Genomic DNA, 72,089 nt, shown 5'->3' with positions numbered 1-72,089 from the left:
AAAGCAGCAGTCTCAAAGGTTGGAAGACGCAGAGTGCAGAGCTGCTGCTTCAGTGATGTTCTTTGGCAGGAGTTTAAATGACAGCAAGAGGTGTGAGGCAATGAAGAATAAAATCCTGAGTTTTCAACTTTCAAGGAAATTTGCAAAAAGCACTGTCTCAACAGCCAAGATTTACACATGTCTTCCAAGAAAGAATTACTTGTTTATGAGAAAGTAATCATCCCCTGCACTGCTGAGCTAATGATGTATAAAATAAGTCTGACAAGCCCAAGTCCCACAGTGACACCAGACAACACACAAGAAAAAATGGAATCCAAACATCCAAACAAACTACTGGTGACCAGAAAACAACTCGAAGCAGATCACTAGCAATAAATTGTAACATGACATTGAAGCTGGGCTCATCTTACAAAGAGCAAAGAGTAGAGAGAGAATTGCTAAGGGCAGATGGCAGTGCCTTTCCTGGTGATATAAACACAGATGAATGCATATCACTTCTGAGAACTGTATATGGCTCTGCCTATCTCAACAGCATAAATAACTGGAAAGAACTTTAACACATTTCTAGGGATTGAGTTCTAATTGTTGTGTGGTATACAACCATTGGTTGCATCTAATTATAGTTAACATGGCTATGGCTTCAAATATTCCACATTACAGAAATTATGAAGTTCAGCTGCATGTGTTTTACCTGTTATTTCATGTTATCCTGCAGTAGCTGGCAAAACAAACCTACTGCAGCATTACAGGAGGTTACGTCCTTTACACGGTTATATTTAATCCCTCCTGATGCTTATCTGAGTTGTAGCTGAGTACAAGGAAAACAGATTCTGCACTCAGTTCTTGCAAGTACAAAGAGTAATGGCAACAGCATAATGCATAACTTTTGCATTTGCCTGCCCGCGGAACCAAGGATTTTTTAATGTTTTATATGTAGTTTATCCTTTTTTCAAATATTTTCCACAAAAATTGTCCGGGGAAAATCCATGAAAATCAGGAAATCTGCCCCTTTATAAGAAGTACTGGAAGAAATGTGAGCTTGATCATACAGAACATATGATCATATGCAAAAAATTAACAAACAAAAAGCTACAATGTATATTCTTTGTCTCATAAAACTTCCTTAAAATTCCTTTTGGGATATCTGTAGCAGTAAGATTTTAAAAAAATTCAGACTGTAGAGTGACTTGCCAAAAAAGTATGTCCACACCATTACGCATTCATGTTTCTATACTATTTATGGTTACATTTGTTTGTAAACCTTTTAAAATGTTCTTTCCACTTCTTGAGATTTACTTGCACCATTTCATACTTCTGTTGCACAAAGCTGACATATCCAGATGGCAAATATAAACATCAAAAGATGGACTGCCACTCAAAGACATGTGGGAAACATTTGCCAGAGCTAAATATGGTCTTAAAAGAATTTCAATATTAGTGTAAAAGTTCTTCTGAACATGCCATTAATAGTTGTGCAATAGATCTAGCTGACACATTGGAGGTGATGAGCTGCACTCAAATACTTTGCTACCCACGAAATGGCACTTACTTCAGGATAGTTCCATACACAGGAAATAATACAGTAAATCAAACTAACAAATTACACAAACTATGCTATAAAAAGCAGTACACACTAAATAGTATACAAGAAACATGCACATGTGCATAGGGAAGGAAGAGTCTATGGGATTCAGCTTTTTTGCTGAATAAATATTTGAGAGTTTTACAGTTCTTCAGCATTTCTTTTTATGTAATCAGATAACTGCAACCTGATGACTGATATTTTTACATTACAATGGCATCTTTGTTGCTGCAAACAGTAATATATATACAACAAATCAGTTCAGAGGGAAAATGCAAATGCTTTCCATCATACTTGGCTTTGCCTTGTGATCAGAATGAGAAACTATGTGCATGATTTTTTTTTTTTCACAAGCAGTATTAACCTCCTTTACCTATTGGCAAGGGTGGGAGGGGATCTGCTAAAATACATTACACATTTTGTCCTGGCTGTAATAAGAGAAGGCGTCCATTGGGCGCTGGGCAATTCAAAGAGCCAAGGAGTTCACTCAAAAGAAAGAGTTCACTCATAGTGGACAAGCAGTTTGAACTTTGACACACTTTCCAAGAAGAAAATGTATTCTAAGTAAAGCATTTTACAATGTTTTCTCACACACGGAAGTCAAAAAAGTTTACTCATCCCTTACACCAGTCACAACAGAGAGAGACCTTTATTGTGACTGGTCCTTGCCTCTGACACCACTTCTGCAAGTCAGATGGTTGCATACAGAATCACACTTTTTTGGAGACTTGACTGCATGCAAACTCCCAGTGGAACAGTGAGACCAAGCCTTCAGGCACTTTGGACCAAGGCTAAATGTAGGCACTCTTAAGGTGTTTTTTATCCCCAGCATAACCTATGTTTGTTGCTGGCATTGAATAAATTTGGTTTCTTTTTATTCCTTAATCATGATAAAAGCAATGGATTTTGAAGGTCTGTAATGTCAGCTGATGAGTCTACATTGAGCAGATCGGCCTGGCTCCATTCTGCAAAGGAGATCTGTGGCACCAGTAAGCCCCAGTAACTGCACTGCTGTTGTAGTGGTGTCCTTCCTCTCCACCATGCCTGTCTATGCTGCAACACTGAATTATGGATAACCAGCTTGTCCTATACAAGACCCACAATGCCATGCTGCAATTGCGATGCGGTAATTTGTTCCCTCAGCAGATTGTTTTCTGGGAAAAACACTCAATCCACTTGTGTAGCTGCCACACAGAGCACCTTCTTTAACTAAAAAACACAGAGGACTTGCAGGTGCTGACGAGTTCAGGGACCATGAGCCATTGAGACCACTCCAATGCAGTTTCATGAGAGACTGGCTGCAGCAACCACGTGGGTAAAGTTCCTGCCTATGACCTCCAGCTACTCACTCCTGGTGTGACACCACAGCTCATCACCTCTGCTGTTGCATCACAAGTTATGTATCTTGAGCCACAGCCCAGCTTACAGTCTAGCTCCACAGAGATTGATTTCACAGACCCACCTGGAGAGGTGATGAATTTCAGCACAAAAGCAAAGCAGTCAGCTGGGCCTGCAGCATGGCAGGCACTGTTTGAAAGAGCTTCACTACCAAAGCCAGTGTACTGGGGAGACTCCTCCTGCAGGTTTATGATTCAGGTACACCAGACTTAGTAGCTGAAAGAAGTCCCACTCCCTCTCCTATCTGCCAGCCAGGCTTTCTGCAAGCTCTTTGCTGGGATGTACATCAAACCATAAATAATCCAGAGCAGAAAGCTAAACTGATCTATAACTCAATGCTTTTTTGCAGGCCTAGTTTTCTGCTGTCTGGACCCTCTGATCTGACTGCCTGTGGCTCCAAAGAGCACCAGAGACAGCACAAGGGATATGTCAGAGACCCAGAAAGGCAAGCAGGTGGGGAAGGGCTTTCAGCATTGGAAGCAGCTTGGCATTATGTTGGCTTAGTCAGGTTTGGTCATTATCAAATGCCATCTCCAGGATGAGGTGCCATCCAGACTAGCCACAAGTTACACAAGTCACCTTACAACACCCCTGCAAAAGCTGGGATACCTCAGTACAGGAAATATTCATGTGGTCACTCCCTTCTGCTTGTCATTTTCAAGGGGCTTCTTATTGAGCCATGCAACCAACTTCCTCTTTTGGTATCTTAGAAGAGGTTTCCTTTTGGGATTCCAGGACTGCACCGTTCTTTCAGAATTATTCTGTGAAGGAAGAGGAATTTAGATTCGCATTGTTTTCAAGAAATGATTTCAGTTTCAGTATATCCTACCTACGTCAGTTGCAGAGCCTTCAATGAGCACAGCACAGAGTGAATGACGGCAGCAGTGATAATGAGTGCATATGGGAATCCCAGGAAAGCTTTAATCATCATCATTAACATTTTATTTTCTGCAGTGCAATTTCTACTCTGATGTACCACAATTTGCTGTAGCAGACTGCATTGCCCAGTGCTGATAAAGATGAAGAGCAGGGAAGCCATGAGGAAGAAAGAAATCACTTAGCTGGAACTGCCATGGTTGTTTACTGTTTTGATATTTTAAATTATTTTTTTATTGCTGTGTGAGTGTCTTTCAAGTCAGGTGTGATTTTGAAGTAGAAGAAAGGTAGACTCAAGCATGTAGACAGATGATATCTAGTTTCCCTGGTTCCTGGCTTGTTGATCATTTAGAAGTTTGTGTCCTCACAAACCATGTTGCAACTTCTGGTTTTAGTACTGCTTTGCCCAATTTACTACCTCATTGAAATGAACGTTAAAGGAAAGTAATAAAAGCCACCAGGCTGCAACACCAACGAATTTTGGTAAATGTGGTGGAGTTTTCTTATTGCAGCTTGACATTCAGTAAGAAACACAAACTTTAAGTAGGAACCATTTGGAAATGGATCAGGAAGGCAAATTTGTGAAAACAGTAAAGGAGGGAACTTCTAAAATATATGAACTCATGATGCCAATGGTAAATAATCTAAGGGATGACTTCCTAGCTGAAGATGTATTTTACAGGAAAGTTATAGTGAAAGCTAACAACATCAAGTTCTTTATAAAGTGGTTCATTAACTGAAAAGAGTTTCTTTCTTGGACAAATTGCCTTAGAAATGTTGGCCTTAGGGGTCCTGTCATCCTTGCTAAAATAGCATAGTGCCAACAGAACTACTTTATACAGTTTGAAATCAATTTTGCAGTCAAGAATTCTGTTTATAAGCTCTTTGAACTCAATTTCACTGCAAAGTTAACCTGAGTTGCAAGTTATTCCAGGTATAACTGGAATCCTTTCTATACAAAAATATGAAACTCAAGACTGTGTTTGCTTTTGATTTGAGGCAGCCAGTTTAACAGGAGGATAAAGGCTGATTCTGAAGTGTCTGTCTTGTCAGCTACTCTGTCCTATGAGGACATTTTTCCACCACTTGAATGATATCACTCTTCCAATGCCTTTCCATTCCTCCTTCCTTATTGCCAGAGGCCTCCTGCCCATGCCTGCCTCAGAATGAAGAGCACCAGCAGCTTGTGGTACTGCGAGGAGCCTTTAAGGCTGGCAGAAATCCTGGGGCATGGGTTTATGGTGTGAAGTTTTTTAAGGGTAGAACCTGCTTTTAGTGCTCCCATTTCAACACTAAATGTTTCACACGATGAAAACTTTTCACAATGAGAACAATCAGATGTTGCTCACAATAATCTCCCCAGGGAAGTGGTGCATCCCCCAATACTGTACACTCCTGAGATTTGGCTGCCAGTGTGCTGGGCCATCTTGTCCAGACTGTGCTTTTAACAAGATAGCTTGGATGAAATGTTCCTTGAGGTCAGTTCTTTCCAACCGCTATTCTATGATTCTACAATTTAAAATCACGGCCAGTTTTTGTGCATGCCCTGGCTGTGAACTGTGGTGGTCCAGCAGGACCCTGGAGAGAGGAAAACTGAATGAAGCAGGAACATTCTCCATGTCTCTAATTGTGAGCCAAAGACTTTTTTTTATACAAGAGTCTTGAGAAACCTACACCAGAAGGAGGTAAGTAACATGACTTGTGATACTTACTCTAAATTATGCATTTATAATAGCACCCAAGTATATAATGAAATCTATTGTGATGAACATTATATGCTGAAAGGTTTGCAACATTAAGGGCTGTTTTTCATCATCTACTGAGGGTGAACTTAGCACTAAAAAAACATACCGGAAAATACAGTTGTTAATTTGATGGGAATTATTACTGTGCAATAATTTATGGGTGTTGTTTGCTGACTTTGCTATTGGGAAATTCACTGTCTAAATATATAGGCTTGATTTTAAAAAGGGAAAAATCAAGCTAACCTAATAGATGGTTGGAAGATAAAATACACAGATAGCAGAACAAAAATCCCCAAACCCCTCAAAATAGGCTACTTCTTCACACTCTGACCAGCAGGTTGAGAAAGGTGATTCTGCCCCTCTACTCCACTGTTGTGAGATCCCATCTAGGGTACAGCATCCAGCTCTGGGCCCCCCAGCACAAGGAAGATGCAGACCTGTTGAAGCGAGTCCAGAGGCGGGTCAGGAACATGGCTGGAGGGCTGGAGCACCTCTCCTGTGAGGACAGGCTGAGAGAGCTGCCTTCCAGTACCTCAAGGGGGGCTAAAAGAAGGCTGGAGAGGGACATCTGACAGGGTATGTAGTGACAGGACAAGGGAGTTTCTTTTAAACTGAAAGAGAGCAGGTTTAGATTGGATGCTAGGAAGAAATTCTTTACAGTGAGGGTGGTGATGCACTGGCACAGGTTACCCAGAGAAGTTGTGGATGCACCATCCCTGGAAGTGTTCAAGGATGAGCCCACACAATGGATTACCATCCCTGGAAGTGTTCAAGGCCAGGTTGCATGGAACTCTGAGCAACCAGATCTAATGGAAGGTGCTCCTGCCCACAGTAGGGGGGTTGGAACTAGATGATCTTTAAGGTCTATTCCAACCCAAACCATTACATGATTCTATGAAATGTGTTTGGATACATGCAAGTTACTGGAGAAAGAAAAAGAATGAAAAAAGGACAAAAGGACTATTTTAGGTAAAACAGAAAGGAGCACGTGCAGTGGAATCAGGCTGTCATGGACATAATATTTTTAAAGAGAAGAAGGAAAGGTGTTTCAAGAAGCTGGATCTATCTGTCTTGTTATAAAGGGCCAATAAGTCTTGAGAAAAATGAAGTTTGTTGGTTTTAAAATCTTTTACTAATCTCTCTCGCAAGGAAAAATGGCAGATATTAAATATCATACTGAGTGAATATCACAGTGCTCTGCAGGATTAGATTAAGAAGGAAAACTTAATAGGAACTGTGAGGAATTCACAATGAGATTAGTAATACCAACCCCCCCCCCCAAAAAAAAAGAAAAAAAGAAGAAAAAAAAAAAAAAGAAGATGAAAAAAAGAAGAAAAAAAAAAGAAGAAGAAAAAAAGTGATCTCCCCATGGTCAGAGAGCAAGAGAAGGAAATGTGACCACATCTATAACCACCGCAGCTGCCCCAAGAGGTTTCTTACCTGAAGGCTGATCATGCTTCTGTAAAGAGGAAATCCAGGGCCTAAGCTGCACTAAGAGCACAGTTCAGACTCAAACCAAGAAGAAGATGTCAGATCTCAGGTGGTGCCTGGTCTTAATTTTTCTTTTTAAGTAACAGTCATCTTTTTCTAATGGCTTAATGCCAAAAGTATGCTTGAAGGAGGAATTTCAATGAGGAAAGCTGGCAGTCCTGCCCAGGTTCCATTGATTCAGTGGAATTGGCTGCAGTCCTTGTGGGACAAGTGCTCCCTTAATTTCAGACAAGTCTACTTCAAATATAATTAGACAGGAGTCTTTTTTTTTCTTTTTTTTTGCCCTACATGCTGAGTGAGACGCATTACTTGTAATCATTATATACTAGTTTATTGATCGTGCCTTTTCAGTATTCACTGTAGAGAGGCTTGTTTTAACAGAACTGTCAAGAGACATGTCTGGTTAACAAACAATTACCAATTAAAGGTATAGAAACAAGCACAGGGATTTTGCCAGGATATACAGAAATGTGCAGGGTATTTTGACAAAAGATGAAAGGGCTTTCTCTTGAATCTGGTATTTTTAAAGAGATGTTCCTAAAGTCCGCTTAATGACGTTTAAGGAGTGGTTCAATACACTGTTTTCATCTCTGCTTTCTGTATTTCAATATTTGTAAGGATTGAACAAGTGGAAATTATTCTCAGGAATATTGCCTATATGGAAAACCTATGAGAGCCCACACAATGGATTACACCAGCTCATTACTTATAATACAGGTTACCATTAAAATGTATTCCAGTTATTAGGAAAGCTGGAAGTGAGTCAATTATTTGAATACACAAACAAAGACTTGGTTGCCCTGTAGTTTGGTGCATCCCTGAGACGTGTGTAGGCTCCTTTCCCACGCCTCCTGTCTCATTCCTGAACCAGCAGAGGCTGTTGTGCAAGGCAGCCTGGCAGCTCCTAATGACCAGGGAGAATTCCTGCACTGTCCACTGCTGCACATTTGCTGCAAGCACGGGGCATCCACTGCAGCTTGTGTGTATCAGAGGAGGAAAAAGAGTTTTGCAGCTTAGGAAAAGAGAAGCATCAGCTTATCAGGCCAAAGGAATGTTACTGTGGTCCCTCCAAAGGGGCCCTGCGTTCTGACTGCCTGGACAAGCTGAAATACAGCAGTTTGCTGTGTCAGACATGAGAAGAAGGTGAGAAGACAAAAGAAGGTGCCAGCTTTTTGCAGTCTCCAAAAGACTGGAGAGGGGTTTTTGCGTCTAAAAGATATAAGAAACAGTGATAACTTCAGCAAAAAGAAGTCACTCAGCCTCACAACTGACTGCTGTTTCCAGCCTTGTTAGGAAGCAGTATCCCTACATCCAAATTCTTAGGTAATTGAATGAGGACAAACAGAAACAATAGATGAAAGAAACAAATCCCAAACATCCACTGGGACAAAGTATGCACATTTCAATTCCTTAAGAATGAAAGTCTGTATTTTCCGAAACAACTAATGTTTCCTTTTTCCATTAAGGTCTCAGACTGGGCATCCCAAACCATGCAAAGCTGTTGGCCAACAGGTTTATATTTACCCTGGGAGTCAAGGTGAGATTCATGACACTGCTGCTTATTAAAGCTCTTGTTTTAAAGTCCTTGGCTTTTGCAAGTTATGACACAGTAAATACATTTGTGTCACTTAGCAACCTCAGTTGTTTCTACAGGAATGCCTTTTGTTCTTGGAAATCTATTACAAATGCAGATTACAAAACAATTATTGGGGAATCTAAATTTGTCTTATTTGGATGGTGTTCTGGCCTCTCTGCATTCTGCATTTGAACTGTGCACAGGAAAATAATTTACTTTGCACAAGCACCCTTCATTGGCACTATTGTTATGAAGAGAAACTCTGCATATTTAACAAATATTACAGAAGTTCCTGTAGAAAATAAAGGATGTGAGAAACGCCTGGAGAAAGAAAGGACTGGAAAGGACTGCTAGTCACTTGGTTCACCCAGTTCAAAGCTGTCTTACTGTTTTGTAAACAACACTATAAATACTTTAACACTGTGATGCAACACTACATAGTCTCTATCATGAATTTATCAACCTGATTCATTTCTACACCTGCCAAAGTCTGAGATCACAGACCATGCAGCTCCAGCAAAAGGGTTTGAAATGTAAACACCTGCATAAATGAACTATTATTTATCATTTTCACATTGACTGGGTTACAGGGTCTCCGCAACAAATTAGAACCTGTGCATGATCCTGAACATGAAGTCAAAGGACTGAGATTACACTGGAATGCAGACTTGAAAGGATTTAAGGGTTTTCTTCCTTTGTTTTTAACAAGTTTAAAGCTCTGAATTCACAACCATGTTGTCAGGATCAGTATAAAAGGTAAAATATATAAGTTGACCTTTATATTCTGAAATTAAAATGTATCCTCAGGAAACACAATAAAATTATGTGAAATTTTTATAGATGGACACACAATTAATATAATTAGTACTTGTTTATGAAACTCAGATTTTGTCCTCTTCTAGGAATATCTGAAGGACAAGTATTACTAAAAGTATCTTGAAACTGTTTTCTAAACATTTAAACAGATAAAGTGAGAGTGCAAGTGAACAATAATCACAAATAGGGACTAATGACTGCTCTCAACTGTAATATCTTGCTAATAGAATAACTTAGACAACAAGCTGCCATGAAAATTTTGGCAATCCCAGCAGACCGTACACAGAAATGCATCTGGAGGAAAAAAAGAAGAAGAAAAAAAAAAGAGTAGCAGCAATGGTCATTTTCTGCCCAGAAAAATACTGTCAGGGGTCAGAAAAAGTTTGTCAACAGTTTTGCAACTCCTTTTATACTTTCATATTAAAAAGAACCTCCCCCTATGTATAGTGTTCTATGCTTTGGGGTTTTGGGGGTTTTTTTAATTGCAATTACTGTGGTAAACTGCTAAAGAAAAGCAGTGCTGCAAAGCTCATCTCCAGCAGTAGAAGACCAAGTGTGATAACCAGGCTGGGATTCTCCTGATTAAAAAGAGAACACAGTGAGTAAGCTATAGCTTACTCAGGACTTGGCCAAATGACCTGATAGCTACAACCGACGAGGCCTCAGCTTCTTTGGGGCTGACCTGGCAGCCAACCCTGTCACTTATGCTCACAAACTCCACACCAGGACACCTGTGACAGCCCTTTATTAGTTGTTCTCATTTCTTTGGAGAGGCACTAGCAAACAGCTGAGGTGTTTCTGCCAGGAACACCTGACAATGGCTGCACACAGTTTAGATCTGCCCCTAGCATGGACTCGGGTTTAGTCCCAGAAAGGTCTCTGGGTGCCGGCAGACTGACAGCCATTACACAGATATGATTATGATGTAAATTCATATTGAGCCCTCTTTGGTACAGATTTCCCACATAAACAAATCTTTGAGGGAGAACCACAGATATAGGATGTATGATCTTCTCCAGCATTTTAGCCTTTCTCTCAGCATCCAGTGAAAAGAGCAGATAGTACCTAAGTCATGGCTGAGGATCCCAGCTCCTCTAGGAGGACAATCTGAAACACCCTTCTCCTGAATGCCCACAAATCTCATTTTGTTCAGCTAGTAACCTGATCAATAGCATTCCGTGTAAACATTTGCAGTATGTTTAGTCCTAAAACCCTCAGCAGATACTCAGTCCATTGTCATCCAGTGACCACTAAAATTTTGCATTTAAAAAGATCTGGGGACATCAGGATTCTGCTAATGACTGGCTCTTCCCTCCCTATCTGTGGCACTGATCTGCAGGATCCTGCAAGCTTTTCCCAGCATTGCCGTTGGTTAGGGATGCAGTGAAGCACGATTTGCGATTATCATTCCCGGGCTCATGAAAGCCCCAGGTGTAGATGTAATCACAAGCAGCACTGAGCTTTTGCTGGTATAGCTTATTTTGCTTTTGTGGGAGAAGAAAAGGCTGGAATAAGCTGTACTGGTTTATTGCAGTTTTGCTTGTATAGAATACCAGATTACCTACTCAGAAGTGATCTGAATATAGATCTCCCTTGGAGTTGAAGTAGATCCATCCACTGCATCTGTGTAGGCCTGCTTCCATTGCTTTTGAATAGATACCGCAAAAAATAAGGATTAAAGGTGAAAGCATTTTCTTAAAAATATTTGGGAGCAGGCAGGAGGCAACAAAATCTCACTTTTTCATCATCTGTAGAAAAATGTGATCTGAGTTTTAATTGACAGTTACCAAAAAGGTGCTGAAAATAAGAAAGTGTCGGTACCTTAAGTATGCACATGAATAAATAATATACAATTAGGTAACATGATTTATGCCCAGCTGATACAAATCCAGGCAGGGGATGTAGTACTGGGCTCGGACGCCCAGGCTGGAGTGACCAGTGCCATGTGCAGACAGCAGGCATGCTCACAAACACGTGCAGTGTGCACAGGGTCTCCTGCTCTGTACAGCAAGTGCGAGTAGCTCAGGAGGACATGAGGACAAACGGACCAAAGGACATGGCCTCTCCTTTGCCAACCGCTTAATGATTAATCAAGGGCACGGTGGTGAGAGCAGTTATGTGTATGAGCAACTCACACTTTACAAGCTGCTCCCAGCGGAACCGACCGCATGCCCCGTCACGTGAATAAGCGTGTTCCGGACTATGTCCCAAGAGTTCCAACACCGAGACAACTTTTTTAAGGCTCATCATAGAAATTCCAACCCCTGCTTGAATGATGCAGTGACAGAAGCAAGGGAAGGAATGGGACTGGGACATGAAGAGACAGGGCAGAGCCTTGATGCAGGTGATGAAGTAAACCGCAGGCTGAGAGAAACCCCGACAGTACACCTGCACAGAGTTGCTGCACGTGTGCAAATCCTAGCGATGCAAAGCAAGGCTTCGAAGGCATTTCTGTGCCAAGGAACTACATCCCGAACCAAAGCGCTGCCGGCTGCGGGCACACAGCGGGCACAGCAAGCAGGGCAGAGCCGCGAGCCGAGCGGTCAGAGCCGGGCGCTGCGGAACGAACGCGCCGCGATCCCGGCACGGCACTGGCTGATGGGGACTACCCGCAGAGCCGCGGCCGCTCCCGGTGCGGGCCGGTCGCGCCCCGCTGGGAAGCGCCAGCTCCGCTTCCAGGCACGCGGTGCCGCGGGAGAGCCGCACGCGCGCAACCGCCGGGAGCTCACGGGGCAGCGGCGCGCGCCCGCAGCGGCGCCCCGGGGCGGTTAACGGCGGGGCGGGGGCGGGAGCGGGAGCGGCACCGGCCGGGCCCTCACCGGGCGCCGCACGCGCTACCCGCTGCCCCGCGCGCCCCCTCCGAGCGATCGTCCCGAGGCGGCGCGGGACCATCCGCCGCGCGCCCCGCCCCCTCCTGCCAATCACAGCGGCCCCGCCCCCGAGACCCGAGGTGCGGGGTTTGAAAGCGGGCCGGTCCACGCGGCGCGCAGACGTGGGGGGGGAAGGGGACGGGACAGGCACCGTCGCGCTCGGTGGTCGCGGGGCGGCCTCGCCCGGCCGACGGCGCCCGGCGGCGGAAGCCGCCCCCGCGCTGTTGGCCGAGCCCTCCCCGCGCGGGGTGCCGGCCTCGGGAGCGGCCGGCTAGCGGTTGGTCCGGAGGGCCGTCCCCCTTCCCCCCCCCCCGGCCGGCGCAGTGGGAGGCGCCCGGGCGCGCGCGTCACCCATTGTTTACAAACCAACGCCAGCGGGCCGAGCTCCAGCCGCGACCGCAGCGCCGGAGCCGCGTGTGCTCGCGCGCGCGCGGGGCGGCGGGCGGGCGGCGGCCCCGGTCCCGCTGCGGCGGCTGCGGCACGGCGGAGACCCGGCAGAGATGCCGTGCCGCCCGGGCGAGCGCTTCCTGCTGCTGGAGCGCCCGGTCGCTGTGGGACAGGCGGGCTCTAAGGAGGTGGACGCGCTGGTGGCCAAGCTGGGCGAGGTGCTGCAGCTGAGCGCTCAGCGGGCGCCGCCGCCGCCCCGCGCCCCCAAGCACCTGGGGCCGGGCAGCGCCCGCGACCGCGCCGCCCCGTACTCGCCGCGGTGCTGCAGCGGGGCCGGGGCCGGGCTGCTGGCGCCGCGGGGACCGGCCCCGCCGCAAGCCCACTCGCAACATGTTGAGCCTCCGCGGGCGGACCGGAGCGGGCAGCAGCGGGTGACCAAGCAGCTCTGCGGACGGGGCTGGCTGCGGAGCGCCGCCCGCCGGAGGAAGCAGCCTCCGCCGGGGCCGGGCGACGGGCCGGCCGAGGAGGAGGACCCGCACCGGCTCCTACAGCAGCTCATCCTTTCCGGCAACCTCATCAAAGAAGCCGTCCGGCGGCTGCAACTGGCGGCGGCGGCGGCGGCGGCAGCGGCGGCATCCGCGGCCTCCAGCGGCAGCACCTCGGCGGGGAGCGGCGGCGCGGACGGCGAGGCGGCGGCGGCGGCGGCGCAGCCCCTGCAGTAGCCGGCGGGGACGAGCGGCGGCGGTGACCGGGGCGAAGGAGCCCTCGCCGGGCGGGCAGCGGGAGCGCGGTGCGGGCTCCGCCGGGATGTAAGTGTGTCCCGGCGGCGGGGCCCCCCGGCCGGTGCCGGTTCGGGCGGGAGGGTGCCCGAGCCCCCCGGCCCAAGGTCATCCGCGGCGCGGAGCCCGTGCAGCCCCGGCCGGCGGGGCCGCTCACGCCGCCCGCCCCGAGCTGTTGTTGTGCCCCCCTCCCTCGTCTGCCTTCCCCGGGAGCTCCTCCTTCTCCTCCCCCCGCCGGGGCAGCCCGGCCGGGGCCGCGGACCCCCCCCCGCCGCCGGTCCCCGCCGCCGCCGAGCTGCTCCGTCTCCCAGGAGCCATTTGCAATAATCCTCGCTGACCCCGGCGGGAGGTGTTTCCTTTCCCCTCCCGGGCTGGTTTGGTTTTTTGTTGGGGGTTTATTTGTTGTTATTTTAACGTTTATTGTTATTATTTCTCGTTGTGACTGTATGAAGCAGTTTTAAAAAATGTGAATATCAAAGCTGGAAGGCAGCTGGACTTAATAACAAATAAGTGAGTGGAGCCTGAGATGCATTGTTCACATAAGGTAGCCGAAACAAGTTTTTTCTACCAAAAAGAAAAATCCTGAATCCACCCTTCCCGACAAACTCAATGGCTCAAGTACACGATGCGGCTGTTGATTTTAAATATATGCACTTCGTACCGGAGCGTTTGAAATGTGTTCCTGATTTACAGGACTTACTGTCTTAATTAACCTGTCTGTATTGAATAAACGTGGTCTTGTTTTTATTTTTGGGTCTGTGTCTCATTGTTAAGGGGAAATGAATTCTGGTTCCTGAGAACAAAACTGTGTAGGCTCGTTCCCCCTTGGTCTTCTTTCAGTTGTAAGATCTCCATTTTGCAAGCAAAAAAAAAAAAAAAAATCCCCACAACAATCCGCATAGTCTGATGCAGTGGGACACCGGTTATTAATGCACGGAGATGCAACTGAGCCCCTTTGTTTGCCAGCAGCGCTCATTCGCGAGCCATGAGACGCCCCTTGAGCAGCCCAGAATGTGGCTGCTGGAATTTATAAGTCGAATCATACCGAAACAAAATTAGGTGTTTTGTACTGGGGAAGGAACGTGGTTTGTGTTGGTCACTTGTTCGGTTTGTTTTGATTAATTTTTTTTCTTTCTCTGAGGATAGAGGTGGGAAAAAGACTCTAGAAAAGAGAGAAAAGGTCTAGGCAGCAATCAGGTTTGTTTTTTTTTTTTTAATCTGTAAACCAGAATTTGATAATTCGATGCTGGTCATTAAGTTTGAATACCTATTATGAATAGCTTCCTTTGTAAAATCCTGTGTTGGGTTTTTAGGAGTCATTGAGCTTCAAGATGAGAACTGAGCACATCAGACAGACTGGAGCTTAACAATCTCCCAACCCCCACTCAATTTGAGGTAAAAGCTTCTCCTTTGAAGAAGGTAGCAATCCCACATGAAAGAAAATGGAAGATGTTTGCCTTTGTCCAAGAGAGCAATTTGAGCAGCTACGTTTACTTGTGTGATTAGTTCTTTTATGAATACGTTAAATCCACAAAATATTTTAGATTTCTTTCTTTGCCACAGCTGCTACTAGAAACTGATGCTGAAGCATTTTATGATGTCTCATTGAATTCCTCTTGCATTAGGACCAGTATGTGGTGTTATTATTAGCTTTATCTTGACTAATTTATAAGTTGAATACAGTTTTTCCATATCAAAGCATGTAAAATGCAAAAAAAGAAGTTCAGTGCATTTTAGAACCTCCTTAATTACTAACATCTGAAGTCCTTTTTCTCATAACTTGGGCTGCTTTCGTGGCATTTTGCACAACTTGGAAAAGATTCAGATCTGCCATTAGTTCTTACTCTCAATACAATGATGTACTGTGTAGGTTATCCTTCAAATGAATTTTTATTTGCAATTTTCTTGTTTCTTTCTCCAGGAGAAAAAGTTCAGTAGCAGATACAAAGAATATAACCACTAGCCACAACTGAAGAACTAGTTATTCTTGTATTTGTCCTTTAGATGCTCAGGGAGGTAGGTATTTGCTGCGTAGATGCTGCATTTGAACCCCTGGGATGAGTAGTTTAATTACTAAAAAAAGCTGGAGGAAACAAGCTAAAAGCTGGGCATAGCTGGTGGACCCTGAATAGTTAATTATGGTTAAAAATATATGGGTGGGGGTCAGCTGGAATTCTGAAAGCTGGCAAGTTTGACTTGAACTTTTTGCCACTGATAATTATGCATCGATTTTGCATCTCCTTTCCCTCCCCCCCTTCCTCCTCCCCAAACCCCAGCCCCTGTATACTAATGAGAACAGCTAACTTTACAAGTGTCCTTTGTAGTCAGTGAAAGCCTCGAGACATTCCTTTTAAGGATTTTACTAGAATAACACTTTTCAATAAAGTGGCAGTTGAAGTGAGGCGTAGAAAAGATGCTAATAAATTTCACTGTGACTGGCTGGTTTTTAAGCTTCCTAAATTACTTCTAAAATAGCTTTTACTTTCTCCTTTGTGCAAGGCTGAGAGATGTATATATGAACAGGGTTATAGGAAGCTAAAATGCAGACGGTGTGATGATTCAGTAGAAGGAATTTTGGCCCTTGTTTCAGGTAACTTGCATAACTCACCGACACATCTTTGTCACTTACATCTTCCATATAAGCCTTTATTTTCTTCAAAATACAGAACATGTCGCTCCTTCATAAGGGAATGGATCAAACATGGCTCATTTTGGTTTTGGAAGACACATTTTAAAAGGTGTTGGACCAATTGAAGTATTGCCAGAAGGTTTCCGCTGATTTGTTGCAAATTCTCCTTTTCTTTGCCTTGTGCTACTATACAAGCATACAAACTGTTGTATGAAAGTCATCATCTGCTTTGTTTCCCAAGCAAGTGTTGACCTGGGAAATAATAATTTTTCTAGCTTTTATAATTCTGTGTTTCAGAGGTGGGGTTTCTTTACTATATTAAGTCTGTGCCAGCCCTCAAATCCCAGCTTTTGGTTTCTAGAGAAAAAAAAAAGGAAATATATTTGCCTTTACAGTATGCTTACACTTTCTTCATTCATGAGGGAAAATGTAAGTTTACTTCCAGGTTTAAATTTGGAATAAAATTGTATTTTCATGATAGGGATTTAGCTGGGTTTTATCTCTTTTTTTTTTCCTGTACCGTGAAGAAAAAAAATTGTTCAAAACACACAGATTTTGCAGTGGATGACATGAGCTGTTGAATCAAAAGTAACCCATTTAGATTTTTGTAACAAGTAACCTTTCAATGCATTGGGAAAGAAATCTAATTTCATTATATCTACAGGGGGCTATATGTTTTGAGAGTAAACTTGATTTTAAATAATGTTGTAAACAAATGCACTGAAGGCTCACAAGCTCATCTTTCAATGTGCCTCTCTGTGGTGTTGCACTAGCATGGCACTGGGATGCCACAGATTTTTCATTTGTGGTTTATATTGCTGCTTACCTCCTCCTGAGCTTTCCCTATATGACTGGACAACTGTTTTCCTGACTGCCCAAAACTCAGCTTTGCATCCCAGTTACATCTTGTTCTTTTTACTCCCATGTTCCCTGAGCTCTTAAAATTACCTCAGTTTAGCCAGAAGTCTGGCAGGTAGAATGATTTCTGTCTGCTATTTCCCTCATGTGACCCATATCCCTTGTAGCTCACTACTGTGTATTGTACCAGCACTCAGAATCTACTGTAAAAATTACATTGGCATGGTACTTGGCATGATAAACATGGTGGGAAAGTAGGAACTCCACCCTAAGTCCTTAAAATGAGGTTTAAAAAAGCCCTTCAAGCAAATAGCAAGCTCCTCTAATGGAAGGGAGAAGAAGGATCTATGCTGGTGAATGCACAATTTAAGTTCTGGGCAGCTGGAGCCAGTCCCAGAGTTGGTGACTTCTCCTCCAGCTCCATATAAAAAACGTTTCTCATTCCCTCCTGTCCCTGGCTCCGTGATTTTTGCCTCTTCACCCAGCATTCCCTGCCTTAGCCAGGCCATTTTTTTCAGCTTGTGGTTGAAGTATTTCACTTTTACATGTCTTTTGTTCATGTCATATTACTCTTCCCAAATGTTAAGTAGCTTTGTTGTCTTCAGTTGCTTTTTGCTGAGTGCTTTTGATGTGCTTGTTCACTTGAGTTTCAAATATTGTCACTCAGTCACTTCTTGATGGCCACGATCTGGTTAATTCCTTACAAACCTTGCAGTGTGAGTTGGAGGGAAAGCTACAAGTGTCCATCTTCAGTTTGTACTGAATTTCTGCATAGGGCAGAAATCAGAGGAGAAATCCTAGCTGCAATGAAATGAACAGATGAAGTTACCAGCAAAGTTATTTTCAACTTCTATGGGAATTTCCTCCTGGTTTTTTTTTTTTAGAAGTAGCTGGGAAAATACCACTTTAAGTGGTACAATAAGTACATAAACGCCTTTGGGGGGACACAAAAATGACATCAGCACACTCATTTCCTGAGTCAATGAGTTTTGTGCACTTTTTCTCTTCCAAAAATTATGTTTTAGCTGTGTGACTAACCTCAGTCATCTTTGTCAAAGCTGCAGAACTGCCATTATGCAATTTCCTTGGCAAAAGGCAGCTGCTGGAAAAGAATTGGTGCCCATAGAGAGAGGAAGGCTGAGTGTGCCCGAGCTGCATTAGTAAACACTGTAAACTCCACAGCAGAGGAAGCTACAGGAAATCAGGCACCATAAATTCAGAGGCGTGCAGCATTAACTGTTCCTTATGCAATATCCTGTATTTAAATTGTATTATTTTTGCTTCCCATTATATAATATGGTGGTGTCTGGTGGAGTAATACAGCCAGCTAAGGGTGCTCTTCATCACTAGGTAGGATGAAGAGCAATCAAAAGGACATGAGGTAGGACATGAGCAATCAAAAGAAATTGTAAAAAACACCATGTCCCTGTGTCCTGCTTGTAATTACTGACTTGGCAGGACTTCATTCATGAAGAGGTGCAAGGATAGGCTCTAAGCTCCTGAGCTGTATGAAGATGTTTAATATTTTCAATTCCAACCCCAAGAACATCTTTTATAGCAGCAACAATTTTAAAGCTATGGGCAAAAAAAAATCCTGCTGGAGCTTTGAGCTTGGAAGCCAAGTGGTAAATTCAAGAATAAATGGACCTGCTTTCATTTTCCTCCCATGTAGGTACTTCAGTCCTTATCCAAGGAACTTCACTGCTCCCTGGCACACTATGGGGCTTGTATCATCAGCTGCCCCTCAGGAGATGATCTCTGATTGATTTTACAGTCCAGGGAAGTTGTAGTCTTCCAGCTCAATGGGATCACTTTCAGGAGCAGTGCTGACTTAAATACATTTTTCATTTGGTGGTAAGGGATGAAACAGCACCAGGATAAAAATGTTTTAATTAGAGGAAATGGATCCTGGCTGGCTTAATAGTAAATATTTACTGCTCTAAGCATTTTACCATAAGAGATTGGGGCTTATTCTACCCACATCACAACAATTGTCCTAGTTTCAAGGCTTAAATCTACAGGAGCATGGGCTCACAGTTAAAGTGCAAATTTGGGTTATTAGTGTTCTTACATCCACATTGCAATGCCTTTCTTGTTTACAAGACTAACTTCGTGTTCCAGAGGAAACCACACAGGGCTGAGGCAGGTGATGAATGCATGTATGTACATCCCCAGATTCTGCAAAATGGAAGGTGAGGGGATGCCTAATCCTCTCCTGGTGCCAGCAGGCAGCATTGGCACTTGCTGTTCCAGCAATACTGATCTGTCAATGCATGGATATGCTCCACTGGTGTGATATCTCATCTCTACATTGTTTTGGTAGGTAAAAAACCAGACATTTATGTTTTCCCTCTTGCTGTTCTGCTCTGTTGTTAGCTTTCACGAGGCTGCTTTGACAGCTGCTTTCCTCCAATGCCTCTGATGTAAACTTCCTCAGCTGCTGTCAGCTCTGACCTGAGCTGTGGCTGGATTCTGGATCACAGAACACAGAAAACTTATTCCTGTAAAAAAGGAGTAAGTCAGCCTGGAGTGTGCCAGACTGGTAGTAGGATGGAAATAAGAAACATAAATTTCCACATCTGCATTTGTGTAGATCTGTTCTTCTGCACTTCTCCCACAGGTTTTTTTCTGGTTGTTTTTTTTTTTTTTCCTTTTAAGAGAGGCCACAGATGTCAAGAATCTCTGGAAATCAAACTGCCTACCTCAGCAGGGGTTTAGAAGTGATCCACAGCCCCTATGTTCACTTTTCCTCTTATTTTCTGGAGAGCCTTTCACAGCACATGTGGTTTGTGTTGATCCTGTTTTCCAATCTGCAGTGAAACAAAGATGCTTTGGGGCTAAAGAGCAAGCATGCTCAGCCTGGGCAATGTGCATGTGCACACACAAGCATGGATCAGATGTGAGTGGCTGAAACAGTATTGGTGTTCAGGATCAAATGTGGAGATGTTTTATTGACACTAAGAATAAATATAGACTTATACAAAGGACTGCTGTTAATTCAATTTAAAACTAAATTTTCAGGGAAAAAATCTAGTAAAATCTAAGGAAGAATATAGTTTTGCTTTCTGTCTTGTTGTAAAAGTTAAGGCAAATGTGTTTTAGTGTAATCCTGCATGTGTCTTGCCTGGATAGCTGTTCCTGAACAGGCCTTATCCTAGAAAAAGCAGATCAAACCCTACCAGAACTACCACATTATTGTAAGAAATAGAATTTCAAATGGATTTTGGTTTCCCTGCTTCTTCCTAAATATAACAAAAATCCTTATTGAAAGGTATATATCAATGATGAATAACTCTTTGAAGAATGTCTTCATGCAGGAGTGACCTAAGTTTGCAGCCAGCATAATGCAGATCTGCCTTATTATTGCAATGGCCTTAGCTTATATGTTATTGAAAGTCTCAATTATTTTGGCTTCAGTAATTTTAAATATAGTTACAGACACATAGAAGTTGAATTTGTGTTATCCAGGAGGATATGAACTTTTAAGTTCATAAACTTTAGAAAGTTTTAACTTGGAGAGGAGAAGTTAACTTGAATGGTAGACCTAAATAGAGTACTGATTTTCCATGAGTAATTTCAACTTCACAAGTTGTTCAGTTTATTTGAGCTCTTGTGAATCAGCAGAGGAGATTAATAAATTGACACCAAATGTGATCTTTTGGAAGTGATAGTCATAGAATCACAGAAGGGTTTGAGTTGGAAGGGGTCTTTAAGATCCACCTGTTCCAGCTCCCCTGCCATGGGCAGGGACACTTTCCACTAGACCAGACTGCCCAAAGCCCCATCAAACCTGGACTTGAACACTTACGGGGATAGGGCACCCACAGCTTCCCTGGGGAACCCATTCAAGTGCCTCACCACCCTCACAGCAAAGGAAAGGCCATTCCCCCTTGTCCTGTCATTACACACCCTGGTCAAAAGTCCCTCTCCAGCCTTCTTGGAGGCCCCCTTTAGTGCTCCAGGTCTCAGGAAAACAGAGCAGAGGGGAGAATCATCTCACCATAAGTAAACCTTTAAAACTGTAGGGACTGTCATACTGGATGAGACCTGAGCTCTGGATTGCTCAGTACTTTGGATGCCAGGCAGCTGCTTCATATCACCTGCTGTGTGGTGGAATAGCCCCCAGCAGCTCCTGTCCTGATGCCTGGCAGTTTGGCTGCTTCTTGGTTAGAGTCCCTTCGGTGCTGTTGGATTTTGGAGCTTTGGCCATAGTTACAGTTGATTTTCCTGATGGCTCTGCAGGACACTGTGGGTGTTCCAGTGCTTTCAAGCCAGGAGAGCTGGCCTCTGTGTGGCCTGTGTCTGCTCAGATTCAAAACTGCTTTCTGTGGATGGCAGTGGGAGGCTGATCAACATGGTCAGGGAGCAAGGTTCTCCCTGTGAGAAGCAGAGGGGCTAGCCAGCCCATCAAACCTGACTTCTGCATTTAATGCTGAGGGCTGATGATCAAAGAGTAAAAATGGATGTTTCCTGTGGAAGCTGCCTCCAGAGAGGAATGTGGGACTGCAAGTCATGCTCCATATGAAAGACTTCTCAGGACATGCTGGGGCTGACCAGGAAGAGAAACAGAAGATGAGACAGCACTTCACAGAGCTGGATTTGAACCAACACAAAGATGGGAGCAGCTCTGGGAAAAAGTGGTTTTATACACTCTAGATCAAAGGATCTACACTGAAACCCAAGAGGGTACCTAAGCTTCAATGCCCCTTACTAACTCCTAGAGAAAGAGGTTACTGAAACTGACTGAGCAGATTATGGAGCCCCATCATGAGAGGAAAGATTGTTAAAGACCCATCTGGAGAACTGTCAGTAGGAACAAACTTCCTGATGGGAAAAGCAGTTGCATGGCAGAGAAAACTAGGACAGGCTTGAATAGCTATCCCTGACTGCATACAAAAGTACGGAAATGTGGACACTGACTGTGGGCAGCACTGACTGTTCCTCCTGTTCTGGTGTGTCGTTGGCCTGGGTCTTGCTGGGGTTTTACCCTTTTCCTGTCACTGATTGACTCTGGGATTGTGGGTTTGCAGGGCAGATGGCAGGACAGACATAGTTTGGGGGCTTGCCCTGCATCAGTTGCACCAAGTTGCCCTAGCACTTGAGATCTGAACCTTTTGTCTAATGCTCCACTTAGAAGCCTCTGTGGGGAAGTGGGAGAAGTACAGCACTGCCCAGTCTGATTTCTATAATTGTGGCTATAAAACAACCTGTGTGGTTATTGACTCTTGGTTGTTGCAAAGTGATTTTGAAAGCACTGGAGTTGTAGCAGCTACACCTTCCTCTTAACTTGCCTTTTTTTCTCTTTGGTTAAGTTAGTTGCTACTGCACTTTGACCCGTGTCACAGTGAACGAAATTAAGTATAAGTACTGTCTATTGTCTTGCTGCTCTTTTGACTGTACATTCAGCAACGATGACAAAATTTTGTTGGTACCAAAGACTTCAGCACTTACATTGTCATTTATAGGTCACAGCCGAAATTCATGGTCCTGGATGCTCCTGGCATCAACAGCTTCCCTTGAATAACTGCTGTTACTCAGTTGTTAACACTCACACTCTATTTGGTGATGTCTCTGGGGCACAACAAAGCTGATTATATAATTTACCACATCCTTATGTCCTGGATATAAGGATAAACCTTTTTCCCATGAAGACAGCCAGATATTGCCCAGAGGTTGTAATCTCTCTCCTTGGTGGGTTTGATTAGACTGGAGAAAACACAGAGTAACATGGTCTGACTTCAGAGCATTCCCTGCTTTGGACAGGTTTCTGGACTTGAGACCTCTTGAGAGATGCTTCTGACCCAAATTATCCTATGATCCCACAAAGTTGGCACACTGGCTTGCAGCAAAATATTCCTTTCGAATGCAGTACATGGAATTCACCCAGTGTTTCCCTAAATCTCAACTAGGAATGAGGAATCCAGGCTATGTGAATGTAGTCCTTACAAGTATGTAATTACCAGGCTTTTTCCTGCCATAAATACATTCACCCTGACTACTACTCTCATTTAGGGTTATATGACTGAAAGGACCATTCTTCTCAGTTTCTTCTATGTTTAGATTCTGATATTTCTCACTGAAATCTGTGATGCTTCAAAAGCAGCAGCATCCTTTCCCCTGGCACCGATTACTCACTCATCCATGGCAAGCAGGATGTCCACTGTCCTGCTGATACTGCTCAGGCAGACATGTGCACTTTCTTCTCCAGCAGTAGAAAAGACAGACAAAAAGGACAGAAAGGATGGCAGATGTCATCTTTGTGGTTTGGACATTCTTACTTTCCTCCATGGCTCACACCTGGATCATTTGGATCATACCTTTGGACTCAAGAGGAAACAAACCACTGCAATGTTCATGCGTGCCCAAGGGCAAGGGTTATTCCTAAGAGGCCAAGAAAAAAGCCTTTTCCTGGATTTGAAGGAACAGAGTCCGCTGAGTTCTTTGGACTGTGTTCATAGTGGCAGCTCTTGTCTCAGTAAACCCAGTGCCTTGGGACCTGACAAGAGCTGACACCACCTTCTGTATCAGGAGGCAGTTTCCTGTGTACCAGTGATATCTCAGAAATTGTTCTAGGCTGGTGCCTGTGTGGGCGTTTCTGATCACTGTGCCTGGACAGCAAAATCACTCCAATTCTGGTTGTTCAAGATGAAAGTTAAATGTGAGGTCAAGTTTCTGTTTGGTACATAGTCAAATTCACATCCTTTGCTTCAGATAACTCATGAACCTGAGACCACCTTTCAGACATATCTGTGTGCCCTGCACATCTCTGCTACCCAGCACATACCCTCCTGTTCTTCTCTTGGCAAGGGCATTAGGAAATTCAAAAGAAAGCCCACATGTATGATCTTAACAGGCCACGGCCAGCCCAAGCAGTTCAGCTGTCCAGATCTCCTGAAGTTCTCACTATAATCTCCAACAGCATAGGCAAGTTGTTCAGCTTTTCTGAATGACAGCATCTCTAAATCTCACCTGGAATATTGTCTGGCTAGCTTCCACAGGGATGGCTTCTTCAAAGTAAAACCAAACTCCCTCAAGGTTTCAGTTGTATAAGGTCAATTATTAAGAAAAAAAAAGGAGAGTGTGTGTGTGTGTGTGTGTGTGTGTGTGTGTGTGTGTGTTTAGTTTTCTACGGTGGCAGAACACTGTGGGTATTTCTTAGCAGAGTCAGACATTTGTAACAGATACATGGATGCTTCCAGAGCAGAATGTACACGGCCAACACATCTCCAAGAGCCAGCTCTGAGGAACCAACCATTATTTCCCAATGAAATATCAAAAATGGGGAATGCTGGATGGTTTAATCAGGCCTGTTGCATAATTTACTCTGGGGTAGACCATTCACATTTTTTTCCAAATGTGTCCCGGCAAAAGGGCTTTTCTTGATGCTTAATTCTCCCCTCTCTTACGTGAAATGCCATTATTCTCTGTTGCTTTCTGTGGGAGGCGTGACCAGAGCCCTTCATGGCAGTGCAGCCAGAAGCATTGCTGCCTGCTGTGAACCGCCACAGTCCTCTCCCTTGTCTCCATCCCTGCCTTTCAGAAACGAGAAGAGCTTGTTTGGTTTTTTAACAAAACTGCTGGACTATCTCCTGTAATATCCTATCATCCTATCCGGCTGCAATATACTGCTTTTGATTTTTGCTGGCTGGCTGGCTACAAGCCCCTTTTGCATGTACCCGTACTGCACTGGCGTGCCACGAGGCGAGCAGAGATCCGTCTGTCCTGCTGCGTCCTTGGCCAAAACAAACCAATCCCTTTAGCACCAACGAGATGCCATTACAGTCACCCTCTGGCCTCTCCCTCAGCAAACGAGGCTATAAAAACAGGCAGGTCTCCAGCCCGCCCTGTGAGAGTCAACGAGGAGCGCTCGGGGCAAGTCAGCGGTGCCAGGGCCTTTCCGCTCCCGGGCCGGCGGCGCCCGGGCGGGGCTGCGTGAATCAGCGCGAGGGACGCGCCGCGGCATCGGCACCGGCACCGGCACCGAGCGCTCCGCGGCACCGGCACCGGCACCGAGCGCTCCGCGGCACCGGCCCCGCACCGGCTGCGCGGTGTCACGGCACGGCCCGGCACCGGCTGCGCGGTGACACAGCCCGGCCCGGCACGGCACCGGCTGCGCGGTGTCACGGCTCAGCACGGCACGGCACCGGCTGCGCGGTGACACAGCCCGGCCCGGCACGGCACCGGCTGCGCGGTGTCACGGCTCAGCACGGCACGGCACCGGCTGCGCGGTGTCACGGCACGGCTCGGCACCGGCTGCGCGGGGTCACGGCTCAGCACGGCCCGGCACCGGCTGCGCGGTGTCACGGCTCAGCACGGCTCGGCACCGGCTGCGCGGGGTCACGGCTCAGCACGGCACCGGCTGCGCGGTGTCACGGCTCAGCACGGCCCGGCACCGGCTGCGCGGTGTCGCGGCCCGGCAGGGATTCCCACGTTCCTAAGCCGGGCGCTGCTTGCGCGGTTATCCTTGCACCTCCCTCAAGTGCGAGGCAGAGGGAGAGCGCTTACAAACGCCGTCTCTGAGCGTGGGGATTGAGGATCTGCGCCAGCGGCTCGTGTCAGCTTTGAGGCTCCGTGTTCTGTGTCGTTGGGCTCTGCCAGGACTTCCCGTTAGATACTCACAGACACCAAAAATAGATGCTCCACTATTGCAGCATGCTAGCTGACAGTAATGATAGGGCTCTGCTTACTAGTTCAGTTACATACTGGCAATCAAGCCTCTTTGCATGCTTTATTTATCAGGTATTAATTGCAATTTCCACTTATCACCCCCAGCTGAAATCACTGCATTGTCTGTTGCAGCGGTCAGACATTTACTTATTTTTGCTTTTATTATTAGCACGAGAAAACTCAATTACAGCAGGCTTGCATACACAAACACACAGTAGTAGGTCTGTGCTGATGTTCTTAAAGATACACATCTGCTGATACTAAAAATAGCTCCTTGTCAGCAGCTTGGTAATTTTAGGCTCAATGAGAATTCATCCCCATGGTAACTGTACAGTTGTTGAATCATTTATTATTTGAACTTCAAAATCACAACAGTGCCAGCAATTTTCAATCTCTGAACATTTTTAAGGACCCTTTGCAGTGTTGCAATACTCCTTGCTCCACACCATCAATATTTATCAAGCAAACAGCTGTAGCTGACTACCTGCTTCTCCTTGGACATAGTGGGGCTGGGATACTCAATAGCAGGATGACAGTTTGAACAGGTTTCACTTTTGTGATAACAGCTGCCCCGTGATGGGGCTGTTTAGCCAGGGATGGTACACACGCAGCCCTGCAAACTCCCAACTGGCAAAATGAAACTTTAAAGTGTCAACCTAAGCCACAGTCTTTGTCTCCAGAGCCAGAAAACAAGATATCTCAGGCCTCAGTGTTGCAAGAGGCTTTGTAGATAAGAGGCTGTTAGTTTTTAACCTCTCAGATAGATGCTGTTGACCCCAAGCCGGTGGGGGACACACTGCCTGGCTTTGAGGAGATAAAAGCTGTTTGCACTTTCCCTTGCTTATAGATAATGCTTGTAGCCATCTTGTGCTAAACCCAAGAGAAGCCAGACCCCTAGGCTAGCAAAGAGTAAGGCGAAACTCAGGTTCCCTGAGGCCAGTGGTTGCTCACTCTGCTGTCCTGGAGCCTCCAGAGAGTGGGACCAGGGTAAGCTCTGCAGGGTGGGCAGGAGGTACAGAGTGAGCACTGTCAGGTTTGAAACAACAGGAGTCACTCAGCAGCACAAACACTTCCACAGTACCCAAACTGCAGTGAAATGGGGTGCCAGAGACTGATTTCAGGATGGTCTAAATCAGAGACACCAGCGCTCCCAGCAGCCGCACACACACGGCTTCTGTTGCACTTTGCTGGCCATTAGATGTACTGGAGTGCACAATACAGAGAGAGGTAGGAAAGGTTCAGTCCCTTCTAGTCTGACAAACTGGGATCTGAAAGTCTGACCCAGAAACACAGAGGCTATTCCCAGGTGCCAGCAGTTGTAACGTGGTACACTTAACAGAGCTGATTCTCCTGGGTTAAAATATTGTAGCTGTTACACACTGTCAAGACTGATGCCTTATTTTTAGATCAAATGTATTTTAATTGTGTGAGCTTTTAAGAAGTTCTTGGACAAGGTAATCTGCAAGGTGCTTTGAAATTGCCTTTTGTCTTATTAGTTCAGTTGAGATGAGCACAACAAAATAATCATGTGCAGGCACCTTTTACAGCTGCTGTGCAGCTGCCTTCTACCCTGAGCAGCATTCTGTAAATCTGTCAGTACCCCAAGTGTGTTGTGCATCACCCTGGTGGGATTTGTCAGGTGATCCTGGTGTGCACTGCAGGGAGAGCCAGTGTCTGCCATCAAGGAAAGCTCAGTTTCCCCTCCAGTGCAAGTGTATGATCATCACTGATGTCAGTTCAACTCACCTACATGCCAAGACAATACAGTGGATTTCTGACAGACAGGAGCAGGAGAAAGTGGCCCATCCACAAACCAGCCCCCAGCTCTGAAGCTGTCTCCTGGAGAAGCAGCAGTGATTCTTTATTCTTTATTCTTTATTCTTGCATCTGGTTCCTCAGTCTGCTCATTTAATTAAACCAGAAATGGCCCTCCTTCCAGTTGGTTCAGCTGCTGTACATTGATCCCAGAGCACATAGCACAGAGATAGATTTGGAAGACACTGCCTTTTTGTATTTCCACCTCCCAGGCTCCATCTTCTCAAGCTGGGAAGTGCTCTCTGTGGCACCTCCTCAGCTGGTGGAGGTGATGCCAGGTCTCACTGTGCCACAGACAGACATGGCAGTAGCAGAATTACTTGCTTGTAGCAACAAAAAAGCTGGTCACAGCTCATGGGTTTTATAATGAGTTGGGAGGTGAAGAAAATCACCTGCACAATAGGCCATAAGTGGAGTTTATTCTCAAACCTTTTGTGGCCAAGAGCTTTTCTTCAAGCAGTTTTTCCCACTTGCCACACAGTGCTGGGTGGGTGGTTTGATTCTGCCGAGCAGGGTGCTGCCCATGAAGATGAGGTGGCTGTGCCAGCACCTCCCAGCTTTTCCCAAACATTGTTTTCCTGACAAAGGATGAAGATCTGAATAATGACCTGAGGTGTACAGCTAAGCACAGCACCCAGCTTTACATTGTCATTATTTATTTTTTTTACCTCATTATACCTTTTTGGATCCTGCTTGGAGAGCGGTGTGGGGGGGAAGAACATCCACACTGATGTTGTGTGATGCTCCAGCAGCATTGCAGACCAAGGGCCCCACAGCCCCTGAGCTCCCCAGCTGGCTGTAACCCAAGGTTACAGAAGCCTTCACCAGGCACCAGCGAGGGTGTTACTGAACCTGCAGAGCAGCTGCAGTTGGTGACCACACACGGAAAGGAGACCCAGCCTGCCCGAGACTCCGAGATCAGGTTGGGTTTTTGGCTTTGGTACAGTCTCCTTGAACATAGGCTGCTTTTTAACCTGAAGTCAGAAAGAAATAATGAACATGTCATGCCATTCCATACTATTTTTGCAGTCACTGTCAGAAAAAGAATCAAGTGTTAAAGCTCATGTCTCAACTTTGCTGTACTAGCTTTTCCCATCTGGTTGTAACTGTATTTCAGGGATGGCTCACAAGCAGTGGGGTGCTCTAATAATGTCACTCTGTCACTCTGTGCTTACTTTGTGATAGCTTTTAAGTGACATTTTTTCCATATAATATCCCTTCCCACTTCACCTGAAGGCAGACTTACATGGGCTGCTTTGTTCTGTACTTGGCCTGAATTTTGCACTCTAAGTTACACATCAGTCTCCTAAAAAATGCAGGTGAAGCACTGCTGTGTGCCTTTTCATGCAGTGAGCACGTGCCAGATGCTGCTGCTGCTGCCTGGGAGAGCTGGGGCTGCTGGGGAGCTCGCAGCAGGCACCTTCCTCTGCCACCTGATGCTGCCTTGGATGTAGGGGCTCAGAGTGGAAGCTGAGCAAAGCCACGGGTGATCTTTGTTTCCTGGAGCCAGATGGACAGGTGGAGGGACATATGGACATTATGGACAGAGCCAGCAGCCTCTGGATTGCAGCAGCCCATGCAACTGCTCCTGTGCATGGAAAGGTACAGGACATGGGATTTGGTGTTGGAGATCTCAGAGCAAGCATTCACAAAATCCCATTCTGCTGCTGATGCTTCTTTAAACAATGATGGATAGATTCTCTCTGCAGGCACCAATGTGTAGCAGCTCTCTAAAAAGCAAACCAGGCTTGCTGATTAATGTAGGCCATCTTTAATTTTCTCTGCACTCATTTCTGTATATTCTCATTTCATTCCTGTGCCATTATGGTGGGCTCTCCCTGCTAAGTGCACTTAAATGTGACTGCAGCCACTGAGAGAGGACTCTCCTCTGTCCCTTTCTCCCTCTGTCCCTCCCCATCAAGGATCTCACTGCAGCTGAGTTCATACTGCCTCACCTCCTGCCCAAACACCTCCCAAACACCAGCAACAATTCACAGCAGGGCCTCAGCACTCCTCGCCCAGGCTCCCTGACTGTGGTGAGCCCAGGTCCATTCTTTTATCACCAGTCAGGCTCACAAATCAGCATAAGAGTAGTCATTAATTGCTTGGGCAGACAAGGCTTGTAGCTTTTGAGGTCCAAACCACTCCTGCATTTGATTTCTCTTCTGTGGTGCAACAAAAGTGGGTGGGAAAAGTGTCTTCCTCCCATTTGCCCATCACAGGAAGTCTTGACTGAGTCTGAGATGATTTGATGTGCTATCATCAGGGTGAGAGCCTCCAGCTGGCCTGCCCCAAATTTCCCCCAGATCTTCTCAGGCTGTTTCATTGCCTGTGATTCTGTGATGTCCCCATCTAGGGACAGAGCCGTGCTGTTGATGGTGCTCCTTGGTTCTGCACTGCTCATTCCTGGCTCAGCTCCCTTGTGTGTGCAGCCACCGTTGATCCAACTCCAAACTGTGTTCAGTAATAGCCAACTATAGAGTAGTTAAAGATCGCTGTTGCTTCTCCATGGCCAAGAATACTCTTGGAGCATCAGACTATGCCCAGGACCCAAGGTGGTGTGTGGTGGCACAGGGCTGGGTGCAAGCATGGCTGGTGAGGGAGAAGGGATTTTCAAAGGGGGTTGCTTTCAGACTATGAAATCACAGCCCCAGGATATGATTAGGGGCATATCTTGTAGGCAGAAGCGGTATCTTTCATTAACTGAAGAGATAAAGTTGAAAAATCCTCAAAGTTCAAGTGTGAGATGATATTTCTGTGTTTCAGACAGTTTGTCACAGGCAATGAGGGGCAGTCAGGGCAGGGCTCACTAGAGTTCATGTGGGCTCCTTGCTCAGCTCCGGCCACTCAATCAATCATCTCCCTCAAGCCCAGCCAGGCTGATGTGTGCAGCCACATTTCTCACAGGAGTAAATGAAGAAGAAAATTGGCACTTAATAACTTTTCTCAATGCAGTCACAGTCAGCTTTTGCAGCTGTTTTCCAGCTTGGTTCTACAGGCAGTGATTTGGCTGTATAGCCTTTCAGCAGGGTTTGCTGTAACTCTGTTCCTGCAGTGTCTCATTACAGGAGCTCCCAGAGCAGACCAGAACCACATTCCCTGGGGAGCTGCAGGTACTACACCAAGGAACTGCCACATGACACGCCAGAGCCACAGGAGAATAGTTTTTATCCCCACATTCCATTTACACCACGAAAACAATTATTTTTCTTTGTTTCCTTTAGTACTGCATGACCTTCCATCAGCTTCACAAACCAAGCAGGGCAGAGGTGGCAAAGGTAGGGGAAAGCAAACTCATCTTGCTTACACTTGCTCTGAGTGCCCAGAGTGACCTACAGTGTGTGAAAGGATCACTTGGCTCCTTTCTGGGGGAGGATAGGAGAGAGTATAGTTGTTTACATCTCCATTCAAGTGATTAACGATTAAATGACAACAAAGCAAGGAATTTGTGTGGCTCCCCGAGCTGAGCGTGCCTGTCTGAGCACCTGCTGAAATAACCAGTTGTTGTGGGCAAGCCCAGCAAACACAGGCTCCAGAAAGGGACACGGTCTGGATGGGAGGTGCTGGGGAGCAGACCATGCCCTTTGTCATCCTCTCTCTGGGGCAGCACTTTGACATTTGCTCAGGATGGTTGGTGCTTTGGGTCCCCTCTCATCCCCTTCCCTCCCAGTGAGGGGAACAGCCCAGCTCTACCCTATTCCCAGCTCCAGAGAGGAGCTGCAAGGAGGTGACCCTGGGGAAAGCAGAACAAGGCAGGGGTGGGAGCATAGAAAAAAGAAAAACTGTCTCCATGTAACACAATAAATTAAATTTAAATATAGTCTTTATGAAACATGTATTTTCAACTTTTTTTTCAGATTCATTCCAGTTACCTTCATATTATAAATTCTTTACACATTCAAACACATGAGCTATAGATTCCCATCTCAAGTTCAATCAATACTCTTAACCTCAAGAAAGTTACATTGTGAAATTGGACTTTCATCTTTACTGATGGAGTCTCAGCCTTTCCTGCTTAAATAAATAAAATTGCCTCCAGCTGAGAACCTGCCTAACTGAGATAATGGAGATATTAAGGGATAGCAAAACTGTGAGATTTGCCAACTAATTTTGCAAAAAGAAAACAACATACACATTTCCCCCTTCTCCGGGAAACATTTCTAGTTTGTTTTCTAAACCATACATACATTATAACAGGGAAATAATATTCTATTCAGCTTTAGGTTAAATTATATTTAATGTTGTAATGAATTTCAACAGAGACATATTGAAAAGGAATATAAAGAATTCAGTTCTGAAAATACAGACTACAAAAATACCAAAACACAAGAGAGCTTCTGAAAAATAGCAAAATATATACAATCTGAGTTGGGAGCTAAGATGTACAGCTAACTTTACAATATCTGAGGTCAGGGTCCTAAGAAAAAAGCAGTATCATCACACAGATGAACATCTGAAGAGGACATCTTGTCCACATCTGTGCCTGACAGTGGAACCAGTTATACCAGTGCCAGTTTTGATAAGTGCTTCGCCAACCAGTCCCAAAAGATTACCAGGGTGGAGACTGCAGAGCCTGTCCAGGCCGTTCAGATCAGTATTTAGCCACTGCTGGTAGGAGGAGGTTTGTTCTGAACCCTGAATCCCTGCCTGTAACTCCATCCCTCACTTTGTCCCATGCACAACGGGAAGAATTTGGTCCTTCTTTCTTTGTAGCCACATTTTTAATACACTGTTCTTATGCCTGTCCCCAGCCTTCTTTCACCCAAATAAGTAATGCTAATGCCTTCAGCAGGCCTGGGGGAGCTGTTTTCACATTGCTTCTCTTCACTCTGCCGTTTTTGAGCAAATTGTTGGTTATAAGTTTTTGCTGAAGTTTTATGATTACCCTGTAGAGAACACTTGGAAAAATACAAAGACATTCCAAACAAGAAGCCCATTTATGCAACCCAACATGAAGTTTGCTTTTGCAAAAGCATTTCATTATTTTTGCATTCAGTTTGTGATTTTTATTTCCAAACATCTTCCAGCCTACTGCTTCCCATCCCCTCATTGTCTGTCTCTATTTGCACACTTGAGATATTCCTGCACAGTTAATAGGCAAAAATTCTATTCCCCCATCACTTCCCTAGTGGCTTATATAGGCTAATTTTCCTTATGCATAACTATTAATTTGTAATTGTGCAACATAATTAAAGGCAGAACTATTTTCTCAGAAGGAAAAGTTGAAAATACCATTTAAGAGTATCTTGCATCAGTTAATCATGTTCAATGTAGTCATGTTTACAAACAGTGATTTTAAAAAAAGGCCCTGTCAAATACTTCAGACTGTAACAGTATGAAGTTTTCCAGGATAAAATGTAAATCTAGAGTACTATGGCTGGAGTGAGCAGGGGAGGGTTGCACCAAGGAGAGAGAAGGGCAAAAATCAAGGAAGAACTAAAGGAGGAAACATTGAGGTTTTTTTTTAATTAGACACTAGAAATGAGATTATCACTTTCCTTGTCTGGAAGACTTTTTCTACTTTGTCACCCCACCACCCTCTTTTGTTCTTTCTTGCCTTGTACTTACTTTCAGTGATACCAAGGCACTGTTGTGGATTTGGGTTCATGGTCACTAAAAAACTCCTACAGCACCACCTACCTAAAGTGTCTGTATTCCTCAGTTCTGCAATATTTATTTTGAACGTGCCAAAGAACCAATCCAAATTTAGCCTCATAAATCTCTGTTTCAGGGCTTCCTTCCCCCTTTCTTCACCACAAATGAGGATTTTAATTGCCATGGAAAGGTGCAGTGATCTACCCCTGTGCCTGAAGCCCAGTCCCAGGGCAGGCAGGGAGAGCCAGGGCTGCTAAAGGACAGCAGTTATTTAGGAGCATGCATAGCATCTGATTTCTCTAGGAAGAGTGAGGGCTGTGGTGCTGGGTTACCGGTATAGTCCAGAGAGCTCAAACTACCAGCTCTGACTCACCCTCTCTTAGAGCAGACAAGGCACTGGGTCTTAACTACAGCTCACATTACTTTTCTTGCATAGAAAACAGTCAGACACCAAGAAGGGTGGGGAGAGCATGAAGTGGCAATATGAAAGTAGGAGCACAGGAGAGAGGCTAACTGCATTTCTCATTTTCTGAGTACGAAGTGTGATCAAAGTTGAAAATGCCTACTTCTGTAAGCCTTTTAAAATTTAAATACTTCAGTGCATAGGAAAAGCCTACAAGATAAGAATCAGAGACAAAGCATTTAACATCCCACACATTTTTACAAAGTTACAGCAGCTTTTTTCTTAGATAATCCATTTTACATTCCTAATTATTTCTGCACTGTGTAAAATATGCCTGCATATAAAGTTTACAGTGACTTCTTTTGCAGAGATTAGACAAATATGTACAAAAGATTTTTTTTATTAAAATGTCAAATGCAAAAATTAGAGGTTGAAAAACACTTGAATTACAAAGAACTATTTTAAACTGTGTGCAAAATTATGTAAAAAAGACTTTTTTGCTATTTCAAAGAACAAAAGAGATCAGACTTTGTAGGTTCAGGCTGAACAATTTTTGTGTTAAGAGCAGCTTAATACTTTACCAAGCAGAAACCCTCAAGGATTTGCACAATTTCAGCACCTGTGCTCTCAGGGAAGGGCTTAGTGGTCTGTGTGTGCATGTCTGAAAATTGTGCATGAACTTTAAAACAGTAACAGATCCATTTGGTCACTTCCAGAGTTCTGGTGGTTTTTCTCTTGAGCACAACTGGCTTGAGAAGCAGAAAAGCTGGAAACAATCAAAATCTCCATCTAGGCTTGCTGTGTTTGTTCAAAACATCAGAAAGGGTAGAGGGATCTGCATGAAAGAGTTGTGCAGGTCACTGAACACCATGATAAAAGCAAATATTAATTTCTTGATTTCCTAAATTAAAGATCTTCCCAGAAGAACCAACCAAAAGCTTTCACTTTCACCTTGCGCACACACAGTTTTAACGACATTTTCTACTAAAGTTAAGAGTGCTTCAATAAGAGTATACCTGAATTCATTCACTATTTCATGACCTTTTACCTTTGGAAGTGAAGCTTTAAAATCAAGTCTAACATGGCAATGCCATTCCTATGTCTCAGAGCCTGTTTGAGCTACTTTCCTGTCTCTGGGCCAACACAGGCAACTAGCACTGCTAAGCTGTACACTGGCTGAAAACAAACACAAACCCCATGAGTTTTTCCAGCTGGATCAGGAAGCTTCCTGATCCAGTCACTGGATGGCAACACAATAAATGGATGGGAAGTGATGTAGCACAGTTTAGGCCAGGAGTCCACTAAGCAGCTAATTATGGCTCTGTCAGTGCAGGGACAGGATTTAGCTTCATCAATCCAGCCAAAGGACAGCTTGTTAGACAACAAGCTGAGATGGTCACTTAAACACATGCAAAAGTAGCACACTTGGAGCAGATGACAGTGAGGTGATGCTGCAGGTAAAGCTTTTGACCAGAAGTAGATTATACCCTGGGCTAAGATGTCTGTGTCAAAAGCAGAAGAATTAGGAAAAACAGACTGTTTTGCTGCTATTTTTCAGATGGAAAGCTGAAAAAAGGAATAGAGGAAAGAAAGGGGGGTAAAAAAAAAATCTAATAACTTTGTTAACAACATATTTTTTTCAAAGACTAGAGATTACAGAAGCATTTCTTGCAAATACATTTCTATATCTTCCTCTAAGACTATGAGCCTTGCAGTTCAACTTGCATTTTTCTGCACAAATGCTTTCTGGGTGACTTCACCCTTTGTTCCTATACAGAAGATCAAGTAATCCAAACTTGAAAGGCTGAAGCAGCCTGATCAGAAAGCTCACAAAAGCAAGAGAGTAGCTGCTATTATACAAACTACTTCATTGCTGCAATTTTACATCAGTGTGAAGCTTAGATATTGGATTCTGTAGTTACCTAAGAAAGTGGCTTATTCTAACCAACACCTCATTTTAGTGCATTGCTAGGAGAGTAACATCATCTCCACACTTTGCTCCACAGAGAAAACTGGCTCTGAGAAGCTTCCTGCAGGTTCTCAGTACTGCTACTAAAGCTTAAAGTAGCATGCATTTGAAGCCCTGGGAAATGTACAGAGCAGCAGCCCTTAAGATGACTGGAGTAGTTAAAATCCTTTAAATTATGGCTTTCATAGGGTTTTACATATTGTAGTGTGACATTCTGGACACAGCAAAGTGTAGCCACCTTCTCAGGGCAGCAAATGACAAATTATTTAGAGTATGGTGGTTATCTGAATAAAACACTATGATACCCACAAGCCCTATCTCCTGGGGTTTGTTATCCTTACCTTCACTAAGGAAGTCTAACTGCTGGGGCCTTTAAATGCAAATCCATTCTTTGGACACTGTCCTGGCCGCATCATTTGTGTGTACAAGTCCATCCTCTGCTGCATACTACAAACACAAGTTGAGATAGAAGCAATCAGAAGCGAAACTAGTGCAGAAGAGAGCCAGCAGCTGGCTGTGCAACCTTAACCTTTCTTAAAGTGCTGGGCAGACACTGAAGTTCAGGCTGCAGAATTAGACATTCATAATGCTCTCACCACCATGGCATTAAGTGCAATTCAACAACAGAAACAACACTGGGGTTATCAGCTTTCCCTAACAACAACACATTTGTACACACAGGATCTTGTTGAAGACCACTGTCCCCAGACTCTGGCAGCCCCAACTGTCTGACCTCAAGACAGTGTCCTTGGAGACTGGAGACAAACATCTCCTGCACAGCCACACATGCCCAAAGTCTCTGAAGGAAAAGTTTACATGCTCACTACTAAATAGATTTGCATAGACCATTCACCCCTAAAGTTGTGCTAATACTGAAGGATGTCACTGGCTTCTCCTATTTACTCAATAATTTGATGAAAGTAAAAAAAAAATTATGAACTCACTCCTCCAAGAGCTCATACTTGCGCAAAGCTACCTTAATTTTCCTTTATATCCTGAGCATGGCATCAAGCACCTAACCATTTCCATTGCTATTTCAATGCTGTTCCTTAGACCTGGAATAACCTCTCCAAACCACACTAGAGAGATAGCTCTCAGATGACCTCCACTTCTGTGCTCCCAGCCCAAGACTATGAAAATATCATGAAAAAATTTCTACTGGGCTCTATCAATCTTCCCTTTGTGTCCTTACATTGGTGTTTCAATCCTTAGCTAAACTAGTGTTCACGAAGACTAAGTTTGGCCCAAAGGCTACTGGCCTAAGATGCTTTGTGGAGTCCTCCTCCCTCCACATGAGTCCTACAGTGAGTCCTAGCCTATATTGCACCTCCCTAAATTGAAGCTCAGCTTCTTGAGTGCCTCTGTAGCTTCCAAGTCCAGTAGACACATTTGCCCCCAGGCATATGTCCTCACTGGTTTGCAGTCTTGACCTCACTGAGTTCCCATTATCTGCAAAGCCCTGAGTCATCTTTATGCAGCAGAGTATGGAAGGGAAGAGTTTCATCACAGCAGGTAACAAGTAAATCCAGCAGCCAAGCCATTCCTGGACATAATATATAGATGTTTATAGCCTCCCTGCAGAGAAACCTCTTCAAGGTGTTTCAGGAAGTGAATGAAACTGACTGAGATTTAACGCTGCTGCTTCTACAGGGAACAGCTGTCCATGCCTAGAAAGAAAGCTGCTTTTCCTTTTTCCACAGGAACTGTTTATGATACTTGTTTATTCTCACAACTGTGCTCTGGGCACCTTTGTGACAACATCTTCACTGCTGGTTCCACTAGATAGCAGAGATAGCCTGGTGCCAAGGACAACACTTGTAATTATTTTTGTCAATTTTGAGCCTATTATCAGAAAAGACAGCTGTTGGAAGGTAAGACTTCATGCTCTAGAGAACCATCTTCATGCAAACTTGTCACAACACCTCTCACTAATCATTTCCTGTATGCCTTTTCTGTTATACTAGTAGTAATACAAATCCCTAAAAAACAGTCAATACACGTTTGTACTACTCAGATTCTCAAACATAATACCCAAGAGTCAGCTCATGACACTAATGAAGCCAAAAATAAGTCTTCCTCAACACTGCACCATTCAGCTTTAGAACTTACAGCCATCACATGCTGTCTCCAACCTTTTTATTTAATGTAGCTATAGAGCAAGGATATGAATTCATGGCAGATATGCCCATCCACAGTTTGGATGCAAGCTCCAGGTCAGTATCTACCAAATACATCTGGGGATGGAACTCCCCACAGCTGCCAGCAAGGCAGCATTTGCCTCCAATTACTTATCTTTCATGGACTGTTGAGACACAGCATCTTTTGTGGTCAATGGCAACTGCCAGATTTTAAAGGTTAGTGCCACAAAGGGACATGCTTGTCTTGCTTTAAAGCAATATTAATGCTGCAATAATATAATTTATTCAGGAGTAATAAAGAAAAATATTTTATTATGCTCAAAAGATTCAATCTGTAGATGTTGGAAACTTTGATATTCTTTTTCAGGCCTTTCATAACCTTTCTCAAAGGCTAAGGGTGCTACATGCTCCTACTCCCTAAGAGAAGATAACATATGGACTGTTCCCAGCCCATTCTATGTTCACCTAGTCTGAGGGGTGACAACCTCCCAGAGGAACAGCAGCAAGTGACTTAGAGTGGTCATGTCTCCAGATGGAAAAGAAGTCAATAGAAGACACATGAAAACAGTGAAAAGTGCATAGGCAGGCATACAAGACAAGCATTCCAGCCTATATTCTCTGACCAAACAAGCCTCAGGAACAAATACTTGCATGTTTTACATGAGGCCAGACAGAATTTCTACAGTTGTTCTTAGTAGGTGTATATCACTATATAATGATGCAGTGCAAGAGCTTGAACTCTTTTTATATCCTTTAGTTCTTGAAATCAAATATGAACTGAAGCGTTTCCCAATGCAAACCTTTTTTCCTTATGAACTGATCCCTCTTCTTGAATCTCATCAACAGGCAGATTGGATTTTTTTCCAATCAGTATTTCTGAGATTGTTGTATTCTCCAAAGAATCTCAAAATAAAACAATTAAGTTCAGAAATCAGTTTTGGATGCAAGAACAAGTTTTCACATGTGCTAAAGGTTGATATTGGCATTCAAGCAGCATTTATATACCTCAAGGGATCCCAAATATTCATGACTAAAATATTATGCAAAAACATTGAGGTTCATGGTCTCTCCTGATTTCCTAACAAGTTTTTCCATTATACATTTGGTTAACAGATACCAATATCCAGAAGGAAGCTGTTTATATTACAAGTGGGTGTGAGTTGGGAGCAGTCAGCATACATAACCAAGCAGCTTTTCAGATCTCTGCCAAGTATCTTGCAGGTCCATCAAGAGAACCACAAACATACCCAGCACTATTTGCACATAGGAACAAATATGGGCATAGACACCATCTAGAGGTTTCAGCTCTCTCCCTGCAGATTTTCTATCCCTATTTTTCCTTTGACTTTTTTTATCTGTAGTCCTGAAAGTTTTTTGTTTGTGAAGTATATTAACTGTTGTCTGCTTTGTGACAGATACTGACAATATCCTTTCATCAAGCTACTGATTAGTAGCTTCTATTAATTTCAGGACTGTAAAGCAGGTCCTGATTGCAAGTTAGTCTTACTTCATATCCCTTACTGTAATACTCAGAGAAGCACTAGCAGTGAAAGAGAACTTGTCAGACTCATCCATTAGTGTTTCAAGATTAAGTTATTTCCCCTCTTTTCGAGGCCTAGGAAGCTCAGCAGACCCAGAGCACCTCTGCAGCACCTCAAAGTGAGATCCTCTGACTGAAGCCAGCAGGAGGAACAGGAAAAGTAAAGGACACACATTACCAAGTAGCCTTCAGAAAAACTCAAAATTTGACAGATGATCAGAGACTTCAGTGAAGAGCAGATCATTTCAGAAACTGGTAGGGATTTTCAAGCACTCCTTGGGCAGGTATGGGACATTATAATGTGCACATATACACAAGCTTACAGCATAATGTCTATAGTGTTCACTACTGGAAAGCAGCCCATGAGGAAATGCAGCTTCAGTATAAAGCTTTTTTAGAAGTGGTTCATACAAAAGTTAATAGTAAATTTTGTGGTACAATCACCAAAGTTGAAAGTTTTAACATGCTACTTTGTTCACAAAAACTTACAAGACGTGTTACTAGCAAAAGTACTTACACAGCCTGTTCCAACATTGGAATGTTTATCCACATTTAAAGAAAGAAAGGCTGCATAACTTGACAAACAGTAGAAGTAGGAACACTAAACCATCAGGTCACCTGTTAATCAAACAAACATTTAGATCCCTGTGACTATATAATCATGGAGGAATATTACAGATGGTATACTCAACAAGGCAGACTTTTTTAAAATTAAAACCCAAAAAACTTTCAGGTCCAAGGAGTCTTATTCCAAAATCAATCCAGCTCTATCCTTGGAAATATCCTCCTTCAAAAAAAACCTCCTTCCACCTATCCCTGGAAACAAAGCTCCTTCAATGCAGATACCTTCCCCACATTTAATCAGACAACCTGCTGCCCCCCTCTGCCTACTGAAATCAACTTCCCAGCTGGATAAGGCCATGGTAGCATGACAGCAATAAGCAGGGGGAATGGATCCAGAAGCTCTGCCACAGAAGACTGCAACAGTCTGCCCTGGGTAGTGCTGGGACTTCCAACACACCCCTGTTAAGGCTGCCTCTGAGTAAAGTGAAGCACCCAGCAATGTACCTTGGTGCCATGAATAACCTGAGATCATTGCAAGTGTTTCAAAAAGCCACCTGCGTGGATGACACACATGCCTTCAGGCACAACAGACAGATCTTCTCTCCCACCATTGAACTGTGTTGTAAAATAGACAAAAGGAAAAACTGTACTCATACTGATCTTTGCAGCAAGCTTGCACAATGCTGCTGTAACAATTAATCCCTCATAAAAATCCAGTTGTTTTACTAGTTAGCACAGGAACAGTCAGAAGATGACAGTAAGAGGTGGTACCTGAAAATCAAGTCATTGACAATATTAAGGAAACAAAAGGAAGAAGTCCCCACCAGTCTCCATGGCAGCATTTTGTGTGGTGGGCTGAGTAAAAACTTGGACACTGCTACCAGCAACAACATTTTAACAGATGTACCAGCCTTGAAGAAAGGTGGGGTTTGTTTGGTATGGTTTAATTTAAATAATTTTGCTGTTCTGATATCCAGATAGCTGTTGATCAGAGCATTACTGTTCTGCTGCTTTCACCCACCATGGCAGTTTTACTAATTAAAACCTACAAATGAAGGGATAATGACAGCCTATGGAGGCATGCAACAATTAGTCTTCCCATCTAATGCACTCCTCCTCCAATGACATATGGTAGTAGTTAAAGGCATCCCTGCTGTTCTAATCCTAGGCAAGCTACATTTATTTTGAAAGTGAGTAATTAAGTGTCCCCTCCAAACAATCAATCATTCTGGTGACAAATTTGTGACATTAACTAAAGAGTTAAGGTTATTTTGACAAATTCATGATGGAGACGAGCTCAACAGAACAAGGACAGGTAATGAAGAGTCCCAAATTCAGACACTTAATTTAAAACATTTGAACTCCATTTATGGGACAGCAACTAAAAGCCACGAATAAGCTTTTGTATCCAGTGAGTCCATCACCGCAGATGTGATTTCATGCAATCAAAGCTGACATACTTAGCATAAAAATAATAATAAAAACAAAATCACAAGAGTTTAAGAGATGTGGCCCAGAGTGTTGATGTGATGCTGTGAGTACAACTAAAAGAGGTTTTGTTTCTGGCTGCTGCTGTTCTCCATCTGTGACAGAGCTCCCAGGCTAAATACACATATGGTTGTTTCCTAACCCAGTTCTGTCAAGTGATGCTGGTTAGCCAGACACAGAGATATGTAAACAAAGCTGCTGGCAGCAGCTCTGAACAGTATCGCCCACTTGTTACTAGGTTTGCCAGTTTTGAATTCCCTGCAACTTAACTGTGCTTCAATAAGAATCTGAGCAATAACCAAGGTTAGAAAAGACTCACTTGTTTCCCATGATGATCATTATGGAGAATCTGATTCATCACAGAGAACAAGTAAGACTTTTTTCTAACCTTGATTATCGCTCAGATTGCTCATTTTACTTTTACACATACATGTGCACGTATGCATACATAAATATCAGTGCTATATGTATGTTGCATATGTATATACTTCTACAAGGTTATAATGTATATACTCCTACCAGGTATAATGAGAAAACCCAAACCTTATCCAGAGCAGGAAGGGACATAAGCAGACATGAGAACACTAAGACATTACCCTGTATTTCCCTGTGCAGCAAGTGTCAGAATCATACCTTTATCACATAAAAAGGCCTTTTAACTCAAACCACTCCACTGGAGAGAACTGTACACACTGGTCCAACAGAGAGATAACCCCAGCTTAGCCACTATTAGACAAACACTGGAACAGACCCACACTCTTGAGCAGTACCTGTATCTCTCAAGACAAATCCCACAAAGGTGTGAACAAACAAATTTACCTACCCACCCTGGTTCAACAGCACAAGAATTTACCATAGGGGTCAGAACACAAGAACGCTCTTCCACTTATTTGGAGTTCAAGGACTTTTTGAGCCAGGTGTGGTTTCTGTGTATTCACTAACTCACAATGAATTTCCTGCCATGGAATTTATCCAGTTTGTTTGAACCTACACCAGGTTTCAGTTTCCATATCATGTTTTGGCTATGAATCGTACAATTAAGAATCTCCTCTTTCCACTATGCTATTTAAAATAATTCCTTAAAAAGGAAAAAACATAAATGCATTACTACATGTATGGATTTTGACAGATACTTTTGAGGCTTTGAAGGCACTGCTTAAAAGTGATAAAAATGGCATCAGAACTTAATAAATACAATAAGATTCAACTTTGTTTTAAAACTGTTTACCCTGTAGCAATAGCTTTCAAGTTTGTATACAGTAAAAGTTCCTATAAGATGTGTCAGCAGTTGCCAAGTAATGCAGTTATTTCCAATGTACCTATAGCACCTAGTACACCTAGTGTTAGATAAAGGAAAACTCCCCCTTCCCATGAATCCTATTGTTCTTTCTTAAAAACTTGAGACTAGGCAGCGAGCAAGACCACTGATTTGCTGTCAGAACATGTTGCCAGATATAATTACAAGCTGAACAGTGATATCAAAGACTGACAGATCCTGAATAACTTGCTCTTCCTCCTTTTCATTAGGAGCTCACTAAAGCTATTTTAATAGCTTAGAAGGCATCCGTTTCTTTACACCACTGGTTCCATCACTAAAGCTGTAAGAGCATTAAGACAAGTCTGAGAGTTTCAGGATATCTGATAGGTACTGAAAACCAAACAAATATCTCGTACCTTTGCACCATTTAAGTTGATTTCTGTGCAGAAAATGGAGTTGGACCACTATAAAGCAACTTGACCTTGTAAAACACAAGTTGTAGAAGCTTTTGGCAGCAGCTCAAAGAAGTTTCCTTATTTCAATAAATATTCACCAGTTAGATTTATGAACCATTGTCTGATCATTACCTACCAGCTCTATATTACTTTTCCTGGATGTGCTTTTAAATGGAACACTTAGTACAGAGGATACCCCATTCTTTCCTGCTGCACATACTTAATTTTTGACTTAAACTTCAGAACCAGAAAGCTACATTTAGGAGAGTTCTGATTGCTACTTCAAATGGACTCAATTATTTTTTGCACTCTGAACAAAGCACAGGAACTTGCCTGAAAGGAGTAAGTATTAAAGAAGAACAAAAAACAAAAAAAGAGAAACAAACAAAAAAAACCCCAAAACAAAGCTAAACCCAAAAAAAACCAAGTCAAAAACATCCTCTTCAAAGAATCACTACATCTATTGGAGTATATACAAATTGTCTGTAGATCAAACATTCTGGATAGAAAAGCAATAACTAAACACTGAATCTCACAACAAAGAAGCCAACTTGAGTCCAGAAATTTTTCCTTATTTTCTTTAAAAGGGCAGTATTTGTAATTGGCAGTGAACTTGTGTAATAATGGTTTCCTAAAAACAGTGAACAACTGCCAGTTAGACAAGAATATAAAAAGGATATTTTGGGGCTTGGGATTGATGGGTCTGTGACCGACATCCATGCCCACAGCCTAAGCAGCCAGTGATGAGACTCATGTGGGAACTCCCTCAGTGAGAAATCACTAGGGCCTGACATTTAGCCTGCAGTGGCCAGTCTATTCTCATCTTAAGAAGTGAGTCAGTAACCACAGACTATTACTGCTACTGTGTTTTCATGAAATATAGAACTGTTATTGAGAACCTTGTTTTATATTGCCAGTGCAAGTTTGGAATTTTATTTTTCTTAATCTTACATCAACAAGGCTGAGTTTGGTAATATCATAACCATACGACAGATATTGAAGGCATTATAGAAACTAACTCATGAGTGAAAGAAACATTTTAATAAAAAACCACAACAGTCATTTCACAGACATATAGGTAAAGTAGTAAGAAAACCTTTATCTTACAGGTATTGAAGTGCTCATATTGCTTAACAGCTTCCTAACTAGCTATTTGGTCCCTGCTGCAGAGATAAAAAACTTGAGTTGTTTAGCAGATTTCCTAACAGAGAAATGGTTTATGGCTTAAAGGGAACATGGCTCCTTCCAAGGCCTCATGACTGCAGAGGGCAACAGGTATCCAGAGAGTTTGTTCTGTAGCAGGTAGCTAACACATCCAAAAGAATCAAAAGCCCTTTGTGAGAGGTGTTGATGTTGGAAGGACAGGAAGAGCACATGCCTCTATATGCCTTACCTGTGCATTCAATACAACATGTAGTCATAGAAGTAAACAGTTTTCATCATAAAGGTCAAAAGTTATTTTGTTACAAACACAAAGAGGCAGTATTTCAGAAGTTGCTAAGGCAGACCCCAGTCCACCCATTCTAAAGAGGGGCCAAGGGCTTCTTTATGGACATGGCAAAGAGTACTGCACATGTCAATTCCCACTGAGGGCATAACAAAATAAACAGGTAAGTTTGAGAGGAATGTTAGGTGAAACAAACACAAAAAATATACCACTTAAATGTGTGTACTAGGTTAAAACAAACAAATACACTAACCAGCCCCCCGTCCCCCAAACATTGCTACCTGCAATACCCTAAAACTTGGAAAATCCCTAGTTATCCTGAAATTGTTTCCCTGAACAAGATACCAACAAGCTGTTTGTGGTATCACAAGTCCTTAGTAGAGCAGACAATGTTCTTTTGTGAGTTTTGTGCATTTGCTGGGGACATTTAAAAAAAAAAAAAGAGACTTCTGTGCTGCTGCTTGGGTTTTCCTCTGCTTTACCTGGGGTAATAAGCTGTGTAGTTCATGAAGAGCTGAGCCCCAGCAGGGTAGTAGGCTGTGGAGGGCTGGAGTGTTCGTGGGTTCAGAAGCATGGATGGCTGATACAGAGCAGCTTCTGTTGGCACAACTGCAGCAGGAGCCGGAAAGGAGTAGGCAGGGGGTGAAAGGCCTACAGGGAGCAAATGGAAAATAGATTAGGACTTCTGAAATTCCAGAGCTAATACATACACACACAACTCCACAGGACATCAGGAACCTTCTCATCCTTGTTCACCACAGAAAAGAAACGTGAGCCACCAATGCAAGTGTGACTACAGGGTGTTACACTTAGCATCCAGCCTATGGAAAAGTCAAAAATCACAAAAAAATCACCTCTTGCTCTGGGAAACAGGGTCCCTTTCTGATACATAGGTCAGTTTTGCTTTTCTAGGCTCATATTTTAATGAAGTCTGCATTCAAGACCTACAAGACTTCTGCACAGTAAGAAGTAAGTGTCTGTGACAAAGATCTGTTTAACATTCAACAAAACAGAGAAGACTTTCATCCTGGTACTGTTTATGCCTTAATTAAATCAACAGCAGAGTGAGAAAAGCCATGGCTTTGCAGCTTGAAGTGTTAGCACTAAATGAAAAAAAAAACCCAACCAAAAACCAAAAGTGTACTTTGTGCTGTTTCAGCAAGAGGTTAGGCCCTAAATGAATTCTCACTGATGAGAGTTCACCCTCCTCCTTTGCTTAATGCTTCTCCTCCCTATTTCCATAGAACTGAACATAAAGCTTTATCTAAAGTAAGCCTTTAATTTTACTATTCAGAGTTACAGCCAGCATCTCACTGTATTGTAAAATGTGGAATGACAGGGCCAAAAGGCTCTATCTGAGGAATACATCACAGGCATTTGTAATTGGAAATGGGAACGCTGACCAGTGCGTTTCCAAAAGTTTGTGACTCTGCCCAAGAACCTGTCCCAGAAGCTGTCAGGTTCCAACCCATCTGGAACAGCCTTCACATACAGGGCTATCTACTGCTGACCCCTACTCAAGATACTTTTGTTGAAAGAAAAAAAACCCTCTCCCAAGGATTAGCTGAAGGTCTACTTACACTCAAAAAAAACCACCCCAAAGGAAGTTGGCAGCTGCATTGGCAGCTCTGACTAGCATGTAGAGGACTTTTCAGAAAAGATCTACAACCAAAAAAATACACTTACATAGACACCGAGAAAGCTACTACTTGACTACCTTGCCATTTATGACTTTGGAAACAAAGTATTATTTTTTCCCATAGGCTCAGATTTATGTGGCACAGATGCCTTAGCAAGTTAGCCCTTAAGCTCCTCAAATATTTCCCCCAAAAGTTTGCATAGAAGTCAGTGTTCACCCTAGTAGGTCTGAGAGTCAAAATTTAAAAGGAAATACAGATTCTGCAATTCTCTGAGGCAGAAGCCACGTGTATATCACTCCCACAAAGCCAACCTCCATTTCATATGAACAGCAAAAAGCAAAGGAAGAGTTCAGTCAGTTGCAGCTCAAAAAGCAGAACATATGATTAAGTCTCAAAGGGGAGCATTACCTATGGTTTCTCAAATTAAGTTTTGGAACTGAAAAGGGAAGGTCTCTTACTTGACATGCTCACCATGACAAAAAAAAAAAAAGTACAGATCAGTTAAAATACAAAACGATTCTTTAAGGTCTAGGTAGGGCTTAGAAATTACTTTTCAGAATCATCACTCACACCAACCAATAAAGTTTCAAGGAGGGGAGGAAAAATTTGCCACTGGAAAAGCAATAGTTCTTCAGTCATAATAATTTATAACCAAAGGGAAAAACAATAATTGCAAGCTGGTGATGATTTAAGACAAAAGACCTTATTTTAACACACCCATCTCATGATGCTACCCAAGAACCAGGACAAGAGTCAGCAAAGCAGCTCCAGTACCTACCCACACACAGTGTAGAGCAGAGTGGCAAGACCCAAGCAAAACTTACATGGTAACTTACATGGTGGCGGGGACAAGCCATTTCGATTTAAAGTGCCCCCCATTAATACAAAGTTCATCTCTTCAGCAGAACATTGAAAGACTTCAACATATCTGTCCTTCATAGTCTTCTTATGACACTTCTGTGCAGCCAGGAAGGCTCGATCTGCAGATTTCATCTGAATGAAAGCATCTCCCGATGGACGTCCCTACAAACAAGGCAGACAAAAAAGAAATGTTTCTGTAGGTTCCATGAAGGAGCAGAATTGCAATAATTTGTGCTGTTATAAGTCTCTTCACTCATAAATATATTCATCTCCAAAGTCAAGTACAGCCAGTCATCGTGAGCACTCACCAGCATGATTAAGCTCTCCTCTCTAAAGTTTTTCCCCACTTGTGATAACTTGATTGTATTTATTCACCTGTTTTGATTAAGCTACATTGTAACTTGTTACATCTATATCTAAAAAAAAAGACACCTATGGGAGAGACTGTAATTCAGTAGTACTTTGGTGCTATGAGACCTGCTCTTGCAAATTTACTATGAATGCAGAATTGGAAGATCTAGTCCCCATTTATTACCTGTGATTTTTAATATTCATTATAAAAGTGCTCATTGCTAAACAATGTGTTTTAAATTTTATTTTCTGAAGATCAGCATGGGATGGGATGCTTTAGTAGAGTACTAACTAGCCCAACATTTAGTATGAGCTTGCAGAGAGGAAAAAAACCATCTCTGTATGTGTAAATGAGTGGGATACACCACTGGGAGGAGTTATTTTAGCCACATGCAGCTGCTGATTTGAAGCAGCCAAAGCTAGAGAGAAATCTGAAGCTGGCTCAAACTCAAGCTCTGGGCCAGTCCTTCTCATTTTGGAGGGGACAACAACACTGTTAGCATCCTTTACACAGTCGTTTATGATTAGAGGATTGAAACCTGGGAACTTTGAGAAAGATAAAAACCTTGTAGTCAGGCAAAAGCAGTATTTGGGGAGAAAAAAAAAAGTCTGATAGCTTTGGGCAGAGCAAGAGTAGCAGACAGCCCTTAGGGTTATATGCACACACCAATTTCCTTATCCAGGTTCTTTCATTAGTGCTGTCAAGGGCTGATACTACTGTAAATCATTACTTCTGCTTTAGTATTTGCACTTTTCTTAGTCTCTCCCAGCACTACACATTCATTAGTTTTTTAGCCTTGTCTAGGTCAAGTTTCCACAGACACAGGAATGTCTTTAGATAGACAAGTACTGAAATAACTACAGTCCTTTCTCCATCCCCATATTCCTGAAACACAGAAGTCCTACTTGGGACCAGGAAGTATTTTTTAGTTTTGGCTGACATTCAGCCTAAGCTAAGACAATTTTAGAACCATAATTTTTATAGAGTTTTTTAATCAGCTTGTTCCATTGAACCACTCAGAGCATCTCCATGGAGTTAAAGGATTCCTCCCCCTGAAGTCACAAGAATAGAAAGATAAAGATCAGAAGAATGCACAATCCTTTGTCTAAAAGGTTTTCATAGAAACTGCTTCCATAAAACAATGGCAAAGATGTGACACTTTATACACATCAATGAACCATTAATCTTGGTGCTAAGCTGTGACTGTTTAAAGCAAGCAAGAACACAGGAAACCTTCTGACTTTTGACATGGGAATTCCTGTCTCTAGAAGGCTGCAGTCACATTTGTCCTCAAATATACTTGTGGCACATTGTTCAGCAAGGCAGGGACAAACCACTCCTTTGAGAGCTAACATTGCCCACACTTGTGTTTTGATGGCACTCCTCACCAGGTACAAGAGGAATCATGCACACTGTTGAGCAAGACTCTTCACTTCAAGCCTCCCACAGCTCAGGATCATGGCTGCTATTCCGGGAGCACCAACCCCTCCAAAACAGGCTCAGCTTTCAGCACATGGGTCTCAAGGAAAGAAACCACTCTACAGCAAATGCAGCAGTCTGCACAGCAGGGCTCAAGTCATCTGCTGCCAGCACATTTTAAGAGGAGAGCAGGAGGCACATTAGTACAATTACTGCTAGTCCCAAAGGTGCTTCCCTATGGATATCATCATCAGGACTGTATTCACACATACAAGCATTTGGCAGAGTGGCTAGAAACATGTTGCCTACCAACCTGGTGATTTAGAACCATGTGAACTCCATGGGTCCGAATATCTGTAGAAAACTCTCCCAGGAACTCCAGAATGTCCTCTATAGTAGCAGCATAGGGAAGCCCACGCAAACGTATGCAGTCTCTGATGTTAGTGGGAGGCACAAATTGTTGAGGTAATACTGGAAGAATTGGAGGTGTTGGGAGAGGAATGAGAGGTGTGGAAGAGTACCTGTTCAGCACCTGTGCAAAACAAAAACAGATTACAGAAGCCTCCTCACTCATTCTTCAACCTAGAACGAGTAAACACAACCCCAATGCCACCTGTTTTCACTCTGGGCAGTATTTTAAGGTACAAATGAGCTAGAGACAAACATTAACTGCAAAATATCTGCTTTCTAAGCACTGTGGTTTAAGCTCAGAATCTAGCAGACTTCTATAGTCATTCTATGATAAATAGTCTATTTTAAAACAATATGCTATTGTTTTAAAATATTTGAGTTCTTTTTTTCTTTAAAAACAGTTTTGTTTTGGGAAATTTACTTGAACAGATAATGCAAGTCTCAATAGAGATCTTAGAACATGAAACCTGTATATCTTAATTTCTTGGATACAATGACGTGGCTACAATTTGCATCACAGATACCTTTTAGAGTCATGCCGAGAAGTTATCTACCTCTACTGAAGCTCTGCAAATATTTTTGGAGACTTAAACAGTCCACTCAGCTCTCCTCCCTTTCCCTGACAGCTTAGCTGCAATTAATAGTCCACCAAGCCCTGTTAATCCAGACTCATCACTTTGAAACTCCTACCACCCTCTGCCAGGTAGCCTGTGCATCTGCAGAAGATGGCAGAGATCTGCCCTTAAAGACAATTTGTAGAATTCTTCAGACACATTACACTGGAGAGGACCACTATATCAAAAGGCTTTGCTTTTTTGTGTCACTGACTAAAGATAAACCTTTTAGCTCAAGATTTGTTGCTAAACACTCCTGAATAGATAATCATTGGACTTAGTCAAATTCAGAATATATAGTGTAAAGCACAACACCCACATCCACATTTTACAAAGCTATTGGAAGCCAAAATCCCAAAGGTTTGTATATGATTGAGAACATCCCTATACCATAAGATCTTACATTTAAAGGAAACAAAGTCTCCACAGAAATTCAGACAATACTCGTTCCAGCAAGAGTCAAGAGTGAGAAAAGGTAAAAGAAGCTTTCAAGTCAAGGCCCAGCATTATTTGCTTCCTCTACTGCCAGCATAGAAGTTTGGACTACAAAAAGCCAACATTTGAAAGGTTTGCACCCACCTGCTGAACTTCTGCTGCAGTGCTCCGGAAGAGTTCAATGTACCTTTTCCCCAGCAAATCCTTGTGCTTTTTCAGTGCATTTTGTGCATATTCCTCACAAGCAAACAAGACAAAGGCATCTCCTGTTGGCCTGCTGTCAGGGTAAGTGACAAACAGGACTCCCTCCTTTCCTCCTGTTACAGGGCAGTGCTGGCCAAAGAAAGTCAGCACTTCTTCTGTTGTTACATTGAAAGGAAGACCTCGCATCCTGACAATCACTTGGTTTTCTTTTGACAAGAACTGTGCAACCTCATTGGAAGTACCTTTAACAAGAAAAAAGTACAGAAGCACTTCAGTCTAGTATATAAAAATCATGTTACCCCATCATTTAGAGGAGATTGATCTTTATTCAAAGGAAAAATAGGGAGTGCTTGCAACATTCAAAGCTCAAGGAAAGCGCAATCTGTCAATCTCTTGTGTGAGCGGGACCTGTGCTATTGTTCCCCTTGTCTAACTGTGGAATACCTCTGGCATGCTCTGGAGCCATACTATATGGCAACCAAGTCCCCAGATCATTGTCCTGGGAAAGAAAGCTGGAAGAGCAGCTTGAAAACAGCTCAGGGATTTCATCCTACCTCAACAGAACTGTCAAAGCCTAACAATTCTACTTTCAGTACCTTCAAAAGACCAGTGATGCTAACAACACAACCTTATTCAAAGGTAGTTGCTAACCAAATTCATATCTTAATACAGTCCTTTCACTTACAGCTCTCATTCTGCAGAGTTTGGTTGTACCAGACACACCATTCTTCATGAATGTCACTGTGCAATGTCTTTCCCTGTCTTTCCTTCCAAACCTATCAGTTAGCTATAGAGTTGACAGCTTAACAGCATCTCCCACTCTGAAGCCTCAAGCTCAGATCTCCAGTTAGTCACTTACAAACCTCAGCCCAAATCTCAGTCAGGAAGCAAAGAGGAACTTAAAGTATTATAGCAGATAAAACAGCTTATTGGCTCTTAATTCAAATTTTGTATGCTTGCAGACAAAGGGGAAGAAAAAGAGATTAAGAGAGAGTTTGAAGTGAAAATTTTGCAGCCTCTCAATTATCAGCAAATATTTCAAGATTCCCCTTAAATAAGTATTTCCCCTAAATCCTCCCAATTAAGTCTGAGGCAAAGATTTGATTTGAAGAAAATCAGTTCCATAAATCCCTTGTATTTACACTGTGATATCTGTTTGTTCTTACATGCATGCCTCCACAGCAACAGCAGTTATATTGTTTTGAAAAACTACTCTGGTTTCATTTTTTCAGCAATCAATAGCATTTAGATTCCCACTATCATGAAGATGACCTAACAAATTAAGTTCATATACAAGATCACTTTGCCCAATCTAATTCGGATTGACAGGCTGCTTGAAAGTGGCAAGAATGTGGAAGAGAGGCAGACAGATAAATCATGGATCATCTTGGACTGCTGCTAGCAGGATACATAATAATCAATACACCAGCCAACTTCTTGTTCAAAGACAGGAAAAGGGGCCACATTCAACAGGAGCATTTTGCAGCCAAAAGTTAGAGATGCTGATGGAACAAAGCATCCCTTTTCATCCCCTAAAAATTACCTCCTGCAATTTTAAGGAAGTCTTCACCTGTTGCCTTGTATACCTAAAGGAAAAAAAAGGAACATGTGATTGGCATGTAATTTGCATTCATTTCAAGAAGACGATTTCAAAGCCCACCATGTCACCCACCTCTATGTATCGGTTCCCCATGTGATGCTTGTGCCTTTGTAGTGCCAGATCTCTGTGCTCTTCGCTCACGAACCTCACAAGAGCCTCCCCATTCCTCCTACCTTGGGCATTGAGACAGAGTGCAGCACCTCCTCTGCAAGATTTAAATCAAGAGATGAAACTCCATGACCTATGCAGCTGAAGAGCCACAAAGGTACAAGTAAATTCTTCACTACTAACTTGGCAATATTTAGACCTTTGAAGAACCTCGCTATGTCCTGGTCAGATGACTGCCATGGCAATCCTCTTGCTCGGATAACAGCATTGTCATCCACAAGTTCCATCTTGCTGCTGCAGGCACAGAAAGAAGTGGTAATGCAGAGACATCTGTCATACACCAACCTGTCTGCTCATCATTTATACTCCAGGAACAGGCTTCTGTCCCTGTTCCATGTCTGCTGGATAGCAATGCCAAGGCAGTGAGGCCCAAGTGCCACCAACAATTGAAAGCTGTTGTACAAGTCTCTCCAAGGGACAGTTTGCTTTGTTAAGTTGCCCTTTCCAAATTCCCCTTTCATGTTTTACCACATTTACTCTTTGAGCTGTCATCTCTTCAATCATATTCCCAGTTAATTTCCCTTTCCTGACATCATTTGTCCTTCTCCATTATCTGAAGAGGGTTACTGGTATAAAAATCAAGTACCTGCAGTTCCAGTCTAGCTAGGAAGATATTGAAGCAGAACCATTAGATATAACAGACATTAGTGCTTATTATTTCTACTGTGACAGTGAATAAGAACCAGTCACAAGCCAAGACCGAATCTGTTCAGGGTGTACCCAGCACACACAGGACTCTGGCCTGAAGAGTCAAGCCTTAACATTGCTGGCTGGGGCCATCACTGTGCCACTAGAGACTAACATAGCTAAAGGCTACATTGGCTGCTTAGCATGGGAATAGCTTAGCCACAGAAAGCCAGGTTTAATTGGTCATTACTACAGTCCCTTTTGTTCCCTTATTTCTTGAAAGTGTCAAGTTCAACAAAACCTCACAGCTGCCCAAGCCTGCCTGTCTGGTCATCACAGGAACAGCTTTTTTGCACAAAAGAGCTTAAGTGATTGATTAAGTAGATAAAGTGTTGCTCAGTAGTAGAGGACTCTCACATACAAAAGGGCTGTGGTATGCCTGGTGGGTCATGTTTAATTTCTCAGGTGGTCTTTCTGTAGATGTCTGTCTCAAACTGTTCCCCCTTACCTCCTAGTTCTGTACTTCTCATTATCTCAAATAAAATGTGAACCTTCCACTTCATCCCAGAATTCCGTTAGTGAAAAGGAAAAAGGTTAGAACAAGGCTGAACATAGCCTCTGAGCTAATCTCTCTGGATACTGTCTACCAATGTTGCATTTTTTCTTACTTTTTTTGACTCAAAAGTATAAGCATCATCTACTGTTATGACAGATCCTTAATCTGAAAGAGGGAAGTGTTTGTATAAGATGGGAATATAAATAAGGTCAGTTTAACACTAGTATCTTGTGATATTGCAGAGAAATTATTGAGAAAACCACTGAGAAAAATCTGTATTTACACATAGAAAAAAGGCAGTTATACTAAAAAAAAACAAGCCCATAATCAACTACCCAAGCAACAAAGCAGGCAACAAAAGCAGATAAAGCTTTATGCTTAAAACATATTTGGGAATAAGAATCACCATAGATTAAACAACTGAGTGGTAGCACAGTATTCCTGGCACGATATCTTTATAAAAGTGTTTTTTCCCTATTAAAAAAATTCTGTATATGCAGTACCTGTGCAGTAAATTGCAGGAAGAGTGCAGTAGTTAGTACCTAACAGGGTTATTTCTGAAACACTGCTCATTCTTTGTTAATAGCACAACACATTTAGTACCCATTATAAGCACTTATTAGCAGAACACAGATCTCGGCAGCTAACAGGCAACACTGAAGCCTAACAAGAAAACCGGTTTGTATCTGATCATAGATTGCCTGTTCCCTTTCCCACTTGAAGGATCTAATCAATTCCCCTAGCAGTGGGAAGGCAAATAAATATAATGGTAACAGCTATCAGCAAATTAGGAAGAGAGAAGTACAGCTGATCTACACAGTAACCTTAAATAAAAAGTGACGGGGGTTGAAACACATGCAACAAGAAGAGGGAGGAAGTACTTACCAAGGTCCACTTTCAAATTTGTAGTTTACCCTTTCTGGATCTGAAAATCTGTGATCTATGAAATAGAGCACAAGTTATTTCCTATTTTGTCAATGTACAGGACGGGCAGCAAAACCAAAGAAGAAACAAAAACTCATTCATCATCATCACTTACTGTATGGTTCAGATATTAATGTTAAAACAATATTCCCCATATCTTCAACTTGAGAGGCTCCATAGGGAAATGCTGGACTGCTCTTGTCAAGATTTAAATCTTTTTGCTGGAGTTAAGTCAATCATCACCAAACAGATTTCTAATTGGTTTCCTGCTATAGCAACTTTCATGTTGTCCTTGTAAGTTGCTTCTCAGAGGAAGATTTAATCCATCTTCCTGCTGGGATACATTAGCTGCTCTGCCTTGGCCTCGAGTTACTGCCACCTGTGGGAGTGCAAGGTCACTGGAGAAAGCATCTGGGGACAGGAGACCCCATAATAAGGGCATGTATTTAAAATGTTTGACAGATACACTGATGCATGTGGAAGAGACTGGAGCCCTGTGCTCTTTAATTAACATCCTCTTTAATCTTCAGGGGAAGATTTGGGGCAGGAGAAGAAGCAAACAATCAACTGAAAGCTCCAGAAATGGAGGGATATACCACATGATTTTTGACCAGGAAAATCCCAAAGCAGAGCAAGTATCTCACCACTTCAACAAAATTCATAAGTGACACCTTGTCTAAACCTTGCCCACTCTTAAAAGTTATAACCCAAGTTTTGTGCTGTTGCACAGAAGCATTTTGAGAATCTGGTTAGAGTCACCAGTCATGTGTTTTGCCAAGAGGTAAAACAGAGCCCCACAACCCATAGCTTCAGTCCAAAGGATTTTGGAAATGACTGCAATAGAGAGCAGGAAGCATCCTGTCCCAGGAAGGCCTTAGAAAGACTTTTTTTTTTCCAGACAACTGTAAACAGTTTACTATGGTATCTCCTCTTTTCCATTATATTTGCCTCTCTCCAACACCAAGCTACAGGACTGCAAGATTATTTGCAGTTCTACTCCATTCTTCATTAAGTAGATTTTTAAAAAGGTCTTCTTCATTCTTTTTCTTTGAGGACTGAAGGGCAAAAAATGTAATCAAGAACAGAACAAAAATAAGGAAATCTGGGAATAAGTGTTGCACTTTTTACTCCCTTTATCAGTTTGCATCAAGACTTCAGAACAAAAATGAGAGTTTCTTAAACAAGACCCATCCTGACATGGAGGTACAATAATGCAACACATTGAAAACAGCCAAGGGCATCAATTATTTGCCCACATGCTCCCCAGACTACATTAAACACATCTCAAATGCTCCAGAGCCCTCATTATGATGCCCAAAGGTTGCTACATAGTCCAAGACAGCACTCCTATTTTAAGAGGAAACCTGCTTTCTCTGCCTAGATCTGAGCAACATTTGAGTTGTCAGATGCCTACATGAAGTGCAGGGAACAGAACAGTTTCTGTTAGAAACAAACACCTCATACCAGCTTTGTTGTATCATCTCATCAACAGGTGAGCCAGCACAAATTTCTTTGTGGAATAAGGTCTTCCCTATTATTCGTAGGATGACAGCAAGTCATCCTACAGAAACAGATTTTTAGAAAACTGTTTAACAGTTGTCTTGTTGCAAGTGAAAAATAACTTGAACTGAATTAATGCATTCCTCTAACACAGCAAGGAAAGGAAAGCTGCTGTGCCAACAATACACTTCAGGCTAATTTGATTTTGAAGCTTTGCTGGTTTTAAGTGTGCATTGGAGTATGGAATGTGAGAGGATGATGCTTAGTCTTAGAAAAACATTTGAAGCTTAAGTGAATTATCTTAGTTTAAAAACCAGAATATGTAAACCAGTGATCCCTCTCCTCCAACTGCTGGACTATAAATAGTTTCCTAGTTATTGCCTTTACCCTCCCCCTCCTAGTACCTTCTTTGAGGTAAAGTACTGAGAACATCATATAGTTTTCTTAAAAACCAAGCCAAAAAGCCTGAGCAACTCCAAAGCACGGTTTAAGAGATTATGACTATTTATGACAACAAAAAAATTCTTAATCACAGTCTCTCTTCCTAAGCTTTAAACAAGCTCAAGCTCACTACCTCCTCTGCCCCCAGAAAGGGGGGGTTGGAAAAAAAAAAAATAACCCACAAAGAGACTCTCGCAGAGAGGGTGCCTAAGCAGCACCACACAGATGTTTCTGGGCACCTTGTATATCAGAGCAGAGGAGTGCTCCTCCTCCCTTTCCTGACACTGCTCCCCCCTTAGCACCTAACAGCTCCACACTGGGCTTGTGCAGAGCCTCTGCTGTTCACAGAGGGAACCAGAAGCTGCTGATGGTGCAGGTGTTGGAACCCCGGTCTTGCCCAACCAAGTTTTATGAAGATTTTGGAAAAGTGTTTCCTCTGTCAAAAGTCAAGAGAAATAGGGCAGGAGTTTCAATAGTTATTCCAGCAGGGGACATGCATACACATGTGCTTGGCTGTTAGACTGTGCTGTCAGAACTGAGAAGGCATTTCAATATTTCCTTTGTGCTGAGCCAAAGATCCCTACAAGTGATCAGCATTTAGAGAGGGGAATGAGCAATGTGAGAGGTGCAGGAATTTGAAGAGAAGCCATCACACAAGATAAAAAACAAGGACCCCACCCCATAATATTCTTCAGTGAAACTGTTTTCTGAAAACACTAGTCCACAGGAGAGGCAGTTCCTGAAAATGCTCTAGTGCCAATAGAAGCTGGTACTAGTTGTAAAACACAGGGAGTCAGTTGTGCCAAACTCTAGAGAAATATAAACACAGTGGAGAGGAGGAAGTAAGTCATCAACATTATTGCAGGCATAACCTCACAGCTTCACCTCTGATTAGTTAGAAGCACAGCTTTTCAGCAAGACTGCAGAAGAAAATTGATCATTTTCTGCATGTTTAAAGAACATATTAAGTAAAAATCTGTATTCTAATGAACAAGATTGACTACACAGAGGTAGACATCTATGGACAGAGGCACTAGAAATTATGGTACTTGGGAAAAAATAGAAATGAAATAGTCTATAAAGCCTATTCCTTGTTCTGTGAAGGGATAGGAGACCACATATATGTTTCTGTACATTCATATTTAAGGGATGCTTCTCCTGGGCAATTGGAGAAAGACAATTACAGGGGATAATCCAAGTTCACATTTAAAGAAGTGTTAGAAACCAGACATGGCTATCCAGAGCTAATATATGCAGTAGCACCTACATGTATATTCTTAATGAAGCAACAAGCAAAAGACAGTCCCAAATAAGGCAGGATGGGAAACAAGGAACTACTTAATCCTAGTATGCAGCTGTGGTACCACCTCCTGCAACACTCAGCAAGTTAAAGGGAGCAGGAAGGAAAGGTATATTAGGGTGACCTCTCTAACATGGAAGAAACTTCTAAATTATTTCCTCAGATGTAGCGCCACAGCTTCATTCACTGCCAGTGTCCTCCAAGACTTATTCCTTCTCACTGTCTCTTAACTCCTTTCTCATTGAATAACTAACTTAACCTGAGATGACATGAAATAGCATTGCAATTGTGCTCTGCACTGATGCTTTGCCCTTTGTTCTGTTTCTTATTTAAGTCCCCTTAGACAGAAGATTACATCTTTCTACATAATGCTTTGCATAAATGTAATGTAATATAATATTAGCCAGTTCCTGAGTACTATTACAGGAAATACAAATAGCAATATCCAAGATTCTCACCTAATAACCAATTATGGGCATTTTATTGCTAGAGTTAAGCACTATTGGTTATAATTGTGCTCCATATTATTGTTTCGAAGACACCCAGGTAAAAACACAAAAACAAACCAAATAATAAAACCCCAACAAATCAAGTTTCAGTACTACAATATCCAGCATATTAAACAAGTTGTTCTGGAGTGCCCCTGAGTTTCTACTGACAACACTGGCAGATACTCCTAGTAAGAAGTTACCCTCACACATCCAGTTCAGAAGTGAATGGAGCAAACCAAGTACTGGAGGAAGTAAGAGCTATTTGCCATTTAATAGCTTCTGCACACCCAATCTCGAGGCAAAGGATGAGTCTTCTGCAAACCTAATAGGAATAGTCATGCAAGCTTTATTCACTCCACCCTGAAGGCACTCACAGGCTGAAAACTGGCTCAGCAAGCTTTGCAAATCAAGAAGTGTAGCAAGTATGGGAGGTATAGAGGGTGCAAGAACAACCCTCCTCCTTTGTATGCTTACACATTAAAAAAAAAAAAAATGTCGACAGACCCAAGTTCTTTTCTCTGCTGCAACATGATCGCTTCCCTCAAGTTTTGTTACTCAAAATTTCTCATAATTGTCCTGCTGTCATTACACTTACACAATTCTGACAAAGTCTGCCAGAAAGCTGTCTCATATACAAGAACTGTTTTGACACTATGAGTTAGGCAGCAGTAGTACTCAGAGATAATTACAACTAGTCTCAGTTCTGCCTTGGTCCCTTGAATTTCATAGCATTTTAAACATTGCTTTACTTTTATCTAAAAGAAATGAGTTGCTGTTTGTTGTGAAATGTATAACTTCTTGCAGGGATTGGGAGTAAAGATTTGTAAAGCTTTCACCTGAGTTCTTAAGTTTGGCATGGTTTCATTGCTGTACACAAGTTTCAAGTAGCCTCCTGAGAGAGTAAGTCCACAAAGTACTTTCTAAAGGAAAACCCAGCCAGTTATTCAGTCTATTATCTCTATGCTCTTTTACAGGATTGTGCTTGCCTTGTCTGCAAGAAATACATAGCCAAGCACCTACATTCCAGTGTACTGTATACGGAAATATGTATCTGGAATTGACTGTGCTGTAGGAAGTTATCTCCCCTGACAGCTGGGAACAGCTGTGTACATTTCTCATTTGCCTGTAATCTGTTATTTGAGCAAAAGTGACCCATCAAAACAAAAGCTTTTGAAGAATTTAATAACTTCAATGACTGTAGATTAATACCCAACTTTCTGCTAACTATTTCATATAGTAAAAGTTTCCTCTTACTGATCACAACCAGGCTATACACATATAAATGGAGACGTAAGCATATGAAGGGATGTGCCCAAAAATCCTTCTACTCATGCTTCTACCAGTCTGTAAATGCAGATCTCAAATATCCAGTCAGCTCCATACCAAAACCTCTATCCTCACCAAATGCTAATGTATCTATAGTTTCTGTGGCAGAAATCGTGGAAGGGTCATACACCCTCTTTACCTGTGAGGCCAAGAAACTGCACTTTCTACCAGAATAAAAAGAACTTGATCAGATTCTATGAGCTATTCTGCAGCTTCATTTCAACCTCCTGTACTTATTTCTGATTTGTTTTTGTGTCCACACTCCAGCATATCCATACATGAAGGAAGAAGAACTAAACAACTCTGCATACAATTTATGGAATTAGTCTTTAGACTCCACAACTGCTTAAACAATCTTTTTATGCTAAACATCACATACACATCCCTGGTCTACAAGGGCAATTAACCTGTGCAGCTTCTGACACTGAGGAGATTAAGTTGATATATTTCAGCAAGATGAGGAGAGAGAAAATTATCATATTTGCCAATAATAGAAGAACAAAAATTGTTTTACCCTTTTTGGTCTCTGCATCCTCTGCTACCACACTCACACAACTAATAGGGGAAAGACAATTGATTTTAGCCACATTGCATAAACATAGCAAGTTTACAAATAAGAGCCTCAGCAGTCACAAAACAAAATAAGCCACAAAAATAAGTGCAAAACAAGAATGAAGCTAGGTTAATATACCTTAAGAAGCATATCTTATCCAGAACTGGGACTCAAGCTGAGTGTATTTGGATAGACTGACTAAGCTTCTGGGAACTTAGAGAAAATATTACTGGCAATTGCCAAAACTACTCTCAGGCAGCACTAACTCTAACTCCTGACAGTTACCTGGCTGGGTGGTAACAGGTAACAGAGTGGTCTGCCCCCTCTCCCAGCAGGCAGGGAATACACAGTCCATCACCACACCCTGGCTGACCAGTGACACTCCAGGTAGCTACAGTCATACAACTCCTTCCACAGTGGAAAAGCATACCCCAGACATTCACATAAGGAGAAAACAAGGGCAACTCTCTGAAACAGCTAAAGTAGCTCATTGTCTTTAATTTCTCCAGATTGTGTCAAAACATTCCCTAAACAATGTATTAGATTTTTGACCATAACTTTAAGAAGTCTCCATCATCCAGTTTCAATGCACCACAGCATTTAAGTCACTTTTCTACATAAAGATTCAGATCCATTCACACTCTAAGTGTACTGCTTTCCTTCAGAATATGGGGAGAAATAATTTTTGCCCCTTCATTAGCCAAGATTAAGATTAACTTGCAGACAACAAAGCAGAGGAGAATGGTTAAACACAAAAATCTACCCCATATGTGTATTTTATGCCCCCAACAGGTACAAAGCCCAGGCAATACTAGTTCTGCAGTGAAAGCCAAAAAATTTCTGAAGCCACAGACATCACCTCTTAATGGCAACCACTCCAGGGACACAATAAGCAAGTCAGAAGAAAAGTTATTAAAAACAATAGCAGCAGCACCAACCACCAATACCCAAGACAAATACCTCAAATTCCTTTATTCCTCCTTGATACTTGACTTTTGTGACCACTACTCCAACAGCTCAGTAGCTCTGTGTTGAGGAATATTTTTGGGATAAGGACTGAAGCTTGCAGCAAGAGGGGAGACTGCCAGGGAAGAAGGCACAGCCAAATCACAGCTTCAGCTCTCAAGTTCAGACTAGGGAAGAGACAGGATGGGGTTACAGACCCCTTGAGACTATTCAGAAAGTAGTTTTAGACATCCCTATCACTGAAAATGGAAACCTACTACTGACTGCATCTTGGTGCCAGCCAAGCCTCACCCTGTGAGGTGTAGCATGTGCACCTTCTCTGAGACTGAATACCACATGTTGCAACAGCATTCCTGTGTTAGAGATTCACTACTAGGTCACACCAAGAGTAACCATCTCCTCTCCTGAAAACTAAGGTGGTCTCCCAATATTTTCTCTTGTCTAAAATAAAATAAAAATCTAACTGATGCTGTAAAACTCAACCCCCAAACTTAATATTACAATTCACAACAGCAATCTGAAAAAAAAAAAAAGTGCTGCTGCACCATCACTGTGACATTTAAAGAGAGACAAATATCAAGATGGCAAAGAAAACATACAGAAGTCAAGAAGAAATACAGGATTTTCTCCATGGAAGCATTCATCCTCATATGCTTTTATCTTTATCTTTGTGAGAAAACTAAGTACAGCTCCGAGTCACTCATTAAAGTTATACCACCCCTAAACATGTGTTGCAAGCATTACTCATACACCTCTGTCCTAAAATTCAGCCAAGACTGTAACAGCAGCAGAGACACCATCACTGTTGAAAGGATACATTCTGTCATGGCTGCAACATCGAGTTTGCTAACTTCAGGTGAGCCAGGGCAACACTTCTTGAACTCTTTCCGCAAGTCAAAAAAGGAGTAGAAGCATTCAGGCAGTGAAATATTCTGTAAAAGGAATAAAGTAACCACTGTCAATTAGGGTGAGTTTAACCTACTTTGTGTATAGATACCAAACCTTCTAACAATAGCTTTAGAATAGATAGGAAACACAAACAATCTCTTTGCAACAGATTGCTCTTCATAGCTCTTCTTAGCCAGGTACGTATGTTCATAAACCTTTTTTTTCTTAAACAGCTTTCTCTTTATATTGTTTACTAAGAGAAACGTGCTTTTGCACTGCCAGATAAACATTTGCCATTATTACTAGAGCTTCAAATCCAACATATATGTAGCAGAGAAAATGCCTCCTATTGCAAGATTTATCATCAGTTCTTGATTACAATTTTAGCTATATGAAGCCAGAGGGTAGTCAGTTCAGTTTGTAGAATTAAGCAAATTTCACAAGACTAGCAGATATTTTAGTTTATAGAAAAGGCTCTTTTCAGAGAATAGTCACACTTCAAATATTTATTTCCAACAAATAAAAAATCTGACTGTGCAGAAGAGGGTTTGACATGGTGCAGAGGTTGTCAGCCCATGCATGGTAACTGCTTTAACTGCAGCATACAAGGCCAGAAGCAAGTTATGCAGCCCACTAGAAGTCAACGAAACCCTTCTTGCCCACCACTACATCTACCACGTGCTTCTAAGCTTTTTAGGAGTGGAAAGGAGAAGACATGGAGAAGTCTTGGGGGCAGCTCTTACAACCAATGCAAACCCTTATTCCTTCAGCTAGCTCTTCATCCCAGACAGAATACCTACCTACTCCTTTGGGCTGTTTGTTGCCTGCAAGGCCTTTGTGGACTACAGATAAAGGCTTTCTGGGATTTAACAACTAGTTAGCATGTTGGCATTGTAACACATAGCAGCCTATGTGAAATCACATCTTGGGAGCCCAAAGAACACAGTTTAGGCTCTAAAACAAATTCTGCTTTGAGAACATTAGAGCTTATCTTAGCATATGGACCAGTGTATTAGGCAAACTATACTCTTTTAAGACTTATGAAAATGCAGATGGGCTTGCCAACATTTCCTGCTCTAGTTTTAGCAAGATTTTCTTCCTTGATGTGAAATGAAGTTCTGTACTTCATTTATGTTCTTTTGGAATGGCTGATGCCAATTCATTCTCTGAATACCAGGAGTTGCTAGATGGCTTCAGAATGGATATCTTAGAAATAAATATCTTCTCAAGAGCCTACAGATTTCTGCCTATCTGGATCTTAGTGATCCCACACTCCGATCCCTGCATTAGAATATTCATCAAAAAACTATTACAAGTCTCATAAGCATCTGGTTTACTTAATCTACAGGCAGCACAAGGTAAATTACAAATGGACCATTCTCAACAAAAGAGCAACAGAAGAGTTCGATAAAGATGTGATGCCTGTCTGCGATTATGTTATGATACAGGAAAAGGATCCCTGACATCAAACCAACTAAAATAACTGTAGGATGTGTCCCTTCTTTTGCTCACATAATTTAAATGGATAACAAATTTTACTTTATTAGCCAAGAAGAAAGTCTCTTAAAAACCTGTTTCCACATTTTCTCATGCTTTATGTCATAGAAGGCAAGTTACATATATAAGAACTGTCCCTTCACTGTGAATAATGCTCACTGTTCCTCTTCTAAGCCTTCAAAGCTATCAATACTTAAACCACAAACAAGTTCTACAACCAAGCTCATTCAGTATCACTTCTGTAACAGCACAGACCTGCAGCAGTGTCCCTTCAAAGATGGGACAGCAAATTGATGGGCACAGAAGTCAAGTACAATGAGAGGAGCAGAACAGCTCAGTTACAGAGCAATGCATGTTCATACCAAACCACAAAATGAGGTGTTATTAATATTGAGGCAGCTATTTCAGAACCAGAGAGACTCACATATTGCTGCAACCCTATCACTAAAAAAAATGCAGGCAGGACTCCATAACACTGTTAGTGATTTGGCAACTCTGAAGTTATGGAAAACTCCAGACCACAGGACAATCATCACTCACAGCCTGCCTCACTCTACTGTTCAGCTCCTTACAAATATGAACACTTCCCTTGGAGTGTCAACTCAATACCCAAAGATTGAAAGTTGATATAACTAGGCACTAATGTAAAATTTCAAAAAACAGTTTATGGTTAAGATGGTTAATTATTTAGCAACAATCTCACATCCTACCTGTTAACCCTGTAGAAGCTACAAGTATATTGTATATATATAGATACAATATGTTGCACCTTTCTCAAGAGCCTCTTCCTTCTGATTTAACTTAAAAAGGCATCTCAAGACCACATAAGGACAGGGCACTGTACATGCCTTCCACACAGACAGGCTCTTTAGCCTCTAAGCACATTACATATGAGCAATGTTTGTGCTGCAGTTGTCTGGAGGTACCCTCATACCAGAGAGAAGTTGATTTGTTTTGCAAGAAATCATAAAAAGCACATTAAGAGTAAGACTTAAGCTACAACTACATACCTTTTTGGAAGCTTCAGGGTGTAGAACCTGCCTAATGTGCAACTGTCCATCAGTACAGAAACAGAAAGATGTACCCACACCAATGTTCAGTTCATTGCTCACAGACTGATTAAACTGTTGGCAGGAACAAGAAAAGACATACACGTTACAGAGATCAGAGTGGCACCACTAGGCAGCGTCATCAGTTGGTAACGTTATTCCTGGGCAGCAGGAACACAGACCTGGAATTCTTTTTCATATAAGCCTATTTCTTCACTTCTGTAGATTTGTTTCTTACTAGCTAAGCACATGCTAACTTCCATGATAAATCTCTTCACAAGGAAATCACCCCTTTCTCCCCTTCTAATGAGATATGGCTACACAGACAGCCCACACCACAGAATAAAATCCTTTTCAAGATTTGCAAGAGCATTGCAATGAGACAAAGCTGATTGCAAAGACCTGAGGCAGTACTGGGGCAAAAGAGTTTTTTAGACAGGGCATTCAAACACGTCAGAAAGAAGACAGGCTTTCAGCCCTACCCTCAATGGGAATCACACACACTTCCTTGTTAATCTAGAGGCTTCAGCACCATCATCTTCCCAGGACTGACGAGCACAAGCCTTAACAGGGGACACCTAAAGCTGGCTTCTTCCAACATTGATTAGGGCTCCCCCTCAGCTGAAACTCACTCAGGGTCCAGCATGGCAGGAGAGCAGAGCAGGGCAGGGAAATAGCTAACCCTAACCTTCCTCTCTTGGGGCTCAGTTCTTCCCAAGGCAAATAAAGAGACGGCAAGGGAGAAAGCCTATAACTGTAAGGCTTTGTGGGCCTTTCTGGCCCACACGTGTTTGTGCTGCTCCCGTACCAGGCTCCACTGCTCTGATGGTGGCGGTAAGCAGACGATGATACCACCTCCACCCCACGGGGGAGCTCCCCAAGGAGACCGGCACTCAGCGGCCAGGTATGGGGTGTCACCTGTCTCAGTGCCTGCTCCAGCGGTGGAGCCAGTGCCAGGCTCTCCACATCCACTTGGGTGATCTCGTGGCACTCAGCCGTCAGTTCTGTGTGGTCAGGCCGGACCAGCACGTCATGCAGGTGCCCCAGCTCCAGAGAAAGCAGAGGAGGGGGTGAGTCAGCGCTCCGGGCTGAAAGTCCCCACCTGCAGCACCAGCCCCGACCCTCCACCAGAGCTTGCTCCAGCCTGGGACACCCACTACCAGCCCAGCGCCGAGACCGCCCTGCCCGCATCCAGCATGGCAGGCGCCAAGGGGAGCAGCAGGTCGGGGTGCTCCCCCGTCGGGTGAAAATACCTCCTTACTCCTCAGGTCGACCACTTTCCACAGGAGCTGGAGCAGCTCTCGCTCGTCTGAGCCCAACCTTGCCCCGTTGGTGCCCGCCGTGGTCACGAAGAGAATCACCAGGTAGTCGGGAGACGCCGTCATCGTGCCACCGGGCCAGCAGAGAGGATAAAAAGAAGGAAAGGGAGAAGAGGGGAAAGAGAAGAAGCCGGAAACTTTCCTTGCCCCAGGCGCTTCCAAGCGAGACCCAAGCGGCAGAACCCCCAGCTGCAGCCGCACTCCCCAAGGACCTGGCGTGGGGGAGGCGCACGGCTCCCCCTCTTTCCCACCCCCTTTTCCCCGAGGTGGGTGTAGCCGCTCCCGCACCAACTGCACTGCACTCCTGGGAAAGGCGCAATGGCTGCGAGCTTTTCTGCGCGGGGCCGCGGCAGCACCTGCCCGCCCCCGGCCCACGTGGTGCAGGTAACACACACCTGGCGCCGCCGCCCATTGGCCCCGCCGGGTGGGGACGTGGCAGCGCGCCGGGGGCGGCAGCCGGAGTGCGGGGCCGGGATTGCGGGCGGGACGCCCGGCGCGGACCGGGATTGCGGAGATGTTGTGGAGGCGCGACTGTGGAGGAGCAGCCCCGGGCCCCTGAGCAGCCTCAGCGTGCCCGGAGCCTGGCGAGCCGCGCCTTCCGCCAGCGAGGTGCGCTGCACCGGGATGGTGCAACTCCTGAGCGACCGGGCGGGATCGCCCGGTCCTGCCGGGACTTGCCGCAGAGGGCACTTCTGCTCCTGCCCTGCTCCGGCAGCTCCGTCCCCCGGACGGACGGGCAGGGGAGATGGCCACGCCGCTCGTAACAGCCCCGGCGGGTCCCCCGCTTTGGTCGGGCCCGGAGGGGCCAGCGTGGTGCCAGGGAGCGCTGTGTCGGCGTGCGGACCGGCTGCCCCCGGAGCAGCTCCCAGGGAGACCAGCGGCTCAGGGCACTAATGCCTTTTCCTCTGTCCTCCTTAAGGCAGCGGCATCGCAGCTTCTCTACGGTTCTGGCACGGCGGATCAAGTCGTGTGTTAACAGCTGGCTGGTTTGGCCGTCGCAGCCTTTCCTTGATGAGCCGGTGATTTTGGCTCTTTTGACAATCTCTCTTGTTTTATGGTAAAATCTCTATTTTAAAATCTCCTTTTTAAATGCATAATTCTCCAACACAAATTTTTTTCATCAATTCTCCAACACAAATCACAGAACGCAGAGTAAAAAGCACTAACTTTCTGCAGGGAAATCCTGTGTTAACTTAATTCTTTAGGATCTCAATTGTTCATTTCCAACTTCATTGAGATGCTGCTTCTTGAAATTTTTACTGAGATCACAGACTCATGGGATATACTGAGTTAGAGGGTGATGCCATTTGGGCTTTGCCTTTTTTTATGTTCTCTGTGTTCTTCACACATATATTTGTAACTAATTGAATTTGTAATTCAATTAGTAGCTAGTTTTCCCAGTACTTTTCCATGGCCTTTCCCTAAGCAGAAAGACAAAACAAACTCCAGAGCTCTAAGCCCCGGGGGGTACAAGGCCCCAGCAGTTCTGGTTCTTGGTTCTTCCTGGGAACCAAGGCCGAGAATGACTCTTGGAGATACATTCTCATGGACAAAGTACAGCCAGTGCTGAAGGAGGGGGCTCCAGAGAAGGGGCTTGACCTGGGGGGGAATTGAATCACCACTTGTCCTTCTAATTAGTGCTTTTAATCAGTTTTGCTAATTTCCTAAAACCTACAGGAATGTACTCACCCCTGGAGGGGGTAGATTTTTGTGGAAGTTTTCCATAACTGCCCCTGAAGGCCTTCATTAAAGATCCTCTTTTATATTACCTCCTTACTAAAATTATCTCGAGTTTCATTTCCAGGTTGGGAAATAGGCAACAAGGGGACCCATCAGGATCATTGAGTACAACTCCTGGCCCTGTGCAGGAAACCCCAAGAATCACACCATGTGCCTGAGTGTTATCCAAATGCTTCTTGAACTAATGAAGGCTTGGTATTGTGACCACTTCCCTGGGGATCCTGTTCCAGTGCCCAGGAACCCTCTGGGTGAAAAGCCTTTTATTGATATCTAACATAGACTTCTCCTGACTCAGCTTCATGCTGTTTCCTCAAGTTCTTGTCACTGGTCACAAGAATGAAGAGATACGCACTTGCTCCTTGTGAGGATGTTGAGGACAGTCTCAGGACAGATGTTGAGGTCTTGCCTCAGTCTCTTCCTTTCTTTTCAGCTGCTCCTAATCAAGTTTTCCCTCAAGGCCTTTCACTATTCTGATAGCCCTCCTTTGGACACTCTCTAAGAGGTTTACATCTTTCTTATATTGCAGTGATCAAAATGTCAAAAATACTGGAGGTGAGGCTGCCCCAGCTCAGAGCAGAGCAGGACAATCCCCTCCCTCGCCTGGCTGGTGCTGCTGTGCCTAATGCTCCCAAGACAGGGTTGGCCCTCCTGGCTGCCAGGGCACTGCTGACTCACATTCACCTTTCCACTGACCAGGACCCCCAGGTCCCTTTCTGTGGTGCTGCTCTCCAGCCTCTCGTTCCCCAGGCTGTCTGTACATCCAGGATTGCCCCATCCCACGTGCAGAATCTGGCATTAACCTTTGTCAAACTTCATACAGTTGATGATTGCCCGTCTCTCTTAATTTGTCAACATCCCTCAGCAGGGCCTCTTTGCTCTCAAAGGAGTTGACAACTCCTTCCAATTTGGTGTTGTCGGCAAATGTACTTAGTATGTCTTTGAGTCCCATGTCCAAGTCTTTAATGAAGACATTGAAAATAACTGGGCCAAGGATGGAGCCTTGTGGAACCCCACTAGTGACAGGTTGCCAGCCTGATGTCACCCCATTCACTATAACTCTTTGCACCTGACCTGTGAGCCAGCTGCTCACCCAACCTGTCAGTTCATTGTTCAGCTGTGTGCTGGACATTTCAATGAAGGTGTGCCTTGTGTGTTTCTTCATCACTATTCCTTATATATACTGCTGCAGGTTCACAGCTTGCACCACCTTTTATTAGCACAAACACATTTGTTTGTCAGGAAAGGAGCAGATGTGTTTCACCACTGCTGGGGATCCTGTCAGCCACTGACTTGTCCCCAGAATGCCTGGCATCCTCTTCCTGCCCTGCTGTGGTTTGGTGTAGCCTGGTTCTCCTTGTGGGGGCTGCTACCAAATTCCAGCATGGCACATGATGGCTGGAGTAATTTTCACTCTCTTTGGTTCGAGATTTCAAAATTGACATTCACTGGTAGCAGAGACTGCAGTTTAAGGGCTTAAAATGTCAAATTAATCCCTGCAGTTTTTAAAAGCAGTAGCTGAAATTTTTCATGTGAATCCAGTATCAGGAAACAACTAAGATAATTGTACCCTATTTGTCCAAGGTTTAGAGCACCTGGTTTTCTTTGTGCATTTGTCTTTTCACTTTTGATGCACAGAGTAAAACATTTGTGAAGGTCTGGAGTGTTTGTCCTCAGTAGTGGCTGCAGGTGATCTGTACTCAGCATCTGAGTGATGTTGGTCCTCACACAGGGAGTTTGCTTTGTGATCTCTGCTTAGGCTGGAGCAGCAGGATTCAATGGCATAGGATTTCTTTGTGCAGTTTCCCTTTCAGGTCTGAGTTTACTGCAACTTCTTAGAAAAACATTTATACTTTAGTACAAAAATCCAGCACGTTTCTGAAATTACTTCACAGTGGAGCATGCCAGACAGAGTTCTGGCTTGGCTGGCTGCTTGTCTTTCAGTGAAACTTAATCATATTTCTTAGGCAGTTTCCTTCTCAGTGCCAGCTTGGCTTTTGCGATGCAGCCCTTGTCTTTGGTAGAATGGTTTTTGGATGGGCACCTGTTCCTTCACTAGTGATTTGTTGTGTTCTGGCTTATGCACTTTTTTTTTCTTCTCTTCTGCCTTATTGTTTCATCCTATGTCTCTGTCCAGCTAGGGGCATGAGAGTTCCCAAATTATTGCTACAGCAGGCTGCATTATGTACAGTAACCCCTTTTAAAACTGAAACCGTACCCTGAAAGTATTTTAAATTCCCATTATGTATTTTGGGTTACTGGCTAACCCTTGTTTCATTTACTTGTTTGTTTATGAAGCTGCTTTTGCTATTGCCACTGTAGGGCCATTACCTTTTATTTTTCTCTTTCTTGGCTAATACATTCCCTAAAACACCTGTTTTCCAGTCACAGTTCCCATTCCACCCTCTTTCTTGCATGCTTGCAGCATCTGGTCTAACAACATGCACCAGCGGGTCAGGTTCCTGTGTTGTGTTGCCCAGGCTCTTGGCATTTGTGTACTCCCATTCCAGTTGCTTGTCCCAGGCCATTCTGTTATCCTGGGACTGGTTAAGGATGGTCTTTGCATGAAGTGTCACCTTCCAGATGACATGGGCACCAGTACAGGAAGGTACTGGCCTGCTCTGAAGCAGGGCGATCTCTCAGGGCTCCCCCAGCATGCTGTTGCTCTACTCATCTCCTCTCTGGCAGTCCTTTTGTTTCCTGCCTGCTGTCTGTCTGCCCAGCCCTTTTGCCAATCTCAATGTCAGCCGGTTTTTTCTGTCATTTTTCTATTAGTTCCGGTGATTTCCCACCACGTGTTCTTTTGTTCCAGTCACTGTAACAGGACAGTTCTGAAACAACTCACACCCTTCTTCTTGCCAAGGAGCTCACACCCCCCCGCCCCCAACACTGCAAGAGACTCTTATTTATTTCCTCCATTTTTCTGAAGCTTCCTTCTTTCACCCATTGATCCCCTTCCTAACAAACAAACAACCTGTGACTTTGCACTCCTCAATATGTCCAGATTTTTTCTGCCAGTTCTGCATCTCCCACCATGCTCTATTCCTCTACAGGAATTCACCCCAATACCACCTGCAACTGTTATCCTTTCCAGCACAGACCTTTGGCCTCTGACAAGTATCCCACCCATATCACTTTTCCCCAGTTTCCCTCCAGAATATCAGCTTCTTATGACTGAAATTGGAGAATCAGCTCTGTCATTCTTTTTTGAATGTGTTAATGTTCGCCACCAGTTTTTAAAATGTCTCTAAGATGACTGCTGTTCCTAACCAAATTCTGTTATCTCTGCTTTCATCAGTGGAGAAAATACCCCCCCAAAATACCCAAATTACTTCTTGATATCATGCAACTGTGTGACATTCAAGCACTGCTGTTCTTGCAGCAAGGAGATGCCTGACCTGTAAGCCCAGCCATGTGCTGAAGTCAATGACACTGCATTCAGAGCCATCTAAATGGAATCCTGCAAAGCTGATTCTGTTCACATCCAGAGCTACGGCTGTTCCCAGCAGTGAGGGAGTCACTGCAGATAAAAACGCAGGGCTGGAATTCCCCTGCCAGTTACCAAAGACTCACAGGCTGACTTGGTGCAGTAGTGTTGCAGGCTGTCCCTGCAGAGAAGCCATCTGACAGGGACTGCGCTCCTCTGGCACATGGCACACACAGTGATGCCCACATTTGGAGTAGTTGTGAAGCTACTGCCCCACAGAAGTCTCCAAAGAGCCCCTAAACATGATCAAAGCAAGCTATGCCAACTGTAAAAAGGCATTGTGCTACTCTAGTAAAAATACATATAAAGGGTTTTTTCTTCTTTTCTGCATAAAGATATTGTATTTTACTCCAGGAGTTTAATCTGGTAATTCATGAGGATGAGATAGGGATCCATGCTGGGGCAAGAATAACAGCAGGGAAATCTGCCAGCATGGCAAAGGATGCCCCTTGTTTTTCAAATTGTGAAATATTTCTTTAAAGGGATTTGTACTTTAACTACATCTGTTCAAATAGCATGAGGCAGAACCATGTTTTCAGTGAACTGAGAAGAAATTCTAGTTGAGGGGTATCCCTGCACTGCCACAAAACACCTCTTCAGGTGTGCCAGTAGAACTCTTTGGGGAATTGCATGCTGTGCTTTGGGGAATTGCATGCTGGCTCCCCAACACGTGCTGTGGGCATGGGAACTTCCTGAACTAGTTTCACCACCACAAATGGATATATTGAACCACAGCCTTGCTTAAAGTGATGCAACATTTTCATGTGGAGTACAACCTAGAGGAGTGCTGCTGCTGGTGTAAGTGAAAGTTTGGAATGCTGAGAGAGCAGCGAGCTCAGCTACTGGAACAGAAAAGGGGCTTGTGAAGTCCTGATACACACATAAACCAGGGTATTTCATAAGCAGCTGTTTCAGACACAAGAGGCAGATAGCAAGGGATAATTATCCCCGTTAAGTAAAATGCAGGTATTTGGCTAAGGCTTCCATCTAGAGATGTAACACATCTTTTTACAACTTCCTCCAAAGGTACATGGTGCAGCTGTGCTGTCAGGCATAGAGCTCGTACAGAAAACTTGTGTAACCAGCATCGCTTGCGTAAGATTAATTCCATATCATTCTCCTGGCCACGGGCTGGCTTTGGCTTCGTGGCGTCCCCAGTGCTTGTCCAACTTGGCTGCTGTTGCAGAAGGGCCATGGATGCTAAACGAGTACGTCTGGCGCTGCGGAAAGGTTGAAAGGAATTGTGCCTTACGAGCTTGAGAGAAGCGACACATTCTTCACCTGAAAAGAGTTTGCTTTAAGCGTGGGAAAAGCTACAAAGGAAATTTCTTAGGCGGGGCTGAAACAAACCAGCACCGAGCTTGTGAAACCGAGCGGA

The 72,089-nt window shown here is 43.4% G+C and overlaps 2 protein-coding genes across 2 annotated transcripts; one reads left to right on the top strand and one right to left on the bottom strand.

Annotated features, from left to right (window-relative positions):
* Positions 1-12,820: 12,820 nt before the first annotated feature.
* LOC128932935 (GSK-3-binding protein-like) lies at positions 12,821-13,463 on the top strand. Its single transcript, XM_054269725.1, has one exon. It carries the CDS (start codon positions 12,855-12,857, stop codon positions 13,461-13,463), a length of 609 nt encoding a protein of 202 aa, XP_054125700.1. The 5' UTR covers positions 12,821-12,854.
* Positions 13,464-35,812: 22,349 nt separating this feature from the next.
* On the bottom strand, positions 35,813-65,553 carry ESRP1 (epithelial splicing regulatory protein 1). Its single transcript, XM_054289671.1, has 14 exons — positions 65,422-65,553; positions 65,087-65,215; positions 64,130-64,243; positions 61,552-61,666; positions 54,273-54,371; positions 54,119-54,173; positions 52,174-52,284; positions 51,955-52,087; positions 51,826-51,868; positions 50,223-50,524; positions 48,932-49,150; positions 46,811-47,009; positions 44,829-44,997; positions 35,813-35,903 (listed from the first exon to the last, which is right to left on the bottom strand). The coding sequence occupies exons 1-14, from the start codon at positions 65,551-65,553 to the stop codon at positions 35,813-35,815; spliced, it is 1,911 nt and encodes a 636-aa protein (XP_054145646.1).
* Positions 65,554-72,089: the final 6,536 nt, after the last annotated feature.

The sequence above is a fragment of the Melozone crissalis genome, unplaced genomic scaffold (genome assembly GCF_028551555.1).
Source record: "Melozone crissalis strain CALT ecotype California unplaced genomic scaffold, PUWL_Pcris_2 ptg000002l_1, whole genome shotgun sequence".
Taxonomy (NCBI): domain Eukaryota; kingdom Metazoa; phylum Chordata; class Aves; order Passeriformes; family Passerellidae; genus Melozone; species Melozone crissalis.
This window is presented reverse-complemented; position numbering and strand designations above follow the sequence as displayed.

Excerpts from the sequence above, each read along its gene's own strand:
- LOC128932935 (XM_054269725.1), top strand. The coding sequence starts at position 12,855 with ATGCCGTGCCGCCCGGGCGAGCGCTTCCTGCTGCTGGAGCGCCCGGTC.
- ESRP1 (XM_054289671.1), bottom strand. The coding sequence starts at position 65,553 with ATGACGGCGTCTCCCGACTACCTGGTGATTCTCTTCGTGACCACGGCG. Across the intron at positions 51,869-51,954 it reads TGGGGAACCGATACATAGAG|GTATACAAGGCAACAGGTGA; the intron begins GTGGGTGACATG and ends TTTTTCCTTTAG. Across the intron at positions 50,525-51,825 it reads CTTCCTTAAAATTGCAGGAG|GTACTTCCAATGAGGTTGCA; the intron begins GTAATTTTTAGG and ends TTCTTGTTAAAG.